This window comes from Vigna umbellata, chromosome 3 (assembly GCF_029865625.1).
Source record: "Vigna umbellata cultivar VRB3 chromosome 3, Vumbellata_1.0, whole genome shotgun sequence".
In the NCBI taxonomy this organism is placed as follows: domain Eukaryota; kingdom Viridiplantae; phylum Streptophyta; class Magnoliopsida; order Fabales; family Fabaceae; genus Vigna; species Vigna umbellata.
The window spans coordinates 23,506,981-23,579,069 of record NC_142167.1 but is presented as its reverse complement, the minus strand read 5'-3'; the positions used below and the strand labels follow the sequence as shown (position 1 = coordinate 23,579,069).

The following is a 72,089-nucleotide window of genomic DNA, read 5'->3' as shown; positions in this document are numbered from 1 at the left end:
TAATTAGAGTTCAAATAAGTGTATTTTGATGACTTAAAACTGTTAAAATGATTACCAAAGTGTCAGAATGGCTTAGGCACAAAATCACTTCCAAAACCACCAATTTTGAGTCAATTTTGGAAAGTAGAAAGGTGATTTTGAGTAGCAGTTTGGTTTTGAGTTAAATTTGAGTTTTAACAAGTTTCAATTCACCAAAAAAAGTTGTTGAAGTGGTGAAAAGCAAAGAATAACCTAAAACTCAAAGTTTGAGTATTTAGATTATAAAAAGTGTACTTATAAGGTGAGAAATTGTCGATTCACCTAATATAGACTCATTTTAAGTAATGTCAACATCCTAACAAGTCTAAAGTAGTGAAATGAACCTAGGAAACTAGTCAAAAGCAAAGAATTAGGTAAAACTCAAAGTTTGAGTTGTTAGAATCAAAAAAAGTGGTTCCAAGTTGGTGAAATGCTGCTGAAAATCAAGCCAAATTGCTACTTTTAGAGATACTTCTTTGTCCAATTCAGCAACCCTTCCATTACCTAGTATGCTACCCCCTTGAAGCAAGAATTATGGACCTTGGAAGCCTCACCAAAACATCACAACACCCTACCACACACTAAACCAGTCACAGCAAAAATCTGCACTGCACCAGATTTTAATTTCAGGTAACAGACTTTGTAGCACAATTTAGAGGCCAAACAAGTGGATTTCAATTCATTTTAAGCCTTGAATCAATAGAGGGACACAAAAGGAACCTAGGAGAGGCACTATATCAGATTAAGCACGCAAGAAAAATAAAAAACGAAGAGCCAAAAGTAGTGCAGTAAGGTGTTTGATAAAAATCCAACTGTTTGATGAAAGTCTCCAAAGAAGTGCAGATTTTGTGATTTTCGGTTTTTGGGGTTCAAAACTAGATTGCTTGGTTTTCAAATGATTTTTATGATTGGATTATACTTTTTTGATCATATAATTCCATTTTCAAACATGTAACCAGCTCTTGCCAACCCAGAATTGAAATTTAAAGAATGTACAAAATCAAACAACACTAAAAATGAAAACTGCACCAGAAAAATGGCTTTAAAAGTATGCTTTCAAACCCAAAAATGAGTGGCAGTGTTTCTTAAGCTCAAGTGGTGATTCAAGCAACTTTATATTATCAATTTAAAGGTGTTTAAACACTAAAACAACAAGGAATCACACTACACTAAAAAATCACTAATTCACTTCCAAATTTAAGCAAAATTGATGGTTTAGGAAGTGATTTTGCATGTAGGCTCAAATTTGACGAAATGAACAGTGCACACAGGTTTGAAATGGTAAAATAAACTTGTTCAAACATTCACAATGGACAAAAACCACCAGATGCTTCAAATCACACCTGCTATAGCCAATTATGCAGCATTTTTAAACCAAAATTAGCACTAGAATTGAAAACACACATTGGAATCAAACTGTACAGCATAAACAAAGCTAAAGGAAGTCCTAATTCACCAGATCTAGGTACAAAATCTTAGCTAGGAGATGTTAAATGGCCTAAGACACAACAAAATTTTGATGCAGTTTTAGCGACATTTTCATGCATATTTGGCTATAGTAAGTATGATTTGTTGTCTTGCTGTGTTTGTGCATATACAACCTTTGAGCAAGTTTATTTTGCCATTTTAAAGTTGTGTGCACTGTTGAAATGATCATTTTTATGCCTATATGTAGAATCATGTCTTAAACCATCAAAATTGGCTTTAAAATGGAAGTGAACTAGTGAATTCACATTGCAATCTGTTTTCAAACTCTTTCAGTGTTTAAATATCTTTAAAATTATGATAAAAATTTGTTTGATGCTCCAATTTTCGATTCTAGGTTGGCATGTGCAGGTTTATGTTTCCAAATGCAAAGTCCAGTGGTGCATGACAGGACAAGGTTCAGAACGCCCTTCGGTAATTACCAAAGGCTTTTGGCCCTCGGTAATTACCGAAGGCTTCTGGCCCTCGGTAATTACCGAAGGGCAGAAGCCCTTGGTAAATGTTAGCGACAAGGGATTTACCGAGAGCTCTTTGGTCGTCGATAAGCCGTCTGTAATTACCTTTTACCGACGGTTTTGGGTTGTTTCCGAGGGCTCCTGGCCTTCGGTAATGCCTTTCTTTTTTGTAGTGTCGGTAGGTTGTCGGTAAGTGGTCATTACCGACGACTTCTGAATGTTACCGAAGGATTATAGCCGTCGATAATGCTCTTATTTTAAAATTCTTTTTTTTTATTTTTTTAAAGAAAAATCATTTCTGCTGGATTTTTCTAGCTTTTAACATTTATAAATTCAATTTTTTTTATAGAGATATCAAAGCTTAATAATTTACCAGGTTTCAACGTAATAAATTATTACAACAGAGTTAACTGAACTGAATAACTTGGTAGGTGTGCAATCAGAAAAACAACTTAATATCTTAACACAACACACAGGAAAAATGTGAAAAAAAAAATACTTAAAGCTTAAAATGAAATGTTGTTCTGAAGTCATAAAACTGTAAAACTAGAAGTATGTTTCATTCTCTTTTGTTTTTTGTTAGCAGCAAAAACGTAAAGAGAAACAAAAATAATATATATATATATATAATATTGTATAAATAAAAATATTATTTTTAATTATGATATATTTGATTCCTTTATATTTGTACGTACTTATGAATAAAACTTTAATACTTCTATTGGAGATTTTCCACTAAATCCAACAATAATTCCCTTGCAAAAAACAACCACTATATCGAAATAATAAATGCAATGAATTCAACACATAATTATCCTAATTATCGTTGTGGTATTGGACACCACTATAGAAGCTAATACCTCAGAAATATTATATGATATTATAGTAGTTATATGTAAGACTCATTCTATTTAGTAAAAATCTTTAATAATATCTATCTCAATTAGTTTTACTTATTTATAACAATATCAGTCCTATATTATTTATTGCATGTTATTTGTATAGTTTATACTAACCAAACCAATACGAAATGAACTTAATAAACTATAAATTTTTATCATTTTTAAAACATGTTTACCTTTACATATCATATCAAAATAATTTATAATCTTCTTGTTTCTTTTATTCATAACATTAATTAATCTTAATATGTATATTCGTATTCTTTAAAACTACAAGAATGAATTGAAATATTTAATTGTTTTATTTTTTTCATTATATTACAGTATACTTATTTTTATATTTTATTGATTTCTTTTCATGCATTCAATTTTTTTTTTAATTAAATTTATTATTCAAAATTTCTACATATAAATGTTTTATCATCAAATAGTATTTCATAGTTTAAAATTATTTTCACTTAATATTATCACTTCAACAGATTAAAAATGTAATTTTATTATTTAAATAATTCATTATTCATACACATTAAAAAATTTAAACTATTTTTTTATTTCACAAAAAAATTACTTTATTAATTACCAATGTAACAATGTAACAAATTCTAATTAACAATGTAACATAATAATTTTTCTTCTTTTTGCCTAATTTATTAAAATTTTATAGCATTTCTGAATAAATATTCATTAGTATTTTATTACATAAAACCAAACGAAAGTAAAAATTTCTTTATTTAAAAAGTTTTATTCTATTATTTATATAAATAAAAGTTTTATTCTATTATTTATATTTGTTTAATTACGTACATTAGAAACTCAAAAGTAAAATCACATTACACATTTTTTTATTTAATTTAATTTTGATTCTTTATTTCTTCAAAGAATGAACCGGGAACAATGAACCCAAAGGTTAAAATAGTGCCTTCGTCTAAATGGGGTTGAAATTTGTACTCGGAAGCCGATAGAGAAAGAATTGGGATTTTGGACAAAGGACAAAAAACAACGGACAAACCCCGTTTCCAGTTATTAAATCGACGCTTGAAAATAAAGTCTGCACCTCCTTTATCTTTAATAATTTTGTACGGTGATAATTCTCCCAAAGTTGAATCACGTGAACGAGCCAAACTTGTTGATAAACAATTTATAAGCAGAAGAAAATAGTTTCAAAAGAACAAGATTTTTATAAAATATATTTTAATTATTTAAATAATTTATTATAGCAATTTTTAATTTTATTTTAAATTTATTTCACCAATATTATAAATAACAAAAGGATAACTGTGAAATTTATTTGATAGAACAACTCTTGGTATTTAATTGAAGGCCATCTATTCATAGACTACAAGATGACAAATGTGAGGTTCATTATTTCATCCTTACCCTTATCTTTAAAGTGAAAACTCGTTTTCATTTTTATCTATATGTTTAACATACAGGCAATTTTGAACATATCTCATCTCTGTTAATGAGTATACACGTATTCATCTTTTAATATTTCAAATATTAATTACATTATTAAAAAAAATTAAAGATTGATTATTTACCATGAGGGGAGCAATATCTCCATACAGGCAATATTCTGAAATTCATCTTACAAGTTGAATTCAAGGGAAAATTTGTGCCCTTCACCTCCACGAATCCAATAAAAAAAAATCTCCTTCAAAGGTCCAGAAGCATCAGTCGACGATTTGGCAAATCTTGAAGAAATGACTAACTATATAAGTGCTAAAAAAAATTCAAAGGAACAGATATAGACAAGAGAGCCAAGGTTCAAGAACATAAAAAACAAAAAGATTAGAAGACAAATGAGTAAAACAATAAATTGGACTTATATTATACGAGGTAAAAAATGAAGGGAGAAAATAAAATGAAAGGTATATATCTATTTTAAAGTAATTAATAATTTGGGTTAAAACAGAAGAATATATAATAAATTTTGCTTTTATTGTATTTTCTGGTTTTATACATGTTAAATGAGTGAAGGAATCTAAGTGGTAAAAGTTGTACTGAATATAATGCCTATAAATCTAATATGATTTTATAGTTAAGATATAAATTGGCCACTATTAGTGTTAAAATATGGCTGAAATGAAAAAGGACACTAATATAGTCAAATAACCACAACTAAAAAATTATGCTTGTTAATTGAAACATTGTGGTAATTTTAAAATAAAAGCCAACTTTTCTACAGCAGTTCCCTCTCAACTGTAGCTAAAAGCTCTAAGTTAAAGAAACAACAATAATAGTTTCAGACTTAAATAGTCCTGCAAAATGTTTGAGTTGACAAACAACAACGGTCCCTATGTAACTTAGAGTTAAAGCTCTAAGTTAAAGAAACAACAATAGTTTCAGACTTAAATAGTCGTGCAAAATGTTTGAGTTGACAAACAACAACGGTTCCTATGTAACCATCATCAAATCTCAATACACTCATTCTTATTATCTTTTTCGCTTTTACGCTACATGCATTCTTCACTCTCGCCTTTTCTTTTCTTTTGTCATTGTGGTTCAGTCATAGCATTGCCTTCTTCTGTCATTTGTAAAATTCAAGAAAAAGAAAAATCTAGAAGGGTGGCATGAGCATGTACAATATTAATTAAAATAATAAAATATAAGTTATATAAAAGTAAAGTGTAATATAGTTTGTCAAAGCTTGGTAGCATTTAAAAGTAAGGAAAACTAGTGTTTATGCTTAAATTTTGAATTTCAAGTATGATTAATTATTGCTATGATGATATGATGATTTAATTGTAATTCATTTGACTTTTTGGTAATAATGGTGTTTTGATGAGTATAATTAGTTGTGTTTCTTGATTCTTGTATGATTTTGTGTTGGATTAGTACTTTTGTGAATGCTACTATTATGAAGTTGGTGGTTTTATTTTTGGTTGAAATATTGAGGAGAAATGGATTAGTAGAGTTATAGGTCATTTTTTTTTATATAAAAGGGAGGTTTGATAGGTGAATTTTAGAAATAATGGTCTAAGGGAGAAATGGTAAATTATGACATGTTGTATGGTCCTTTAAAACTTGATTGGGTTGTGAGTTAGTAGATATGTGATCTAAAATAGGGTGGTAGCCAAGTAGTTGTGTCTTAAAATGGTTTTAAATGAATTTTTGAGGTTTTGAGCAGTGAGTTTTTAAAGTAGATGGTTTGAAATAAAGTGGAATGTTTAGGATCTGCTTGGATCATTTTTTACTTGCTCAGACCTTTATATTGCTAAATTATGTGTTAAAATTGGTAGAACTAATTTATGGTCTATATGGTGATGTTTTAGTTTATTTAAGTTGGAATTTTATTATAAAATGAGTTTAAACTTCGTTTGAGTTGGATCATATATACTTAGATAGGTCAATTGTAGTTTAGAATACCACATGGAAGTGGTAGAAGTTGGTAGAAGTGTATAAGATAGGACATGTAAGGTTGAAAGGATGCAAATTCTACAGAATTGGTGTTTTATAGAATTATGTAGAGTGGCTGGGTGAGTAATTAACTCAATGATCTAGGTTTTAGAGTGTTTTAGTAGTGTTGTTCCACTAGTGCAATAAAGGGATTTGTTATTTTCGGTTATAGACATCGGTTCCGTAACCGAGGCATATGCAGACGAGGTAAAAAATCTATCTCTTTTTGCCTCGGTTGTGAACCGAGTCGAAAAACGATCAGATTTTGTCTCGGTTTCTACTGAACCGAGTCAATATCTTGGATTCTACTGTCCCGCTTGGACCTGAACCGAGGCGTATAGTGGTTTTCGATTTTTCCAAAAAATGTTCCAGGAAGTTGCAGAAAGCACTAAAGCAGAAAGCACAGAAAATGTTCACGGTCTACTGCCATCCAAAATTGCAGACCCAACTAAGCTCAATATGTCCCCAATCCAAGAGTCTACTGCCATCCAGTGCCCTCAATCTACCTCACGGTCAAACCCAACACAGATGCAACGAGCTCTAAGCTCTCAAAGAAACCCATACGCAGCGAACAGACCCAAATCTCACCTTCTCAGACTAACACATTCTCCGCCACAGAGACACTAGCGACCACCGAACAGAGCCCCTTCTCCTCCTCCGCCGCTTCTCCTCCTCCGCCGTCATTAAACCCTAATTTGCACCACCACCATCAACATCAAACCCCAATCGCACTCACCTTTTTCACCAAAAAACTCCATTGACACACCAGCACAGAAAACACTCCGTTCATCACCACCTAGCACCGTCGCCACCATTGACGCACCACCACCGGTTGCTCTTCCGTCTAGAGGTGACGCACTCGCAGGAGATTTTGGAGGCGAGAGCGAGAGCGAGGGGAGGGAGGTGAGAGCGAGGGACGGGAGGCGAGAGCGAGAGCGAGGGGAGGGAGGCGAGAGCAAGGGGCGGGAGGCGAGAGCGAGAGCGAGGGGAGGGAGGCGAGAGCGAGGGGCGAGAGGCGAGAGCGAGGGGCGGGAGGCGAGAGCGAGAGCGAGGGGCGGGAGGCGAGAGCGAGGGGCGGGAGGCGAGAGCGAGGGGAGGGAGGCGAGAGCGAGGGGAGGGGAGGCGAGAGCCAGGGAAGGGGAGGCGAGAGCCAGGGGAGGGGAGGCGAGAGCCAGGGGAGGGAGAACGGGGAGGCGAGAGCGAGGAGGGAGCTAGGTTTTTCTTCAACTTGGGGAAAATTTTGGGGAATAAGAGAGGCTTGTGCTTGAGTCAGTAGAGGCTTATGCCTCGGTCCTTCCTACCAACCGATGCCATATAACTCTTTCACCTCGGGTTTCTTTTAACCGCGTCAGAAACTGCGTCAGACACGTTTAATTAGGCACCGGTTTCCTTCACAACTGAAGTGATAGCTCTTTTTGGCACCGGTCTAGTATGAACCGAGGCCTATAAGATGTCGTTAATTACGAAACTGTCACCGTGTCTGAATAGACAGTGGTTTGGTGTAAAGAGAGGTCTATTGTGCGAGTTTAAAAGCATATTTTGTACTAGTGTTCGTATAAATGTAGGAAAATGTAATTTTATTTTTTGAATATTACATTATATATTCATCTGCAATTAAAAAGGTAAACATTTTTTTTATTTCACAAAAAATTACTTTTGTAATTACCAATGTAAAAATGTAATTACAATTAACAATGTAACATAATTCTTTTTCTTCTTTTTTTTCCTACTTTATTAAACTTTTATAGCATTTCTGAATAAATATTGATTAGTATTGTATTACATAAAACAAAACGAAAGTTAATACTTCTTTATTTTAAAAGTTTTATGCTATTATTTATATTTTTAATTACATATATTAAAAACTCAAAAATAAAATCATTTTAGTCATTTCTATTATTTATTTTAGTTTTCATTCTTTATTCCTTCAAACTTCCCATTTTATTGTTTAAAAAAGAAACTGAGACAGAAACAACAGGCAACAACAGTAATGTAGATCCAGTTTTGGCCGTAATAATTAAATACGTATTGGTATATAATGTTAAGATGTTTATGTATTTAATTTATTTGAAAATAAGTTAATTAAGAAAAAAACATTCGAAAAAAGTGATGATCTAAATAAAGAGAAAGCAGTATAGATAAGATATAAACTTTAATTACTATTATTATTATTCATGATGGTTTAAAAAAAAAAGCATTCAATTGATTTAAAATATTAAAATTTTGTTTATATTTATCTGATTTGGTTACTTAATTAATATAGTCACGTAGACTTCAAAACTGTTAAGAGTAATTTTATCTTATTTAGTTAATTAATAATAATATATATATATATATATATATATATATATATATATATATATATATATATATATATATATATATTTAGGAAAATGTTATTTGGACAACGAAATTTTGACACCGATTTCATAACGCCACGTGTCGGCTTTGCATTGGCTAAATAATTTGAAAATAAAACAGAGAAAGGGTTATGGGGCGAGGGGTATTTTGGGATTTTCAGACTAAAATTTTAAGTTTTGGGTTTGGCGGTTTAGGGTGGGAAAGACGTGCGTTCAACCCTTCCATCTCGTGTCTCGCTCTCTCGCTCTGTCGTCCATCTTCGAAGCTTCCATCTTCGTTGTCGTTCTCTCCTCCGTCTTCAATACGTGCGTTCAACTGTTCGATATTCTCTGTGGCTGTATGGTCCATCTTTACCCTAATACGGGCGTTGAACCCTTCCATCTTTTGTGTGGGTCTGTCGTCCACAGGGAAACCCTTCCATCTTGTGTGTCGCTCTGTCCTCCATCTTGCCCTTGAAACAAGATTTGGAAACATGGACATGGTCATCACTACAAGGTTTGATGCGTTGCAATCGCGCGTTGGGAACATTGAACAACAACTACAACACTTCCAAAGTACTTCTGAAAACAATCCTCAGACTTAGAATTGGTTGTTTAGGCTTTATTTTCTGCATTATAAAGAACTATGTACCACAGTTCCTACTTTGATAATTTCAAGTCTTTAATTTAATGAAGTTGTTTACTTTAAAACTGGTTCCTCAATTCTCGACATTTATTATGTAATGTTCAATTTATGATACACTTAATACCATTGCAGTTGTGAGTAAAACACCAATACCACTAACCAATACCACTTAATGACATTGCAGTTGTCTGTAAAACTAAAACATTGTTGTAATCGTTTACAGTGGCCTGGTAAACGATTACACGAGAGAAATCACTGTTTTGTACAGAAAGTTGAACTGAAGTAGTCAGTTGTGGTGTCATGGGTGATCATTGGCAAAAATTGTTACTTTCAGGCACAAGTCCACTTGTATTTACTTGGTGTTGGTGTTTCAGTGGTGGTAGAGAGTGGAAAATGATGGGAGGTGACCCCAAGAAGTGGAGAAGAAGCCATTCTTACTTAGGGGACCAAGTTGGACAAGTGTAGAGCTAATCTGCAGAAAAAAACACTATGGTAATCATTTACAGTGTCCTTGTAATCGATTACAGTGTCAAAAAAGGTGTAAACTTGATTTACAAGGCATAATTTGAAAGGTCTTTGAGTCTAGATTCCAACAAAACAAGAATCAACTCATTTGGAGTTCGGTGGAGAAAGATATGAGCAAAAGCACAAGCATAGGTAAGAGTTGGCAAAAATATATGAAACGCTAACTTGAAAGAATAAACTGTAACAACTCAGATGTCCAAAAATTACAAATTAGTAGTCATTGGAAAGATTTTTGAGTCTAGTTTTTAATAAAAAAAGAATCACATCATTTGGAGGTCGGTGGGAAAAGTTATCAGTAAAATAGCCAGCAAAGGTCAAAGTTGGCAGTATGTTATCTCACCCAAGTTGCTCATCTCATAAACATTGTTTCTTTCCTCCATCACGGGGTGCCAAAACATCACTTCTCACCCTATACTCACACTTAAACAACAAAATCAAGTGAAAACCATGGGATTTATGCCAATCATACTGGTTTTCACAATGGTCGCCCACGTTAATCTGACTGACTACCTCTGTTAGACTTTCTGTACAAAACCTTATTTTCTCTCGGGTAATCGTTTACGAGGGAGTTGTAAACGATTACCACAGCCTTTCTTCAGCACTCTCAGTCATCCCTTGCACAAGTTGCTCCCCCCACTCATGAGGGGTCACTCCACACCCCTTGGGACATAATCACATCACCAACCACCCTCTCCCACCACTAAAACACCAGGACCAGCCTAAGACAAGTGCAAAAGTGCCTAAAAGTCACTTTTTTTGACAATGGTCACCCCTGTGAATCTGACTGACTACCTGTGTTGGACTTTCTGTACAAAACCTGATTTTCTCTCGGGTAATCGTTTACCAGGCACTTGTAAACGATTACCACATCCTTTTTTCAGCACTCTCAGTCATCCCTTGCACAAGTTGCTCCCCCCACTGATGAGGGGTCACTCCACATTCCTTGGGACATAATCACATCACCAACCACCCTCTCCCACCACTGAAACACCATGAACAGCCTAAGACAAGTGCAAAAGTGCCTAAAAGTCACTTCTTTTGACAATGGTCACCCCTGGCACCCTGACTGACTACCTGTGTTGGACTTTCTGTACAAAACCTGATTTTCTCTCGGGTAATCGTTTACCAGGAGTGTGTAAACGATTACCACAACCTTTCTTCAGCACTCTCAGTCATCCCTTGCACAAGTTTCTCCCCCCACTCATGAGGGGTCACTTCACACTCATTGGGACATAATCACATCACCAACCACCCTCTCCCACCACTGAAACACCAGGACCAGCCTAAGACAAGTGCAAAAGTGCCCAAAAGTCACTTTTTTTTACAATGGTCACCCCTGTGAATCTGACTGACTACCTGTGTTGGATTTTCTGTACAAAACCTTATTTTCTCTCGGGTAATCGTTTACGAGGGAGTTGTAAACGATTACCACAGCCTTTTTTCAGCACTCTCAGTCATCCCTTGCACAAGTTGCTCCCCCCACTCATGAGGGGTCACTCAACACTCCTTGGCCTCACAGGACATCACCCCCCACTCAAATTATGATTCAAATGAACTGGTTTTCACATAAGTCACCCATGTTACCCATAATGACCACTCAAACACCAACATCTTACAAACAAGCCTGCAACTTAGCAAACACAAAACTTTACCACATTCTGAAATTCACAAACCCACAACTCATAATAACAATGGTATTCAAAAAATAAAATATGAGACCAACTCAAACAAAAACTCAAATTTTATATCATTCAAATAAATCTGATACATTACACTTTGTTTTCTTAATCTATTTACAATGATTACAATGATCATTTACTTTCCATTAATCAACTAAATACACATATCACTCATTTTTTATTCTAAGCACTACGGTTCCGGTGTATGGAGTCCTAAGTGCTCTTCCCTTGTAACGCATTCGGGATCCAACCCTAACATACGTCTTTAAAGGTTGTTCATTTCCGTCGTCGGACAATGGTCACTGGACCTTGCCATTCAGCATGATAACTTGTACGAAAAACACCACCTTTACGAAAATGGAGGGAGACAACACCATGCACACAGAACAATCACATACAAAGCTAAGTCAAGAGGCACGAAACACGACCTTCAAGAGACGGGACCTTCACGAGACGGGAACTTCGTTTCCAATGAAACAGAAAAAGGAGTATTTTCGGATTTTCATTTAAAAGAAGGGTTACGGACTTCCATTTCGAAGGTTTTTATAAAATATTTTTTTAAAACCAAACCAATGAAAATAGGACACGTGGCGTTGTAAAAAAAGTGTTAAGAAATGGTTATTGGAATATCGCGATCCATATATATATTATTAAAATGAAGAAGCTATTTTTTTCAAGGGTGTCGAATCTTATTAAGTTCAGTCATGCGAAGATTTATTACAACGACAGCGAAATAAACATTTATTTAGCGCCTAGATTATGTTTGTGACTAAGTTGGAGAAGCTAGTTATGACTTTTTAGGAGCAGTGATGGTTCATGCAGAGAAATTGCAGATGATGCGGGCGAAAGTCTCTGAAACCGAACCCATAAGGCTGCGTCCGCTTTCTGGGTGATCACCAAATGCCTGTTTCTAGCAGCATCAAACTGAATCCCAAGATAGTCACATGAACTACTATCGAGAGGACAGAACAAGATGTTGTAGCCCCCAATGTCAACAGGAACACTCTGAATCTTAAACCAACCGCCTACTGTGTTGTCGTATCCAGTAAGTTTAACAGAGAGTTCCTCTTCCTCACCCTTCACAGGAGTCCACACAGACGGGGTGGGAGCACACGGAGGCACAAAAGTGAACCCCAAGGTCAAAATAGTGCTTTCACGTATAAAAAGGATTCTTAATGGGGATGAAATGTGTACAGGGAAGCCGTTAGAGAAAGGATTGGGATTTTGGACAACCGACAAAGGACAAGTTTCGTTTCCGGTTGCTGCAAATTCTAACCCACCCCCGTTGCCAGTTACTATAACTGGCGTTATAAAATATACGCCACCATTTTGAATAGGATTACCGTCAGTGTCCACCAAATCAGCACTGGCTGAAGGAAGGTTAGAGGTGAAGGCACAAAGTAGAAAGAGAGAGAGGAAGGTCGTAAACTTCATTTTTTGGGAGGCTCTACAAGGCTTATCTTCTGTTTGTGTGGACGAATCATATAGGAAACATGTATTTATAGACGCGCGAGTACAGAGGCAGAGACCCTAAAGATATTTCATAGTTTGAGTGAACAATTTTTTTTATCTATTTTATGTGGTTCAACGTTTTTCAGTATAGAGATCATGAGCAAAATAAGTTAAACGTGGTTTGTAAGGAGTTTAAGGAGACTGCTAGAGTTTCAGAAGCTTTCTCTTAAATCGACATTTGAAAATAAAGTCTGCATCTCCTTTATCTCTATTAATTTTCTAAGGTGATAAGCTTCTCCCAAAATTGAATCACGTGAATGAGCCAAACTTGTTGATAAACAATTTATAAGCAGAAGAAATAGTTTCAAACGAAGAAGATTTTTATAAATAAATTTTAACTATTTAAATAATTTATTATACCAATTTTTTAATTATATTTTAATTGTCCTTTAAATTTAATTCACCAATATTAGAAATAACAAGCTGTGAAATTTATTTGATCGAACAACTCTTGCTATTTAATTAAAGGCATGTATTCATAGACTACAAGATGACAGCGACGCAGGTTAAATGTCAGGTTCATTACTTCATCCTTACCCTTATCTTTAAATTGAAAACTCTTTTCATTTTTTTCTAAATGTTTAACATATGGCAAATTTGATCATATCCCATCTCTGTTAATTAGTATACACGTATTCATTTTTTAATATTTCAAATACTAATTAAATTATTTTAAGAAATAAAAATTCAAATAAAAGATTGATTATTTACCATAGGAGCAATACCTCCATACAGGGGATATTCTGAAATTCATCTTTCAAGTTGAATTCAAGGGAAAATTTGTGCCCTTCACCTCGACGAATCCAATAAAAAAATATCCTTCAAAGGACAAGATGCAGCAGTCGAGAACATAAAAAACAAAAATATTAGAACAGAAGAAGACAAATATGAGTAAAACAATAAATTGGACTTATTATATGATATTATATGTGGTGAAAAAACGAAGGGAGAAAATAAAACGAAAGGTATCTATTTTAAAGTAATTAATAATGTGGGCGAAAACAGAAGAATGTATAATAAATTCTGTTTTTATTTTATTGTTCTTTTTTATTTTCTATTTTTATACATGTTAAAAGAGTGAAGGAACTAAGTGGTAAAAGTTGTATTAAATATAATGTCTATAAATATAATATGATTTGGTAGTTATGATATAAATTGACAACTAGTGATAGAACATATCTGAAATAAAAAAAATGTAAAAAATATTTTCATGACGTAAAATAATGATAATTAAAATATTATTTTTATCAATTGACACGTTGTGATAATTTTGAAATAAAAGTCAACTTTTTTTATAACGATTCCCTCTCAACGGTTGTTAAAAGTGTCAATTAAAAAAAATAACAACAATTTCAATGAATCGTTATAAGAAATACTCGAATTGAGAAACAACGATGGTTTTAGTGTTGAATCGCTTTTAAATCTCTTATGCATCCATTCTTTTCTTTTTTTTTGCTTTCGTGCATTACACGCGTTCTTTACTCTCGCCTTCTCTTCCTTTTACTTATCGTGGTTATGTCACTGTAATGCCTTCTTCTGTTGTTCATTTACCGTTGTTCATCACTGGTGTCTTCAAACGTTTTTATTGTCAAGTCTTATACGTTCCCCTCTTCACGAGGGTGTTCTTCACACTTCTCATCATTTTTATTGTAGTAGTCATTGCTCTTCTCTTGGGTGGTTCTCTCTTTGTCGTCGTTAATTTCATTTAGGGTGTTTTTCATTGTTTTATGCAGTTGTTATTGTGATGGATGGTGGATTGTGTTCTTGGTATTGGTAGGGTCGCATTCTTTGTCGATCTTGTCATCATTATTCTCCTTCGTTATTTATTGATGGGGCTATTCTTCCCTTGTTTCTTCTTTATGTGTTTGCATTGTGGTCGGTATCCATCTCCTTTATTGCCATATATTTTTCTAAATTTAAATTTTTGTATATTTATTTAAAATTAAGTTTAATTTTCAGTTTTATTTTATTTTGTGGATATATATTATGTTGTGAAAATTTTGCTTAGTTCAAATGTGTTGATATTGAGTTTGGGATGTCCGAACCCCGACGAATATTATTTTGGGCTTCTACACTAATTTGTATTTATTATATTAATTCACAAATTTTGCTACAGTACTCCATCGAGCAATCTTACTTTCTTGTTTAAGATTTAATACATTTATCTGCCTTGTATTTCTCGAATTTTAAACTTTATATATAAAAACTAATGTAAGTTGTAATTGTATTAAATTTTGACTTATTCGATTAGAAATTTAGGAAAAATAATCATGTTTTATTAATTGAATAATACATAAATTATAATTTACATTTCATATATTTTACTTAATTTTTTTTATTGTATTTTTTAGTGATCTTTGGATGCATATTTGAATGTGAAGATTTTGTGTCACCACTTTTCTTTCGTGTTACTTAAAGATTAACATGAAATATTGTCAAAATTTTGTAAAATATAAGAAGTGATGATTATAATATATGTAATTATAATAAACGTGAATATTCTTGAATATGATGAGATTATACCTTTCACAAACAAAGTTAGTTTTGTATTTGATAGATAAATAATTTCTATCACGTGTCTACAGAACATAAATATAAATTAGAATTAGATTAATTTACCACTTACCACGTATAAGTGTTGATTACGAAAGAGAGGCTCTTGAAAGCCTTTTTTAGTCACAATTTTGATCAATAAAAAATCCAATTGTTCATGTTAAGTGTAGTTTGTATAATTTATCTTTGCCAAAATGAGAATGCAAATGTAGTTGGGGAATTTAAAAAAAAAACTTAGAATGAATGAATTGCCTAAATGAACCTAAATGTATCCAATGATTTTTATTTTCAGAATTTATGCATATAAACCAAATTCGATGAAGTTAACGTAAGATTTAATGAAGATGAATTATGCGTGCTAGGTATAGAAGATGGCCTAATATAAAAAAATTTGGTTCAACTGTAATGCAGATGCAATATAGATTAGTGCTGAATCTATCTAATTGATGCAAGAGCTAAAAACTCCTAATTAGGTGCTATCACTATAATGCAAGTAGGCACAAGAACATGTATGGAATGTTGAGAACAATCAAGTATACCTTCAAGCTATGCCAATTGGGTTCAAATTGCATAAATAAACCATGACTCATTGCTATTACCCATAACATAAATTTAGCAATTTTCCCACACGTGTTAAAGGATGTATCACTACAAAAATATGTAATTTTACCGGGGTTTTTTTTCAATATTACCGGCGGTTTTAACCCCCGCAAATCACATTTCCCGCGGTTGGACCAACCGTTGGGAACACGGCCGTCGCCAAGTAAGTACCGGCGGTTCTGGAAAAAACCGCCGGTACTAGCGGGGGTTTCCGGAAACCGCCGGAATTACCAGAGGTTTTGTCGAAACCGCCGGAATTAGCGGGGGTTCTGTGAAAACCGCCGGGAATTACGGGGTTACTCAAAAACCGCCGGAACTAACTAGGGTTATCTCAAAACCGTCCCTATTTTGCATGTGTAGTTTACTGGGGTTAAAACCGCCGGGAATTTATACAGTTCATTCTTTTTTTATTGTGATAAAATTAGATTATGATAAAAATGATTTTATTGACAAAACAAACAATAAATTAATATGAACTAAAATTGAATAATATTGTATAAAATAAACTATATTGTTCAACCTAATATCATTCATTAAACTAATTGTTCATGCATAAAAATTAAAAATAAAGATGTTCATTACATATGTTCAATATAGATGTTCAATACAAATGTTCAATACTAAAAGTATGACTCATAAAAATATTCAATAACAATATCTAATTTTCTTCTTCATTACATCTATTGTTTGGCCCACTCCCTTGATCAGATACCTACAATATAACATAATAGTTAGTCGATAATATATTTAATTAAAAAAATCATACAAATAAATTTAATAATTATTACCGATGATCGTTGAAATACTACAAACTGTGAAGGCAATGAACCTTGATGATTTTGCAACAAAAGTGTCATCATTGCCTTCATTTCATTGACTTGTGATGTCAATGAAGATACCTATAACAGAAATATTTATTTAAAAAGTGAGAAATATGATACCTAACATGTTAATCTTAAAAGGAATAAACCAAGTAAATATTCATTAACCTGAGATTCTAATTTAACATTAGAAGAAGTCAATGAAGATACCTATAACAAAAAAATTTATTTAAAAAGTGAGAAATATGATACCTAACATGTTAATCTTAAAGGGAACAAACCAAATAAATATTTAAATATTCATTAACCTGAGCTTGTAATTCAACATTAGAAGGAGTAGATGAAGATGATCCAAAATGAGAACGAGCATGGACTCCAAAGACTTTAGATGGGCAAGGACCCAAACCTAGACCGCGAACACGACCACAATGCTCTTGGCTTCCTAAAACATGAGCTAATGAATCTAAACTTGATATTTCTTTTGATTGAGACGATGTTGTAGATTCATATGTTTGAATTTTTTCCTACATACAACATAATCAATGATGCCAACATTAAAAACATTGCATTTGTATAAAGAGACAAACTATTGAGTTGGCAGTAGTATACTTATATTTAAACTTAAGATGTGTGCAAAAACAGTAGCAAATAAGTCCTACTCTAATAGAATGATAGAAGTTTCTTTCACCTTAAACTTACTCTAATAGACTAACTCTTTTATACATTTCCTACTTCTACTTATAGAAACCTAACCATTTAACAGATTTACTAGCAAGATTTGCTTTCAACTAGCAAGGCCCACCTAATGATATTTGACTGGATAGACTTCCAGGTGTAAAGACTCTTTTCAAGTCAATAGAAGAAATAAGTGTAGAAAAAAAATAAGTGAACATATGAAAGTATAATAATTATGAGATCATCTAATAACATGTATTTATATATTTTATAGGTTTATGATTAACATGTTAATGAATTCTGTTACTATTAACTGATTATGTTTATATCATAAATAATATCATTTTTATAAATAATACATTTTCCTGATTCATATAAATTTCATACTTAAATTTTATGTTCATTGGACTATTTTAAGTCTATTAATTATAATAATATAAATTTCGATAAGTACAATTTCCTATTGTAAACTAAATCAAACGTTTTCGCTTTTGAGGTTAATTTTTTATGCAGTTTTATTTAAACTAGGTATCGATTCTGCCTTTTATTATTAGTTTTTTTTTTCTTTTTCCATAAAAGCTTCTTGTTTAATGGCAGATAGTGAGCTCCCTAAAGCAATTATGGTATTTGAGAAATAAAAAACCTTTTGAGTAGTTCCTAATTGTCCTTTTTTTATATGTAGATGATTTGCTAAAGCTGCTAATAAAAATATTTGGCTTCAAGGACTGTTACATATACTGCAATATAGAAATTTTTTTACAATGATACGTGAGTTTAAATTTTATTTGCGAGTCTATTGTTTCATTGAATTGTAAAACCAGTCTTTCAATCTTTTAGCATTATTTCTGTACTGCTCAACCTTATAATTATGCTAAATATCCGCTGGTCATGTTTGTCAAACAGAGATTTGATAACCATATAGATAAGTTCCAACAAAAGTATTATCGTAAATGTAATACACTATTATAAACTATAAAAAGAATTATCGTAAATGTTACAATATATGACTTACGCTAAACACTATAATAAACATTTAACATTTTAAATGTAATGTATACTTTCACTATCTTCAAAATCTGATCTTTGGGTTATTATATTTTCCAGGGTCAAAAGTGCAAAGTCTATACTTGGGTTATGAGATTTCATCCCGCCTAACCCAAAACCAACAATAGTCCATACATCATTATTCAGGACCAAATCTATCCCTCTCACTCTGATACAATAATTCCATCTTCTAATCTAGCATTCGCATATAAACCTTTAACTAAGTCAGGATACAAGGTACTAGTCATTTGAAGAAAGTTGTATAACCAGTAAAAGGTCAATAGATCTCAGAAAAGAAATCCATCATTTCAATAAAACTGGAAATCCATATAAGATTGATTGAAAGAAGGGTATCCACGTGACATCATGGATGGGACCAATTAATACTCATTCTTCAAATTGAAGTCTGTAATGACAATCATATTAAGGAACTTAAATCTTAATACCAATAGCAATCATGTGTAAGTGTCAATTTCTACTAGAATCAATGCTTTTAACCATCAATAATTCAGAAAACACAAAACACATGAACAACCAACTACTTATAGTAAAAAGGTTCTTTTTTCCTATAATATATCTATTACATGACATCTATAGACATGTATATAGTACACATGACATTGAGTTCTTCATTTAAGTAATATCATTTGAACGAGACTATAAAGAGATATATAACTAAACCAATCACAAAAAAAAGATTGGAACTTACACCAATTTCCCTTGCCTCATCATTGATAAAAGCTCCATTGGTCTTCTTATGAGTAGCTATCCAAACTTCTCCTCTGCTAACTTTGTGCCCACACTCGTTTTCCTATAAAGAGATATATAACTAAACCAATTGTATTTCTCTTTTTTGGCTTCCATCTTGATGTCTTACATTTCTTACAAGAATCTTTATCTTTGTCTTCTCCAACATACAACATACAATCATTCGGGCAAGCATCAATTTTGGTGTAATGAAGACCAAGCTTGCTAATCACTTTTTTGGCTTCATAGAATGAATTTGGAATTTTAGCATGTTCAAATGCATCTGCTAGCAATTCCAGTATCATGGACATAGCTTTGTCACTTATTCTGCATAGACATTTGATGTGATACAACTTCACCAAGAAAGAAAGTTTTGAATATTTATCACATCCTTCATATAAGCTCTGTTGTCCATCTTGCATTAATTCAAAAAAATTTGTCCCATCATGACTTCTAGTATGGCTTGACTCTGCACCCATATCGTCATCATCCACCATGTCGTTGGTTGAGCAATGATGTGCAAATACATCATTAATCATTTCACACATATTATCATTAATTTCAACTCTTCCACCATCTTCTTCGACCATTACTTGAGGAGCTTCGTCATTTACTCTTCTCTCCCCGTGTAGAAGCCACATTGTATAACCTTTTGGAAAAGGTTTAATAATTAAGTGCTCATATACTTCTTCACGACTTTGCCATTTCTTAAAATTGCATTTCTGACATGGACATACTATCTTTCCCCTAACACCACTATTAGTGAATGCGAAGTCCAAGAAAGTATTCAATCCTCTCATATATTGATTTGTATTTCGAGGCATGTCTATCCATGATCTATCCATTACAACGACCTCTGTTCATGCCAAGAGGATTGGAAGGTTAGAATAAGGACGATATTCAACGAAATACACTACATGAGATGAATTTACTAAACTGTGAGAACTAATCCAAGGAAAATCATTTACAATCGACTTTCCTTTTATGGGGAAAGTCAACTCACAATCCCTTAGATCAAGGGATTTATTTCAGGAGCTAATTTCACAATTAACTACTTTATTAGGATTGATTTTGTTTCACTTTTTATCTACATAAATCATATTATAAATCATATTATAAATCACAATTTTGGTCATTATTTTATTTTAAATTTTAGTGCTTAATTTTTAATTATTAGTCTCTGGATTTCTTTCTACACAATTTTTATTCCTTAAGTTTTGGTTATCTTAACTTTATTTAACTTTCAATTTTAAAAATACATTGAATCAGAATGAGTTACATTGGTTCAAGTCTTTAGTATCAGTCGTGTTCTCCAATCTCACAGTATCATGTTAAAAGTAATAAAAAGATTATAGGCAGTTAACTATAAGTAAAGTAAGTTATGATAATAAAAAAGAAATGCTTTTAAAGAAATTCAAGAACCAACATTATAAATAAAGTAAAAACTTAGAAACTAATATAATTTGTAAAATATAAGAACCGAAATTACTATTAAACTTAAAATAAAGTAGTTTTTTACATATTAAACTAGCCTATAAATTTAAAAAATACATTGAATCAGAATGAGTTACATTGAATCAGAGACTTTCATATTTGAATATTTCAATATATTGTTCTTAGGTCTTAAAATTTGAATTGTTTAAAACAAACCAAGGATCAAATCACATTGAAAATATATATAAAAGAGAAAACATTTATTCACGCAAAACCACCACAGAGCAGACCAAGCTACTCTGCCAAACTTCTTCAACTGGTTCCTATCTTCCAAAACCACATACTAGCTTTTCGCTAACCTACAAATCCATTCTGTTCTACTACTTTTTCTTTTTCAACCACCTTCTTCAACACAATCTCCCTTCTAAATTCTCCCTCTACTTTTCCCACCTACTCTCCAAAACGTTTCTACCATCCATGTCTCTTCCACTTTGCTTATCCACTCGCCTTAATCTTTCGTTTCCTACCTTTTTCTGCACCTACCCTATTCACTCCATCTTAAATAAATCTGTAATATATGGATATTAATATTTTTAATATTGTTTACATTATTATTTTTATCATCAATGTTTTTTTAATATTGTTATATTTAAGCTTTGTTTTACCAGTAACCCATTACTGCTTTCTGTCATTTCATTTTATTGCTCAACATCTAATACTTATGCTTTGGTGACAATACAACAATTTTATCACTAACAGACACTGAGTATAAAAGAGACCATGTTCCCTACCGGTCTCTATTTTCTGAAAGTATAATCATCTATTAAAATGACAAACAGATCTCTCTCTCAACCTCTGTTATTTATAGATGATATCCACTACATTATATTCTCTTGTTGCCCTTTTACACTCAACATTTAGTATCATTACAACATTGTCGATCTTAAATCTCTGCAGTACAAGTTTCCCTTAATAAAAAAAGTCAGCATCCTCTAAATGAATAGTCCCCATAAACAGCACTTTGAATCTAAAAACTAAGTTCTCAACAAGCAAAAAGAATATACAGTTTTTGGTTATATATTGCATTTATGAACTTAGCCATTAAAATTAGAAAAGAACCTTCTTAGTTATCTTGTCCACTTCATCAATGTAAACAATCCCTTGTTGAGCTGCTTGAACATTGAACTCTGCTGCCTATATGGGAAAAACCAAACTCACAAATAAGAAATGGCAAGTAGAACTAGAAACAACACAAGATATCTTCTGAAAATGCTTAAATTATAAGTAAGTTTAATAACAAAAGTATTCCTCAACAAAGTGGTTTGGGTAGGGCATATGATGTGCAGGGACATAAATATCATCAAAGAATCCAAGACTTACTGCCAGCCACAGATTCATAATTATTAAGCAGGACTATCTTGAATAAATCAATATTTGACAATCAATTAACATTTCAGATAAAGCAGATAGTGGATGGTGTTGTTTCATGATGAAAAAAATAGGTTGTTTTCAGTGTCACATTACAGATACAGAAATACAAAAACTAGCTCTGGTAACAACTCCATAGAAAGTCACATTATTCTTTTAGAACACACTTTTAGCGTCAATTAAATTCATAGTTATCGATCCTAATAGAATAGCATGATGACTGATTGTTAGGTTCCTAGATAGAGGAAACCAGGAAAAACCCACTGCATAAAATAATTAAGCAAACAGGTTGGTTTTCTCCCAAGAAGAGAAGAACTCAACAAGGATGAACAAGATATGCTATCGCGTCAAAACACCCAGAATTCTAACAAGATCCAATGCATTAGTGCTAGAATAATGAACAAACACACCTAACCAAGAGTGATACTACCTTGCCTCATCTAAATTGTTAAAGAACAACTTTGAACATCAATATGTAGGCCTTTATAAAGATTGCATTACAACAACTACAATGCCAGGATCTTATAATAAACTCTCATGAAGTCTTATTTTACTTTCAATGGGTATCATCATGCCACATCACTTAAACAAATGGGATAATTTAGTCCCATTTGTTGTTCTAAATCATCTGTTGTTCTAAATCATCATGCCACATCAATAAGAAAAACATCTGTTGTTCTAAATCATCTTTATCAGAAGAGTCAACCCAATCTCCATTCATTTGCATGTTATGTGAACAAGAGAAAGTAAGAAAAGGAAAGGAAGATAATTGTGCTTTTGCAAAATGTCCGTAGTAATCTACTCCATTTCCGAAAGGATTTTACAGAGTTGTTCGTTGTCACTTTGTCTACCTAGCAATTTCTCATTGTATGTTAGAATTTTTTTTCTCCTTGCATTGCAGTCATCCTTCGTGGATCTTACTTAATTGTCTCTGGCTGGGATGAAAGTTCAATTGCTATGACTAATCATTTCTATATCTTCAATCTTTCTCAACTATGCTGATAACCTTGATACAACTTAAGCCTTAGAGATGTTCATTGTTTTTCTGATAAACTTGAAACTGTTGTCTATGTGTTATTGGTTTGCACTTCAGAATTTGAGTGCCAGTGTTTGAGAACAAAACTACTTCTCTACGGACAAACGAAAATTTTTATCTAGCCTTAACAGTACTGCAACAAGCACTCCAGATCACCGGACAGCCAAGATCGAACACAGTCTTACCTTGACGGTCAGTGCGGGAGCCCACCAGAGCACCTCGAACTCGCTCAACCCACAAATGCCTCGACGCCTCCAATGCCTCAACCTCGACGCTCCACCTCGCAGAAGAAGACGAACACGAAGCCAAGCAAGAAGAGAAGACGAACACGAAGCCAAGCCAAAGAAGAAGCCAAGTAGGAGAAGATTGTGGTACGGGGTAGGGTTTGGGGGAAATTTTGATGAACACGAGGAGAAGCTTTTAGGGTTCAAAAGTATCTAAAACTAGAACAGATGTTACTAAAACAAATTACCAAAGGCGCGATATGGGTGTGTAAGTATTATAAAATTAAAAAAAAAAAAATTTAGGGGCGGTTTTCTATAAACCGCCGGGAATTATTCGGGGTTTCTAGAACCGCCGGAAAATAACCCCTCCTAAAATTAATTATTTTTGTAGTGTATTGAACGAAAATGTATAACCTAAAAGCTAAATTAGATGCACAATAAAAAGAAATATGCATTTGAAATAGCTAGTCTACATTGAACAAAAGCTAGAAATTGAATCTAAACTTTTTTTTTACAGAGAAATTGAATTACAACTTGCAAAAGAATGATATGACTCAATTAACAAAATAACAATAATGCAATGCAATGTATAATATCTAGACTAAATTGAAATGTAGAATCATCATCTGAAACAACCAAAGAATGAATCTATTAAGAAAAATATTTCCTAAAATTACCTACTAACTATGAAAATGAAAATGAAGAATAGACCTATAATATAGAATTCAAAATGGAGAATTTAAATTATTTTTTGTTGAGCATAAAACCTAAGGTACTTTATTCCTCGTGGTTGAGGAGATATTCTTTTTGTTGCTATTAAATGACTTGAGCACCCTAGATGTCTTTGTACTAAGGGATGCAACGTGGGGATTCCACCATTCTTTGGAGCCTTATCACAATGTGAATCTCCTTCTTGTGTTACATAATCAAGAGTCTCTACAACAGCTAAGACAATAAATAGTCACTTGAGAGCTTACACAAAGATTAATGCGAGAGTTTGACAAGCAGTTAGACACCTTAGAAATCTCACAACAACCACTTGTACATCAAGTAAGTAACTAACAATTCTAAAACAGATAAAGAATTCAAAATTGCAATATCAAAAGGTACTATCTCCAATAGGTATGGAATATAAAAAAGATTCATTCATACCCTAATGATTGTAATTTATACAGAAAAGAGTTTGCAGAGTTAAGAAGTTGTCCCAAGTATGGTTTGTCACATTATAAGATCAAAGATGGTGATTAGGAGAATATTAATGAGGTAATAAAGCATAGCCCTTCTTCGAAGGTAGTTAGGTATCTAACTATAATTATAAGGTTTAATTGTATCTTTGTGAATTCCAACTGATGTTATAAACCTTAGATGGCAAGTTGATGAGTAGAAATCGACTACTTCGTCATCCTATATATTATGTGCAATGAAAGAACATTGATAACTAATTTCCTACATTTTAAAATGAATTAAGGAATATGAGGGTTGCATTAGCTTTAATTGGAATGCAAATTTATGAAAATTTAAGTACCAATCATAGTTCATAGCTTGTTTTGTTAGTGATTTATAACTTGACTTTAGGTTTCTGTATGAAGACAAAGTACATAATGTTATCTATGATTATTTCTAATTCACGACAACCAGGAGATGACACAGATGTTTATCTTAGTCCATTGATTGATGATTTGAATTTGTTATGAGATGATGAGGTTGAAGTCTTTGATGGGTTTACCAATGAATCCATATACATGAATGTTATTTTTTACTATAAATAACTTTTCTGCATATGGAAACTTGTTAGGTTGTAATGTGAAAATTCACAAAGCATGTTCGATTTGTGAAAAAAACACATTATGTGAGTAGTTAAAACATGAGAGGAAAATTGTCTATCTCCGACATCATTGATTTCTAAATCAATTTCACCTATATTGTAGATTGAAAAAGGTCTTTAATGGACATCAAGAACATGACATATCTTCAATTTTATTCATTAGTATTCACGAATCACATTGGCTACTTTCTTGTAAATTTTTCAAATGCTTAACAAATTTTCTTCTAATTTTTTACACATAAAGAGTATCACGAATCACATACTTGCTTTGTTATTCCTTGCTTTGAAATCTCCAAATTAATTTGTAAGAGAACAATCACTACAGTAAAAACTAGAGGTGCCATTTGAGCCCCTGGCCCATGGGTTGACCCTAACCCCTTCTAAAATCAAGCCCCAATTTTCTAGCCCCCTTAATAGGGGGCTTTTTAAAAGCCCCAACCCCTAAAGCCCCACATAAAGTGGGTTGGGGTAGGGTTAGGATGGGGCTAGCCCCCAAACTAAATTAATTCACTTTTAATGTTTTTTCAGTTATTTCTTTTATTTACTTTACAAGTTCAATAATTTTCAAAATTTACATGATATTTAATATCTTTTTAATTAAATATAAATGTATAAATATTGATTTTATAAAAACTTATTTAAAATAATTTTTTAATTATAAGTATATTTTAAATATATAATTTTATTATTTTGGAAAGTTAAAAAAGAAAATTTTTATTATTATTTTTATTTAAAAGAAAATGAAAAAAATTTCAAAAAAGAAATTATAAAAGTAACACAGTTGAAAATTTGATTTTTCAATAATCGAATTCTGATATCTATATAAATATTTGAAATATTAATTATGAATAGATTTTAAATTCAAATCTACTGATTGGATGAATTTTTAATATTGGTGTAAAATTTTTATTTTTTATAGTTTGTCATATAAAATTCTTTTGTTGAATGTTTTGTATAGATATATATACATTAAAAAATTAAACCACAAACTTTGTAAAGTTTAAAATTAATTTCACGTAATAAAATAACTAACTTTTTAGTGAAAATCCTTGTTAGGCAAAATTCTTATAAATATCATATATGTTAGTATACAAGATCTAGATGTAATCCTAGTGGTTATAAAATCATATTTTTTTTTAATCTTTTAGATTAAATTAATATTTTAAAATCATACTTATCTTTATCCAACAAAGATCGTTTTTATTGAATTATTTATCATAATTGAGCCGATTTAATAAAAAATAATTAAATAATAGATTCAATATTTTAACATAAATATAATATTATAATTTATAATACTAAAATTAAAATTATTATTGTATTTAATTATTAACATATAAAATAAATAATAAATTACATCAATGTCTCTTAATAAGAAACTAATAAACAAAACAAATGAATATAATATAAAATATATGAAAAAGACATAAAAATATATAAATTGATGTAAATGACTAAATTATACGTTTCATAAATTTTTTTTAAAAGAATTATATAACTTTGTAAATAATAAATATTAATTTTATTAAATTTGGAAAATTAAAAAAGTTAAAAAGTTATTAAGTCAAAATTTTAACATGTTCACACCAATTAAAAATAATGTAATTTTGATCACAAATCTTAATCGAATGATATTGATTTAAACTAGTGACAAAATAGATTACCATCTATAAATAAATTCGTTAGTCCATCAAAATTTTACAAATTAAATTAAATTTTTTAACTTTTAAATCTATTTTATGTAGATATCTCTAAACCGTCAAATTTACAAACAAAAATTAAGAAACCAAAATTAAGATGAAAAAATTATCAAAACAAAATTTGGAAATTAAGGAATAATTGTATAAAAGCATTATTATTAAACTAATTAATATAGAAACAATTATGAAGTAGAAAATTAATTTTATTGGTAAAAAAATATAATTATGCATGAATCAATTATGGTTATAAGTTATTACTAACAAAGACAAAATGAAAGCTAGATAAAAAATACACATGATTTGTGATTACTTGTATGATGATATTATGTTTCTGGACGTTAAATTTTGTAAAAGGGAAAGCCCATGGGCTGGCCCTGGCCTATAGGGCTTTAGGGGTTTTTAGCCCTGTGGGCTTTTTTAATAAAGAGTTATTTTGGCCCTGTAGACTTTTTTGGCCCCAACCCACATGGGCTAGGGCCAAATCTTATTAAAGGGGCTCATTTGACAGCTCTAGTAAAAACTCATATGATCGGTGGATATTTATCAATGACCTTCGATTCGTCGATAAATATAAATTATTGACGGACTCTATGATTGCATTTATCGATAAATATTTTCGTTGGTAATATGTTAGTGAATTTCATTATCGGCATATTTGAGGTCGTCGGTGAGTTGTTTGATGGAATAGGCTAAAAAATTGGGATTTGTCTCCCCTAAATTCAATTCTTCGAAGCAGAACCTTATTTCCTCCTTCTTCATTCCAAAAAGCTCTACAAGTGGTCTCTGCATTCTTCTCAAGCAAAGCTTTGGACTCATTGTTCTTCCCAGGCAACATCCATTTCGTTCTTTTGTTGGTGGTCCGAGGTGAGGCTGCGTGGTACGTTGACGCTGTGAGGAGGATGTTGATGTCATCCCGAGAGGCTAGGTGATGTGTTGAGGGATCTTCCTTAAGGGTTCATGCTGTGATTGAGGGGTTTTCGTTGAAGGCTCTTGGTGGATGGTCATTATTGAATTTATTAGCACTACCGTGGAGTAAGGAGGTTGTCGTTGATGGAGGGTGTCAAGAATCCCTACTATGGAGGTTAGTTTTATGTTGGTTTGAATAGGTTCACAAAATTGTGCCTTTGTTGTTCGTAATTGTTGTTTTAATTGTGTGCAATGATACATTGGTAATTAGCCCTAACTTGATACTTGTTCTACTACAATATTTGATCCCATTGTTGTCGTGCTAGTGTCTAATTCTGCTATTGAAGTTATTGTCTAGAATACATACTTGTGGGTTAGCTAGGGAGATTTTTATTATTACTTCCCTTTTGTTTACTTATTTTACTTTATAGAGACAATTTCCTGACACATTCTGACTATATTCTCTATAACCATGATTTAGGAACATTTTCCAATGAAGATCGTGGATATAGGATTTGTAAGATAGTGTTAATGTCTGTTTTTTTTGTATTCTTAGTATATTAAAATCATGAATTTTTCTTAGGTATCAATTTGTATCTACTAGTTCTGGAAGTGTAGATTAAGGCTCATATAGATTGCTACAAGTTATTAAATTGAGAGCATAGACAGAACAATGTGGGTGGGGTAAAAAAACTTTACCCAGTTATGGTAAGTAATCTAATAAGGTAAAGCTATTCAATAACAGTATGGTAAGCAAGCCCAGGTTCAATATAACTAGGATATGGCCTTTTCTATCTCTGTCCTAGTTTAGAACCCTATAACTAACTAGGATTGTGTAAAAACCTTTATAAGCTTACCTTGTACCCTTGTTGCAGTAGTTTTTTCAGTAGGATTTACTACAAAAATCTGGAATCTTTTTTGCATTCCGACAGTTTTAACTTGATAAATACCTTTTTCGAGATTGGAAAAACTATTAGGAAAAACTCCGTCGTTAAATAATTTCTAACGGTTTTGTATATAATCATCACTGTTTACCAAGGATTTTGCAATTACTGCCAATAATTACCGAGAGTTTCCAAATCCGCCGGTAACTGGCTTTCCAAAACAGCCGTAACTACTAGTTTTATAAATATGAAATTGTTTAAAAAGTTTTATAAATATCAAATTTTTCTTATATGAAACTTATTTAGAAATTATGAGTCTATGGTCTCGTGTTATTATTGTTAATGTAGTTTGAATTTAAAAACCATGATGCGTAATTGATTGCAACTCACCCAGCTAAAAAAACATCATAAATAACATAGTAAACTTTGAGACATTAATCATACAACCACAGGATGTTTCACTGCAATTCATTTTTAACAGTAATATTACAAAATTATTCATTTTTAACAGTAATATTACAAAATTAACATTCAACGAATGAGATTCTGTATATTTGAAAGTAAACACCAAAGCCATTTTCAGCTTTGGTAAATCTCTATCATACAACATTATAATCTTCTTGTAACAAAGATTCAACTATCATATGTTCTTTAATTTCATATGCTTTATTTGAATACCTTTAAAACAAAAATGAAAATGTAGTGCTACTGGAAAATTGATTCATCTGGGTCCTGAGAGCTCCATGGCTTGGACTAACAACAAAGAGTCATTAGTGAGATCATAGTACCTATGTGATGAAGATGACTCTTGGGGTTTGAACTTGGTTGTGTCAACTCTTTGTGAAGCTTTCTATCTTTCTGCTAGTCCATCACCTTCGAGCATGTGAACCACTTCAGACATTTTAGGCCTATGCCTTGGAAGATACTGAGTACATAAGAGGGCCACTTGAACCATTTCCTGAAGTTCAATTCTGTCATAGTTGTTCTTCAGATCCTAGGACTTAGACTTACCATTTGGTTTGAGATAAAGGAAAGAGTTCTGATGAATAAAGGGAAACAAACTCACCCATTGCTACTATTATCATAATTAAAAGTTTAATTTTAGACAAGAACTGTAAATTGAATTGGGATAGCATAGTTTTGGTATAATATTGAAATCAATTCTTCTCAGTTATCAGTATCACATATATTGTATCTAAGGATTATCTATCTCTTTATGAGCATAGTCAATTTGTTATAGTTCAATTGATTTCCTACAAGTATGTAAGCTACATGTAATCACACCCTATCTTTTCAGTATATATTTTATTTTTCCGCTCAGACTCTTGCACATCTTCTCTCAAATTATCTTAGTTCCTGCCATGAAGCAGAAAATGAGGTGTAGTGAGCTGCAATATGAACAACAGTCGAAAAAATTAAAATTTGAAATAGTATGTGTGCAAATATCATTTAACATAGTTGCAAAAAATGTTATAGATATCATCATTGTTCTTCCTAAGATTTCTTCGAGCGATATAAAAGCTTTGTATTCCCTCTTTTATAGCCTTTCTCAAATTAAAATTTCATTACCTTAAATTACAACAACCAATATCCAAAAAAAGAGTAATAATGATAAGATGAAGAAAAAGTTTAGACAAAACAAAAGTTAATGCAAACGTTAACTATAAGCTTTGGAACAAAAAAGAATTGCAATCTACATGGATGCACAACTTGTTTCAATATTATAGCACAACCAAACCATATTATTGCCAAGGAGACAATGCTTGATATCAGAAACAATAAATAATGAGGATACAACATTTAAGAATGCAATACCATACATTAACCATAGGCTAGTACAACCAAAGGATAAAACTAATATCTGAAAAGGACATTAATGAGTTAAACTAATGAATAAATTTAAATTTTCAATTAATGGTCCCAGCTAGTCAATGTCATATCAGGGTGGGGTCTACAAAATTTCAATAAACCAAGCATGCAATAAGATATGGGTGTCAAAATTGAAAGTATACATAAACTTATGCATGCTCCATAAACTCCTTTGAGTATACTTAATAAAAGCATATTAAAATATTAATAAATAATATAATATTTAAAAATTTTAATTTCAATAAAGAAAACCAGTAAACTATAATATCCCGACACAACAAATACATTACATTAAAAAATTGAAGGAACAAAACTAGTGTATTATCTAGTTTATTAAAAACAAAATTATTAGTAGTTACTATATTATATGTTATTCTTCAATTTTGTTATACATTTAACACTTGCACTTGCACCTTTTATTGTTGCAGGAGGACTACCAATTTATAATATCACTATTAGGAATAGGATTCTTCACCTGAATATACCATCCATGACCAAGGGATGCACCACATAGAATCTTTGTAGCTGTTGGCCTTTCCACATCTGATCCATTTAATGCAATATAGTATAACTTCTCTATCTCTACTAGGCTCGGACAAAATAAGATTATGAAGGTCAATCGTTAGCAGTTAAGATAACACCAAAATTAGATCAAATTTGACACAAGAAATAAACCTTGAGGCAGGGGTCATCGTTAGAGAACAAAGTATTGTTTAATGGTGTTCCTTCCATAAACATTGACCATGGAGATTTTTCTAGAGGTGATGAATCTGACAAAGACAAAACAGATATAGAGACATAACCAGGACAGAAGTATACTGACGTATCCATTAAATTCCTAGTTATGCAAGCCTCCACTATGAGATGTCTCAAGTTCCCACCTAAAAGATAATTCACAAGTATCATAGATATCAACAGAAAAATACACATGAAGAATGTTGAATACATATATTGCAAGATGGAATCAAGGAAATAAAAGATCTAGTTCCAAAAAGTTAACCTGCTTTTGTATTGGCATTACCACGAATTCCAGTGCTAGATTCACCCTTTCCATTCATAGAATAAATTATGAAAGTAAATTATGAAAATAATTGATGAAATGGAAAAAAATCAAACATGTGATGAATCTCTTCTTAAAAGAAAAGGTGCATTAAGAAGATATATTCGTTTTTTTTATCATTTTTAAATGAAGCTTGTAGCTTTTCTAGTTGCCTGATTGGCTACATCAATAACTAATGTAGGAGGGCATAGGAGGCCAGAAAAGTTGCCAAGGACCTGAACAGATCACTCAATTTCTCACTAAACGTCACTTGAAATCCCCAATCAAACAGCATACAATCGAGTAGCGAAATCACAATCACGTAAAAGTATAGCACGAACACCTGCGCTATCTCCAAATCGCGCACCTTATAGGTTTCTGAAATCTGAAGCTTGGAGTCGACAAAACTCACAACCCTGCAAAACAGAAACGCGATTAAGCAATTAAGTGAAACCAATAGATTGAGTAAAGATAGCGAGAGTGAAATTAGGGTTTATTACTTGATGTTGCAGGAGAGAGATGGTGTAGGGTGAAAGGAGAACGCGTATTGCGATAGGAGAGGAAGAAAGAGAGCGAAAGAGTGAGGGTGAGAGTGGCGGTGAGGTATGGCGTTGGAAGCGAGAAGAGAGCTTGGTGCGTGAACTTCCACATCAAGGGTGGTTGTTGTCGAAGCATATCTGTGAGACTAATAGTTCCCCTAGCTCGGGACTAGGAAGCGCAATGTCCAGAGTGTTCAAGTGTTCCACCAGCTCTGTTACGAATGTTGCTGCGGGTTTCTTGCTGCATTGCTTCCAAAGCTTTAGCCTCTTCAAATTTTAGGGTTTTCGAAAGAGAACAAGGGCATGAAAAAAAATTTTCATACGAGAGGGAAAACCTTTAGGGATTGCAAAGGAAGAGAGCTTACTAATGAAGGGCCAACGACGACATAAGGAGTGAAGAAGAAAATCATGAATGGTGAACACGAAGTGGAGAGCAAGATAACAACTGGGCAACTGGTGTACAAGGAGATAATTAATTGTAAAGACAAAGTGAAGAGGGAAATGGGAAATGAGGAAGAAGAAACAGAGGGAAGTTCAGAGATTGTAAGAAAAATAAAACGTTTACTACGTTTTATTATAAAACTGCCAAAAATATATGCGGTTTTGAAAAAAATCGCCAAAATTACCTGAGGTTATTAAAATCGTCTGAAATAAACCTCTGTTATAATTAATTATTTTTGTAGTGATTATGGCCAAAAGAAATATATTCACGCATCTCAGTTGCTGTTTTGGTTTCCCTGTTGTTGGTATTGTGAGTGCAAATGTTTATTTGTAATTCTCCTGGTTCAATTTTTTGAAAATTAAGCTAGAGAAATGACTAAATTGTGAATCCTACTGGTCCAGCCATTTGTCACGCTGTTGTAGAATTTTTCCTAGTGTTGGTATAATGTATGGGTGCCTAAGACCTGTTTTATGTGTTCAGGTGGTTAAAGTAAGTTATTGGTATAGTAATAAGCCTCCAAACCTTACGGTTTTTGTCAAGCTGCACGAAGTTAGTATGGGATAGGGAGTTTACGTGACCTTAATGGTAGAAAATCCTTATCGTCAAAATTTGTAGATACAGTTCTTGAAGTAAGAGTTCCCTAGATTAAGTGTTTGTAGGTGTTGTTCTTTTTGCATATTGAAAGAATTATATGGTTCACATGAAGATACAAATTTGTGGCACATCATGCATAGGGCACCATTCAACCTTAGAACCAAAAGTAGCTTGCTCATAAAGACTAGTGGTAGTTATTATGAGTTCTTCACCATGAAAAATTATAGTCTTTGTTCATTCATTAGTACAAAAATGATTTTTTATACCTATTAAAAAAGGCTTTTTATACCTATTTTTGGGTAGGTATAGAAGCAAGGGGTATAGAAAGTTTAGGATCTTTTATACCTATTCTTGAATCGGTGTAGAATGTTTTACTTTCCATACCTGTGTTATTCATAATAGGTATAAAAGTTTTATATTTACACCGAGAAAAAAAATTTCTTTTTATACCTACTAGTGCTATAATAGGTGTAAAACAACAAGACTTTTTATACTTGATGTGGCTTTGACTGGTGTAAAAAGTGACGTTTTTTTTTTAAATATTTTATTTGTATGAACTACTATCCATATTCAGACTTGCATAAGATTCAATCCCATAATACAGTTTAAATAATCAATAACAAGTAAAATAATCAATATTGTTTTCATTAACACATCAAAATGTAATATTTACCTAACAAAGTTCCTAGCTATATTTACCTAACATAGTTACTTAACATATTACACATATAATAGTTCCTAAACTCAAAATGTAATATTGAAGCATCCAATCATTTACAAATGGTTAAAAGAAATGCAGCCCATTGCTCCCGAACATCCTTTATGACATGTTGTTCCATTCGAGACGTGTCATCAAATATCTACACAATGAATAGTTTGAGTAAAGTTATAATATTAATCGCCGAATAGGTGGTTGGGTTTTTCTTGCAAAGAAAAATGGTTGTTGGTTGTTGGCTTAACGAAATTTGATGTGTATTGAGTATCATTTGGCTATTGGCTCTATTTGACGTAGGTGAAGAAGGAGCAGAGCACATTTCTGGATATGGCTTTTTTTTTATTTTTGGTGTTCTGGCATGTTTTGTTAAGAGGAATTGAAGGAGAAAGTTTTCCTCTCTGTAGTGTAGGTTCCGTGTAATGTAGGTTGAAGGGATGAACTTGCTTGGAGGAAAAACTGTGTTTTTTTTTTCTTTTTATGTTATATGATTATGATATGTTATGAAAGGAACGAATATGATTCTAGCTTGGTGTGACCTTTATTATTTCTATGATATTTTCCCTCTTTTGCTGGTTGTGGGATTGAAGATTGAGTTCAGATTTCCTCTCTTTAAAGTTTATTACAATAAGCAGATGTTGAACACCTTCATGGAAGGTGATCTATGTTCATGGAAGGTGATGTGTTCATGACCTTAAAAATGTATATTATCGATTCTAGCATAAAGATTGAGAAAAAAAAGGAACCTTTCTACTGCTTCGGTTCACCAGAACCCGAGACCAAAAGTCTGGCAAAAAAAAAATAATACGTTATACCGCCTCGGTTTCATTTTAACCAAAACAAAAGCATATATCTTTATACCTCGGTTCAGAACCGAGACCACAAATGGTAGGCTTTTTACTTCACCTTTATATACCTCGGTTGTAAAATCGGTACGAATAAGCCAAAACAACCGCTGCAATATCTTCTTAGTGCACTAGTGTTTATCATCACATCATAATAACGAACAGGTAATCTAATAAAATAGTAAAATTTCATTAGAAATTTATGAAAAAAAAAAATCAACTACATCTAAAAGGAGAGTCACATTTGTGACAATCTGTCTTAATCCTTTGTAAAACAAAGTACATTTGTGACAATCTGTCTTAAATTAAGATAACCAATTGATGGGAATGTTTAACTATTGATTTAGGTTTTTATTTGCAATTGACAAATTGAGATTTTAATTTATTATCAAGATATTTTTAATCTTCTAACGTATGACTATTCTTTTATATCAGTTTTAATTTTCTCTTTTTGTGATATCATGTTATCCATAACATCTGTCATTTCTCTCTCTAGTTGCAGAATTTTGAATGTACACAAAACATTTCCCCATCACTGTTTTTCTAGCTCTCATTATTGGCTAATGTGTAACTCGAGTCCTTTTTGCAAGTAAAATAAACCATTGTAAGAGTTTGTATAAACATGACCAAACACTATTCATTCTAGTCAATTTACTTAATATATATGCGTAAATCTTCCCTAATATATATGTTTTGGTATGATATTTTAGTGTATCCAAATTGGATGATTTTATAAAATTGGGTTAGATTTAAAAATAATTTTAAGAGTTTTATTTAATTTTATTATTAAAATTTGTTAATTTTAATGTAAATATTTTAAAAAAATTATTAAAATGGTAAATAAAGAAGAAAAAGTTAATATTTCATAGATATTAAAAAATGCCTAATAAAAAAACCATCAATTTCTTCATAAATATAAGTTATATTAAGGACTAGAGAGTGTAATATTTATGTATGTAATATAGTTAAATACATTAAGTTTAAGTTATACAGTTTAGACCGATTAAATTGAAATAGTCTCTGGGATAATTTATATCTTTTGTATTTCTTATTCTTGACCCTTTAGTAATGCTTAAAGTTAATAATAGAAAGTTTTTTTTACTCAGACTCACAGCACTTCACACTTTGACACGTCATAAGTTAGTTTAATGATTAGTTATCATTACTGTAATCTCCCAAAATTATCTTTATTTCACTAGTTCTCATTTCTAGTATACAGTTACATAATTTAGTATGCTGTAATTTTTTTAAATTTTAATTGAAATCTTCTTAGTGTGGTATTATTTTATGATATAAACTAGAGTCGTACTAGTTTAATAATGCATTATAATTTTTTAAAATTTAAATTTAAATTATACAGTTTAAGACCCCTTTTTTGAATGAACTCAAATCAAGTTGTTACAATTTTTTTATGTTTAAAATTGTATCATTGGATAATTTTTAAAACAAAATTTCACTATTTTGTACCTTTGTCTTGTGACTACAGTTCCAAAGGCTAACTAATGTTTTTCTGTCTTGTGTGCTTCTTTTTTTTTTTTCACAAAAGTTATTTCTCTTTCATTTGTTGGGCTTTAAAAGATCTATTTTTGTTTTCTAGTTAGTGAATTAATCTTGAATTTATCTTCTTCATCCTCTGAAATGGTCTTGTGAACCATTCGTAGTGGGTTAGAATTTTTCTTTTCAGCAACTATATTATTTGAACTACTACATTTTCATCTCTTAATTTTATTTTTTTCCATCTCAACCTAAGAGCATATGTCCTAATAATACACTTTGACAGAATGATGCTTAGGAACATCCTGCTAGATATCGAACCACTGTTGCTATGTGAACACCTCTGCTATTTCCCTATTCACACTACATATTGTTGAGGTTTTTCCTTTCCCATCCGTGATAATTTCCTTCACTTGATAGAGATTTCAGATTCTCCTTATTGCAGTGTACCTATCTGGTGTTGATGATCTCTTTAGAGGCCTACTTGCAGGTATCACTCTTAGCCTTTTAGCGTAGTGGATTTACTCATGTTTGTTGTTGACACAATTGTTTTCAATACAGAAAATGGTTTCTACAAGAATGAAAGTAATTCATTCTCCTTGTGTTTTACATCAATTAAGAATGAAATAAATGAAAGTAATCTTTTAACCTCAGAATTCTTTTAAAGCTAAATTTCTAAGCTGTGTTTTACACCAGTTGAGTAACCAATTCCTTATTCTAAAGCTTTACCTAAGGTTATGCATTAACACAATGAAGGACAACATTGAAAACAAAACTAGGACTATATATTTTATTGAAGAGTATGACATGACATCAAGGTAAAAAGTGTCCATGATTGTATCGCAATCCAAAGCCACGACATGACTGTCCTATCACACTCATTCACAATTTCAAGGAACAATTCATGCAAAGCAATCAATACGGCTATGCCTGAATTTAAAATGTTATGATAGGAAAACACAACAAAAAAAGTTCAACCTGTTTTTCACCAATGGCAATGAGCTCTTATACTAAAGCAAAACTTCAAGTACCTGCTCTTCTCAATAACTCTGTAAAATCCATGAATAAATAAGGTGCAATAAATTAACATGTCTAAATAATTTGTTCACTTTGTAAAATTTCTCACCATACTAATGTTTATAAACAAACATTTATATTGCATTGAAGCTTCAATTACTAAAAACACGTGAGCATGCACTCATGGTCATAATTTTAAAGCTTACTCGGAGAAATTCTTCCATAAACATCTCCAAGAAAAGAAAATTGAAAAAGAAATCCTATAATCTAAAATTAACTTATCCAGGAATTAAAAGCTAGACTTCAAAAAGGCTAACATAGGACCATTTTTTTTTGCAAATTAGTTAATGTATAAACTAATTTTATCTTATTAAGAAGTTATTTTATTTTCCCTTATTATTTTCTTATCCGGTAAGTGTTCTAACAAACCCTTAATGTAAATGATCATTAACATTACAGTGTTCATACCTTCAATCCACAAGCAAAGACATCAACTCCACAACCTACCAGATAATGCTAATTCTTACCATTATCTAAGCATCATTTTAGTAGCAAAATCAACTCTTCTTTAGCTTATTACTTGCGTAAATCCTCTCTTTTATTTAGTTTTAGTATTTATCTATATTTTGAGCTACATTACGTAAATAATACTCTAATCCCTTATTTTTTTATCTATTTTGATGTTAGGAAGATCCTCCATTACATTGAAGAGCCTCGGTGATCCAAGAAGTCATTGATTTAAAAGTCATTTTCGCTTAAGCGAGAATAATTTAGCTTAAGTGAGAATGACTATCTTCTTCAAGAAGTTTATTTTCGCTTAAGCGAGAATAATTTAGCTTAAGCGAGAATTCGGGCAGTATATATACTCACGAGGCAGAAAGAAAAAAGGGTCTTTGGTTCTTTGGAGGCGCGATTTCACGTCTGGAGCTCATGGAGGGCGCGAGGAGCTTGTGGGAACATCTCCTCCTCTTTCTTTGGGTCTCCTTCTTCTTCCATCTTCCATGTTTGTAAGCTTTAGGGTTCTCCATGGAAATGGAGAACCAGATTCATCTTGTTAGGGTTAGATGTAGCCTATGAACTCTTGTGTAATGAATGATTGTTTCGTATTTATAAATGCCTTTTCTATCTATTACTAGTATTCTTGTTTTCGATCTTAAAGCTTGCATGTAATGGGGATGTTCATGACTTGATTTTGGGGTTTCATTGAGCCAGGGATGGGATATGAAATCTTGAACTGAAACAAGAGTCCTTGTGGGTCATTGAGCCAGAGATGGGATATGATTCACATGTTGTCTTAGATCCTAGTTCTTAATGCGGGTTTGCTTGTTAGATTGTCCAAGGGATTGGAGTTTGATAAGGAAAACCTAGGCTCTTTCACCTAAGGGATTAGGGCTAGAGTGTTTTAGTGGATTGACTTTAGTAAATTGATAGAGAGGAGATGAAATTGGTTATACACAAGAGTGCATTGGTGAAAACTAACCTTAACAATGTCATTTCATACCATTTAAGGTATTTTCCATTTCCAAGTGCCTTCAATACCAAAGTCCAACCTTGTAATTACTTGTGAATTTATCTTTTTGCACATATTCTTAAATGATGAGTTGTTCTTGAGTCTAGATGAGTTGTTAATCGCACAATTTTCTAGTATTACGAGTCTCTTGGGAAAACGATACCTGGTCTTACCACGGTTTATTACTTGAACGATTTGGTGCACTTGCCAAAGAGATTAACACTTTCCTCTACACCAAAACCTTTAAAAAGGAAGGGGAAAAATTATTACAGAAAAGGAAATTTCAAAAGGATAAGATTATGGTTCAAAGCAGAGAAACAAAAAGTAAGCAGTTAGCTCAAGAAGCTCAAACTTGAAAAAATGCAAGCTTTGCAACCTCTATATCAGAAGAAACTCAGCCCAACAATTATAGGCCAATAACAAAACCCTCTCTCATCCATTAGTAAAGGGAGAGATCGGTCATCATCACTGATTGTAGTTGCCTAACAAAAAATAGTAATTCGAAAACTGTTTCCAAACTAGTCTTATACAACACATAATGGGAAATATCTGTTGATTCAGAATATTTAGCAATAATATTATTTATTGTTTCCCAATATAGGCATCGTGGGCAATATTTTGAATCAAATATTGAATATCATTTAAGTTTAGATGTGAATTGGTCCTCTAAGATGGCAATTGCAGGGAGCACAACAGGAGAAAAAGGTAGTATGCATGAATGAATATGAATTGACTCAATTTTTAAATGGAGCAAATATTCAGCAATAATATTTCAGTAAAACAAAGTAATAACACCTGTCATCAGGTAGTGCACTTTTTCTTTTCAATCGATTAAAAGATTGGTATCATTGGAATGGTTCATAACTCAAATCAGAATAAGAAGCTATCAAAACATTTTAGAAGTTCAGAAGTGACAACCATAGTAACAACCACAGTGGCAGGCTTAAATCTACTCGAGAGGCAATTCTAATTTTAGCCTCTGGATTGTCCAACTCTTCAACAAGTGTCGCAATGATCTTGGCAACCTCAACGGAGCAGGAGGTAGGAGTACTTAATACAACTTCCAACCTTCTTAAACCACAACACAATGCCTTAATCGAACTTTGGAAAGAATGAAACACAGCTTGCCGAACCACAAATGTCCCAATTAAAACCAAAACGTAGATTAGGGTTCCTGTGGTTTACGATTTTAGGGATTACTAAGGAATGAAGGAAGAGAAGGATTACTTACCAAATGAAGGGACTGTTGAACGCGTCACCTTAACCAACCACAACAACGAACTTCGTGACCTCAATGCACTGAACCACACCAACGAGAAGGCTGAACGAGAAGGCAGAACGAGAAAACCGAAAGAGAAGGCCGAACACAAACACTTCGTCAACAAACACCAATGCTTCGTCAACAAATTATGAGAAGCCAAAAGAGAAGAAGGTTCTTCGTTGAGGTAGAAGAAGAAAACGAAGTGAGTAGAATGGGGGACGATCAAACCGTACTTTTCCAGAAGCCGGAGCCCTAGAAATCATAACATTGAGCGCTTCATTGGTGACTTGGTGACTATCAGAGAATGAGAATGGGAATTGGTGGCGGTTGGAGCGGAAGGAATGAGATTCACGGCGGAGGAGGCAGAGTAGGAAGAGAAAGAATTTGGTTTTTTGTCTAATCGTCGAACCGTAATTTTTTTTCCAAACTTCTATACCGATTTTATCATTTATCAGGTATAGAATTTTTTTTTAAAGTTATTCCTGTACCGGTTTTAGCTTTTATTAGGTATAGAAATTTTTTTTAAATTATTTTCGTACCGGTTATAAGTTGAAGCGGTTTCAAAACATTTGTTTTGCTTTTTTATACCTAATATAAGTACAACCCGTGTAAAAGAACTTACCTTATTTACAATAATGCCATCGTATCATTTTTTATAGCTGGTGAATTTAAGCAAGTAAAAAAAATAGCTATAAAAAGTATATTTTGCACTAGTGATTACAAAAAAAAATCATAATTACATACAGCCAAAATCTATATATAACCTCCAAAATTCATATATAATATATTACATACAGATTATATACGAATAAAAATCTGTATGTAATATTGTCATAGGTAATGTTACATATAAATTTATTTGTATGTAATTACATACAAAAAAATCTGTATGTAATTATATACGAAAAAATCGATATGTAATTACATACAAAAAAATTTATATGTAATTTTCATATGTAATTACATACGGTCCGTATGTAATTTTTGTATGTAATGTTATTGACAATTTAATGAAAGATTGAGCACCTCTATATATATATACATTTCCATATATGTAATATACATACACGACCAACAATCACAATAACTTCTATTGAGCATCATGCAAGCATTTGGCTTTTAAAATAGATATTACATAAACATCATTGTTCAATTAATTTATCAAATGTATAATATTCATAAATAACTTGTATGATTCCTACTATGTCAAACACTATAAATTGTACAATTCATCATATGTCAAACAACATAATAGTAAAGTATGCAGTTTCCTAATAATTTCTATAAGTAATAAATAAACAGGTACAGAAGGAATACAAACCTGCACGGATATGGGAAGACAAAGTCAATCATTTTGTTCATAAGGCCAACTCGAGAGCAATGTCTGCCCGGATCAAATCATAGCAAACAAATAGACACGAGGCAAAGCATTCTTTCTTTCCCTGCATAAGCATGTAGAGAAAAATGTTACACTATATTGACCTCACTCACAATAAAACTCTCCAGAAAGTGAGCGTTGACAACAAAACTCCTCAGCAAGTTCACGCTCGCCAGATTATGAACAAAATAACAAAACAAGTTAATGAATAAGAAAATCAAGAAACACATCTCATAGAAAAAAGAAAAAAAGACACAATATATAATTAATGATTTGTTAGGTATTTTATTCTGTTGCCTCGGAGATAAGATCAGATCCCATTAATTAATTGTTCTTATACCATGCTTGGCCTTTCTCGATAGGTGTTAATAAAGGAACATGTGATCTAATAATTATTCATATAAAACACACAATTGTACTTGTGTTACGAATCTTTAAGATGTAGTAAAAAAGACTTTTCAATTCAAGATAATATTAATAATATAATTCTTAGCTTCTTATAATCACTAACTAGATTACTACTACAGTTATCGGTCATGGGTTGAGATTTATAGGTTAATTTAACACATGAATTCAACTAACATAATATTACTTATAATTCAAAAAAGAAAAAAAAACTTATTAGATAATATATTTATACATTTTTTTTATAAGTATTCGAACCACTTCTTGTCAGTATATATCCGTAGAAGGATGTGCAACAATGGATAATTCTTTACAAGACTATATTTTTAATTACAATATAATATGTAAATCTTGAAATTTTTTCACTCTATTTTCACTTGTAAGCTTTAGATGATTTATGAATTATAAGCACATAGATTAGAGAAAAAAATGTATTCACTTCGTTATCCTTGTCTTCTCTTCATACGTTTGGCTATTTATAACTTTGTTAAGATTTTGCTCGTTAAGTATTGAGTTGACTCTTGGTAGACTAGGTTAGTACCCCTTTTTATCATAGATGTTCATTTATGCATATCTTGTACAACTTGTTAGAGCCGAAGTCTTCAACAGACACATTCATAGCATGTTTTGTAATTTTCTCAAGGTTTTTATCAAACGTGTGCTTTGGTTCTAATTGAGTTCTTCTTCCATGGCTTCTACCCATGAGTCCTTTTCCAGAGCTTTATCTATAATGGAAGGTTCCACTTGAGAGATAAGAGTAGTTTGGCTTATGTTTGTGAAAGGGTCTTAACATTTTCTTTAATGTCAATTGTTGCAGTATGGAGAAACGACTTTTGGATTGGCTTTAGGCGCTTCTGAGTATGAATCTTTTGAGCTCCTCTTTTTTCATTTGGTTAGATGTTTTAGGAAACATTATGGTTATTTCTTAGATGATAGATCTTTTGTCACCTAGCGTTCCGACTTTTGTTTTCCATAGGGTTTCTTAGTGATCTTTGTCTAGTCTTATTGAAGAGACATGTCTTTGTTCACCTTTTGGGTTTAGCTTAGACCCTCTTCTTTCTAAGATGATATTTCGTTTTCTCATGTTTGTTAAACTTCAAAACCTAAAGATGTTAGTGTCAAAGCGGTGCAGCGGAATCATTAGTATGTTAAACAAACCAAGAAGGGGGTGAAGTGGTTTCTTATCGCAAATCATTCTTTTAATAATTTTCTCGCAATTATATAAACTCCTTAAAACAATTTAAGTAAATTAAAGAGTAAGGAAGAGAGAAAATTCACAGGTAATTTTTATACTAGTTTGGATCACACAGATCCTACATTCAGTTGTTAACCTATATCGAGAATTAGCGTTCCACTAGCACAAACCAACTAACTATTACAATTACAAAGAAGATAAACAAGTTGAAGGTTAGAACACCTCTCTTGTTACCTCAAGAGATGAAACTCACTTCCCTTGCAACCCACAAGGGATGAACACCTTCTTTGAGTGCTTCGTGAAGGATGACCACCTCCTATGAATCTTCACAAAGGACGAAAACCTTATTTGAATCTTCACAAAGGATGACAAACTTTCAAATCAACAACAACAACACTCAATCCCACTCCTAGTGAAAGTTCACGCTTTATGCCAACACCCCAAGTTCTGAAAGCCACAACACAAGGGTTACACAAACCCTAGATAAGAATTTTGAAATACACTTATTTCATATATTGTATGTTAGAATAAGAGTCCCAATCAAATTTATAGAGATCTCACTCAAGGATACCTCCAAAAATTCGTTATCAGTTGTTTAACGTGCAATAATAAATTATCCGGATATGGTAATCGATTATGCATCAATAAATGCTCAACGTTCAAAAACTTGGTTGAAGTAAATCTCATAATTGCCTGTGATAATCGATTATGGCAAGTCATAATCAATTATTGCTAATCGATTATCATAAGTGGTAATTGATTATCTTGAGTATAAAATTTGGTTTTCTGATCTAAAACAATTTTTAACACAACATAAGGCAAACAGTACATAGAATCAAATATAAACCACATTATATACATTAATATACTAAATTACAAAAGCTTTAATATAAAAATAAGTCTTCATGAAGATCATCTTGCAATAAGAGCACTTGAGACTTGACTTTGAGACATCATTAAAATTTCAGCTCTTCAGCTTTATGCTAACAATCTTCCCCTTTTTTTATTATGACAAAAAATTCTTTGATTTAAAGCTTTTTGTAACCTATACTGATTTGTAACTCATACATAACTTAAAGACAAGAGATAAATATAATTAAGCCTTTAAACATATTTCTTCCCTTTTTTTATCATTACTAAAAAAACGTGATCTATAAAAAAAATCTCCCCGTACATTAGAGAACTCCCCCTTAATATAACCCATAAATAAAATAGCAAAAAATAAGCAATAAGGGAATTTTATTTCATTAGATAAAATAAAACATAACATAACATAAGAGAGATACAAAATTCAAATGAAATGCATGAGGGGTGACTACTACTCATCACTATCATCAGCATCTAGAGGTTGGACTAACCCCTCTAGAGTATGGACCCTATCATCTAATCCCCTAAGAAGAGAGCAAACTTCCTCATGCCTAGAGGCTTGAAGAAGATACATATTAGATAACTGCCTAGGCTGACTCTCTAGGAATAAGACTGATTAGGTGATGCTGGTGCAAATGATCCCGCTTCATCTTGAACATCAACCATCTCCTTGTCATCATCTTTATCATTTGGGTTCCCCACATCATCATGATGGACATAGGTATTTCCTTGCAAGACTAATCCCATTTGAAGGTGGGTAGAACTGTCAATCTTGTTGTTGGGATGAGTGCTCTGGAATGCCTCAGTTAAGACATCTACTCCCTTATACTCAAATCCTGGAAACCAACAAGGCATAGGGTAGAGGATAATGTGTATACCTCTTAGCCTTCATCATGGTGTCGTAGATGAGGCCTAGCCAATGAATCTTAATTTCATTAACTATGATCATCAGGTCGGCTTCTGAGCACTAAGACACAACAATCACACAATCACGTAATGGATAAGCCTTTCATTACTCTTAAGGCCACCTACCAACAACTGCTTCCTATTCACTTGCACCTCAGGGTTCTTCAGGAATGAACGAAAGACGAAGATCTTGTTGAAGTCTTTGAGCCCCTACGTTAGCATCATCGCATCTTCATCAAGTTGAAGTTGAGCCACGATGGTGCAAATATCATCATCTAAAATAATATCTACTCCTTTGACTCTATTAGAGTAGACCCCATCTTTGGCTTTCAAATTGAAGTAAAAGACTCGAACCAAATTTGGATAATATTTACTTCCATTTATTGTACAGATTGAATACCGTGATGAAATAAAAGAGGTGGGAACTAGAATCCATAAACATGAAATTGATAACGGTTAAAAATATCGTTATCTGTGATTCAATTTTGATATTAAATCAACCCTTTTTGACTTAGAAGCTTGCTTGAACTCATTTTTTAAGTTTAGTTTTATGAATAAGTGAGTAAAGGGTATACTTAAAGATTTTATCACCAAATTTCCTTGATTTTGTAGGTTATTGGAATGGTTTAAAAGAAGAGCAAAAGTATCAAGAAGTTGGAATTCAAGAGGGACAGTTAAAACATCAAAAAAGGATCACAGGAGGTCACGTAGGGCGCCTGAGCGCCAGTTTGTGTAGTGCAGGGCGCCTAAGCGCTAGCTTTTTATCCAAGGCGTGTGAGCGCCAATTTGACCCGTCCAATGCATGGGCGCCCCACTTAGGGCGCTGAGCACCAACGAAGTGGGCTTGGACCCGTTTTCTGTTATTTTTATGTTTTATTTAAGGACTTGGACGTCCTAAGGATTCTATCTTTTGATGGCTTGAGCACAAAAACAAACTTTTTACCCCTTTGGGGGGGTAGATTTCGGGATGTGACAGCTCTACTCTTCTCTTTTTGAGGGGCATATTTGGGGATGTGACAACTCTCCTTTTCTCTTTCTAGGGTTTTTCTATCTCTTTCATTCTTTGATTCCATGGTTCATCTAGTTTCTCCATGATATTGGAGAACTAAACCTTATTTGTTGTTGGGAAAGATGTAACCTATAAACTCTCATGTATTTGAATTTGTTCTGAATTATTATATGCTTCTTTCATTAATTGTTAGGGATTTTCTCCTTTGCTAAATTATTATATTTTATGATTTGTCTAAGTATCGGGAGATATCTTACGAATCACGATCATGGATGGGGGTATGAGTTTTGGTCGTCTTAAGCTCCTAATCGTAATGCATAATTAATTATTAGGGATGCAAGGGATTGTGGTCTACTAATTAGGGATAGGTTTTCTTCGCCGAGAGATCGTGTTTTAAGTAATTTAGAGAGTGACGTTAACAATTTAATGAAGAAGAAGAATTCATATATGCATGAGAGTGAGTAGGTGAAATCTAAACCCCAACAACATTATCATCTCATATTATCAACTTCATCCATTCATTCTAGTGTTTAGCCTCAATTAATCAAATTGCATTCATATTTACTTTCTTGTTTTGTATTCAAAACCTAAAAATTGTTCTTAAGTCTTCATTAGTTGAGTAATCACATAACTATTTAGTGTCATGAGTCCTTTGGGAAATAATACTTGGTCTTACCATTTTATTATTACTTGATACAATTCGGTATACTTGCCAAAATTTTAACAAGTTTTTTGCACCGTTGTCGAGGACTCGTGGTTTAAACTATACTTTTGTGTGATTCTTAACCGATTAGGCTTTATCTTTTATTTTTATCTTTTTATCTTTTTATCTTTTTATCTTTTTATCTTTTTATCTTTTTATCTTTTTATCTTTTTATCTTTTTATCTTTTTATCTTTTTATCCTTTTATCTTTTTATCTTTTTATCTTTTTATCCTTTTATCTTTTTATCCTTTTATTTTTTTATCTTTTTATCTTTTTATCTTTTTATCTTTTTTATCTTTTAGTGCTAATTGGGTGCTCTAGTGCAGTGTTCTTTAATGTCTGCAGGATAAAATCATAAAATCTATACTAGGAGCACAAGATCATCAAGAGAAGAAGGTTGAAGAAGGTCACAGGGCGCCTGACTGCCCCTTTAAGGGCCCTCAGCGCAGGATGTCACACATCATTGCTTGGGCGCCCCATTGAGGGCGTTGAGCGCCAGCCTTCAAGTGTCATCAGAATCTTTGTTTTTAGGTATGAAAGTAGAGAAAACTGCCAATTGTAGATGAAGAAGGCAGATAACGAAGAGAAACTAGTTCACCAAGACTTTGTGCATGAAGTGGTTAAAGATATTAAAGAGAATGAAGTTATTGAGATTGAGGCTCCTTATTCAAGGAGGGTAAAGATGGTGAACAGGAAGATGTTGCAGATAAGTTGGTGTGATGAAAGCAAAAGGAACACCAACATCATAGATGCGGATTGTGCTTAATGGTGTCAGGCTCGTGACGTTAAATAAGCACTTATTGGGAGGCAACCCAGTTTTTTATTTTTTCTTTTTAATTGATTATTTGTGTAGTTTGGATTTGATTTTGTTATGCAGTAATGACAGCATCTACTGATGGATGCTGAACAACATCTACTGAGGGATGCTAGGAGGACTCAGATGACAACATCTACTAATGGATGCTGCTATGATGAGGGTGATGAATGATAGCGTCTATTGATGGAGGCTATGTGATTAAGCATCTACTGATGGTTGTTATATGATTAAGTGTCTACTGATGGATGCTACTGACAACATCTACTGATGGATGCCGATGAAGATGAGAAAGATCAACATTTGCTGATGGATGTTGATTAGAAAGATTAGACATCTACTGAGGGATGTTACTGAGATCATCTACTGATGGATGCTATGCTACTAGACATCTACTAATTGATGTTACTGAGAGCATCTACTGATGGATGTTGTTGGATTAGGATTTTTATGTTTTTGTTTTATGTTTATTTGAATTTTGTTTTTTTTGTTTTTATGTTAGCTTTTTGGTTATGTACTTGGTTTAATGAATTGTGTTGCAATGGTTTGGTATGATGTTATAAACTGTTGTTGTGATGAGTAATATTCTTGTGTTTGCTCTATTGTTCTATGATGCATGTTGAGTTAATGATTGGTGAAGATTTTAAGCATAAATGGTGGTTGCTCATAATTGTAAAAAACATATGCATGGTTTCAATTGTGATTAATATTATAGGCAGGATGTTTATCAAATTGTGGAACTTGATTTAACCTATGAGAGGTTGTAATCCAGAGTCTTTGATTGATTAAATGCTATTGCTTTGGAAGCATGATTGCTTTTGGCTAATTTTCTATGATTGAACCACTTGCTTGCTTGTTACATATGATCAAGGCCATGTCTTCTTCTCCCTTAGAGCCAATGCCAATAGGTGAACCCAACAAAGAACAATGTTTCTCTTTACCCTTTGAACCTTCAGCTTAAAGTTGAATGGGAAAAACCCTTTTTGAAATCCTTACCTTGAGTTAGGTAGAGTATGTTTTTGTGGTAATGGAGAATGGTCCAAGTTTGGGGTGGTGAGAAACCGAAAAGAACTTTGTGAAATTCATTAAAGAGCATTGGGCAAAAGAAAGAGCAAAAGAAAAAGAAAAGAGAAGAAAAGAAAGAAAAGAAAGGTTAAGCTCAATGAAAGGAAAGTTGGGAATAAGTTGAAGATTTGGTTTCTCACATAAAAGAAGAAAGAGAGTTGATTGTTAATGTGAATAAATGAATTATGCACTCTCTTGACTCAAGGATTTTGTTGTCTAGAAAAACCAATTTTCTTCTTAGCCAGGCCATGTTACAAGCCTTGAAAAGTCCTTGTAATGATAACTTGCTTGTGAGTGTGTTTAATATGTGGTTAAATGAAAGACAAAGTTGATTCATGTGACATTGTGATGGTAGAGAGCAAGAGTGGCACCTCACTATACACCTTTGAGTTTGAGTGAAACACTTTTGAGTGCTTGAATGAAACACTGTCTTTGGTGAGGAATTGTTCCATGATTGTATGATAATATTCTTGCTTGGTTGTTGATTAATCATGAGGTTTGCATTCATTGTGTATGTCTTGATTATGTGAGCACCATACTTGAAGCTTGATTGGCTAAAGCATCATTATATCTTGATTAATCTTTCTATGATGAGCATTCATGAGTGATTTACTTATCTAAAAAGAAAATGCTTTTTGATATGCTTGACCATTATAGTATGATTATTTTTTTTAAGCCAAGTTACATTTTGCTTGAGGACAAGCAAAGTTTCAAGTTTGGGGTTGTGATAACGGTTAAAAATACCATTATCTGTGATTCAATTTTGATATTAAATCAACCCTTTTTGACTTAGAAGCTTGCTTGAACTCATGTTTTTAGTTTAGTTTTGTGAATAAGTGAGTAGAGGGTATACTTAATGATTTTATCACTAAATTCCCTTGATTTTGTAGGTTATTGGAATGGTTTAAAAGAAGAGCAAAAGTATCAAGAAGTTGGAATTCAAGAGGGACAGTTAAAACATCAAAAAAGGAGCACAGGAGGACACATAGTGCGCCTGGGCGCCCCATTCAGGGTGCCTGAGGGCCAACTTTGTATCCAGGGTGCCTGAGCACCCTAGTTAGGGCGCTTCAGTGCCCCACTTAGGGCGTTAAGGGCCAGCGAAGTGGGCTTGGACCCGTTTTATATTATTTTTATGTTCTATTTAAGGACTTGGACGTCCTAGGGATTGTATCTTTTGATGACTTGAGCACAGAAACACACTTTTTACCCCTTTGGGGGAAGATTTAGGGATGTGACAGTTCTCCTCTTCTCTTTCTTGGGGACATATTTGGGGATGTGACAACTCTTATTTTCTCTTTCTAGGATTTTTCTATCTCTTTCATTCTTTCATTTCATGGTTCATCTAGTTTCTCCATGATACTGGAGAACTAAACCTTATTTGTGGTTGAGAAAGATGTAACCTCTAAACTCTCATGTATTTAAATTTGTTCTAAATTATTATATGCTTCTTTCATAATTGTTAGGGATTTTTTCCTTTGTTAAATTGTTATATTTTATGATTTGTCTGAGTATGGGGAGATATCTTACGAATCACGATCTGGATAATTTCTCCCAAAAGCAATATTGCTCAGGATGAAGATATGAGTTTTGGTTGTCTTAAACTCCTAATCGTAATGCATAATTAATTATTAGGAATGGAAGGAATTTTAGATGGTTTGAAAGTAAAATCAACTTAGCAGAATTAATCATTAACACACAACTTTATAATCGGTTAAGACACTGTTAAACCAGTTCAATTAAATTTTCGAACGTTTCCCACGTTTTGTTCTTTTTGCAACCAACATCTTGCATTATTGTACGTGACAGCTGTTCTATAGGCTTTTACTCCTTTTATATTTTTAATCATAATCGTTATTTATTAATTTTATTTGCTAAAAATAACATTAAAAAGTTATTTATATTTAGGTTATATTTATGAAGATAAAGAAAATAATATCTAGATATCTATTTCAGGCTTCTTATCTTTTTATCTTTTACATTATTATTATCATAGTATTTATCGCATTGTCATTATTTTCTGTTTCTTCCAAATTATCTGTTTTATTGAACATCAAACCGTGACAGGGTTTGTAATTATGATTTAAATAATTAAAGAAATTTAAAAAAAAAGGTACGCCCATCACATTTATCCAACAATTATAAAAACTTTACTTTCATTAACAAAAGGGTAATGATACTTGAACAACCATTTTTGACAACATTTAGACACGCGCACACGTGTCAAAATCTGAGTGGTCCATTTTCATTTAATTTTTCCAACTAGACCACTCAGATTTTGACACGTGTGCGCGTGTCTAAATGTTGTCAAAAATGGTTGTTCAAGAAACATTTTCCTTAACCAAAAATACATGTGTAACCACAGTAGCATGCGATTAATGGATGAGATAACAAATGATTATAACACTACAAAAATAATTAATTTTAAGAGGGATTATTTACCGGCGGTTTCAGAAACCCCGAATAATTCCTGCGATTTATGTCTAAAACCGCATGTATTTCTGGCGGTTATAAAAAACCGCCCCTAAAATATAATTTTTTAATTTTTAGAATACTTACAACCTATATCCCCTCCCTCGCCTTCAGTCACTAATTTCAGGAATATTCCATCTAATCTAATTCTCTGAAACTATCTCTAAACCCTAACCTTCTTCCCCGCCTTCATCAAATTTTCCCCCAAGCCTTTCACCGCACCACAATCTTCTCCTGCTTGGCTTCATGTTCGTCTTCTCCTGCTCTCCATCGTGTTCGTCTTCTCCTGCTTGGTTGAGCGTGGAGTTGGAGGCGTCGAGCCATCTGTGGGTTGAGCGAGTTCGAAGTGTTCTGGCGCGCTCCCGCACTGACCGTCAAGGTAAGACTGTGTTCGATCTTGGCTCTCTTGTTCTTTGTTCAATCTACTGATGTTCGATCTTTGTATTGTAACTCAAAACATTTCATCTTTGGAGAAGTTGTCTCTTTTGGAGTGGTTTGCAAATGAATATAAACGGTTTGGTTGCACTCTTGAGTTTGTCACCGATAAATGTCAAGAAGGTTCACAGTTTTGTAGAGGTTTTGGTGGGATAGGTGGAATCTCGCGTTACCAGCTTGATATGCGAACATTTGATGATTTCTCTCATGATGGAGGCGTCTATGACTCTGAATAGCAATCAATGAAATACTTCCTACTGCTGGTGTAGGAAAGGGGAGCCAAAATACCTGTACCAGTGTTGGAGCTGGTTGCACTTGCTGCTCCTCCTCCTCCATATCTGTCCATGGTGTTGCTTGGAATGTTTGATTGTGAATCAAGCACTAGTACAGTAAAATGATACGGCTTCGGTTGTTTTTGCTTATAGATAGCGGCTCTGAACTGAAGCATATACGAGCGAGGTAAAAAGTCTGCTTCTTTTGCCTCGGTTACAGACCGAAACCGAAAATAATAGGATTTTGACTCGGTTCTCTTTTGAACCGAGGTAATATACTGGAAAATTCAATAAAAAAAAATGTTACTGTGAGTCCTTCTTTCAGTGCTTTACTGTAATCTAAAATTTGGCAGTTTCCACTGAGTAGTACAATAATCATCAATATCAAATGTTACCAACATCTTCAACCACAAGAAACAAGGGATAATCTTTTCACAAATTAACAAGATGCAAAAGATGTCCTCCTAGACTATCACGACTCATGACGAAGTGGCATTGCCCTATTTCTGTGAAGTAAAAAATGGCAAGAACAATGTCACAAAGATGTCCATCAGCTTCCTTACCCACAAGCTTCATCTCCAAAGCTTCATCTCCAAAGCTTCATCTCCCTCAACTGTTTCTCTGCCTCAATTCCATGACCAGTACAAATGTACATACCAAGGAGTCTTCAATGAATCACTCCATATAGTGATGGGCTGCCATCCTGTATTAGCCAATTGGACAACCGCACTCCATGGACCAGTAGCAAAACTCTGAAAAAAAAATTGAACAATATTTTCAATGGTGTTGGTGATGCCTACAACCACAAAACGACAACTATCAAACCCAAAACAATTGATAAAGAAAGAACCCGACCCAGGTGGGTCTCCTCCTGGGGCACGAGCCCAGGCCAGAGGTGCGGCGGAACAAACTTGTCGAGCTTGGGGGGCGGAGACGAGAGCAAGGAAGCGGCGCTAGTTCGACGAGGAGAGAGACCGCGTCCGTGGCGGAGCCAGATCGTTTTCGGTGGAGGAGAGAGATCGCGTTCGTGGAGGAGCCAGATCGCGTCCAGATCGCGTTCGGTGGAGGAGAGAGATCGCATCCGTGGCGGAGCCAGATCGCGTCTGGTGGCGGAGCCAGATCGTGTCCAGATTGCGTCCAGTGGCGTTGCGAGATCGCGTCCAGATCTCGTCCGGTGGCGGAGCAAGATCGCGACCGATGGCGGAGAAAGATCGCGTCCAGATCGCTTCCCGTGGCGGAGCGAGATGGCGTCCAATGGCGGTTCTGATTGGTGGTGGGGTTAGGGTTGCGGGGGTGGGAGGCATGACAGGTTTGGGGGTGGGACAACGACGATGCGGCCATGGGCTTTGGGAGCAGAGACGGACTGCAGGGGAGAACTGCGGGGGAGAAGAGGAAGAAGAACTGTGCGCGGAGAAGAGGAAGTGGCCTTTGGGAGCAGAGACGGACTGCGGGGGAGAAGAGGAAGAAGAACTGTGCACGGAGAAGAGGAAGAGGAACTGGAGATTAGGGTTCTGCACTTTTGAAGATAAAAAGTAATATTGACTCGGTTATTTACCAAACCCGATGTCTATACTGAGTTTACTGTCTCGGTCCAATTCAACCGATGTCGTAGGTCAATTTGAAAAAGAATTACACCTCGTTTTAACCATTAACCGAGGTAATTTGACATTTATGCCTCGGTTTAAAGAGAACCGAGACCTATAAATTCACTTAAATTGCAAAAATGCCACCGCCTTTATATATACCTCGGTTCTCTAAAAACCGCGGCCTACCGTATTTTGTACTAGTGAAGGTTTAATTTCTGTTTCATGTTGCTTTCACTAGCATCTTGTACACCTTATGTTTTTTTATTTTTAGCTTTGGCAATAATCATTTGTGGCTTCTTATGAAGGGAAACTAAGCTAGTACATATTTCTTTTCCCAGTGACATGCAACATTATTTTTGCATGACACTTTTTGCTTTGTTTCTAGCTTGTACTATTTTCTGTAATGGAAGCTTAACCTCTTTTTTTCCTTGTTATGTTCAGGTTGCAATTGAAGTGTCATCGTTCTCAAAATTTGTTGGCTTTACAGGTGTCCCCCGCCTTGGTTAGACATGTAGTTATTTACTTGTAGGGATATAGATTAATCATCTTATTTGCAATATACAGACAAAAAAAAGACACAGATAAGAAAAGATTAAGCCAAATTAGTCCACAGCATCGTGTAGAAACTATAAATAATATAAAAGAAATAAATTAGAGCATCCTACAGTATTTGGCCCTTGGCTTCCTTAGAAGCTGAAACGTAGCAAAGATGCTCCAATATTATCCCTTAATACCAAATAAATTGACATCTATGGTATTCCATTAAAATATCAATAATAAAAAAAGAAAAAAGATATTGTACCACATATTTTTTATAATATTTTTACACAGGATACATGTTATTTCTTTATTAATTCACTTGCCACTTTATATACGTATTCTAAATCTAATGAAATATATATATATATATATATATATATATATATATATATATATATATATATATATATATATATATATATATATATATATATATACAAAAATAATATATTTTAGAAGCGGTTAGTTTCCGGCGGTTTTGAAAACCCCGAATAAGTTTCGGCGGTTTTGAGTAAAACCGCAGTTACCTCCCTTTTTTTAATTTTCTTCAATTTTTTAATTTCCTTCAATTTTAATGAAGGTGCCTTTCAATTTTTCAATTTGGGGACTGATTATAATACCCTAAATAATACCCGCGCCTTTCATTTCTTCTACCTTTCTCTGATTCTCTAGTTTCTCCCAATCCCTAATTCTTCTACCTTCACTCATTTCTTCTACCTTCCCCGTGCCTTCTCTGCACCATCTTCGTGTTGGTCTCCCCTTGTTAGGACTGAGCAAAGTGTCGAGGTGTGGAGGCATTTGTGGGTTGAGCGAGGCTTCGAGGCAGCGTGGAGGCGCCTTATTGTTCGTCGAGGTGCTCTCAGAACTGAACCGTAGATTTGCTCTCGGAATTTCTTGCATCTATGGTTCACGCGGCTTAGAAAGCGGCAAGGTTACTTCATTTTCACTTCGTTCATTTTCACTCTACATGTTTGTCTTACCTTAGTCTATTGAACGCGTTCATTGATTCGATTGTGTCTAACTCTTGTATTTTGCTGCTGTTGTTAACTCTTGTATTTGATTATGCCAACTACTGTTCCGACTGCCCCACATCCACCAGCAGTGTGACCTAGAGTTCGCGCTAGAAGAGGACAGACCACTGATCCACACAGTATAGCTGAAAGAATCAGTGTGGAGCTAAAGTTGTAGTAGCCCTTGCCGAGAAAAGAAAAAATTGTGAAAGGTGAGCTTATACTTCCATGAGATTTGTTGGCCAATTCATGTATATATGCCTGGAACTGTTAATAATCTGTCAATGCAAATTTTACTCAATGTAATCGTCAAAAATTTCTTCCATGTCAAATGTTAGCTTCTTTGTCTTCTTCATGCTATTAGATTTTCTTTAAGTAGAAAATATTATATTGAAGAAATTTATTAAATTACATTCCACTTAAGATATGTAGTCATGAGATATGAAGCGCACACACACTTTGCGGAACTGCCTTTACTGCTTGTTAGAAGCAGATCAGATGGGAGTGGAGTGGACATGTTGATGATGCTGCGTCCAACAGGCCCAACAAGTTGAACACGACTCGCCATCTGAGAACAACTTAACATGCGTGGTCCACTCTCTAGACACGCGGAAACACACAACCCATCTCGTCTGCTCTTTCATGAGCTGATGTTCTATTTTCCTTCTTTATGAGTGTTCGTCTATCAACACATTGGAAGTAGCCATTGTCAGCCTTTGAACCACCAGACCATCATAGTTGGTACACACTACATTCTAACTTAGAGCAAAGGTAGTTAGGATACTGAGTGGTTAGTTAGGTGGTGTTGGTATGAACAACCATTCAAGAGTTTATTACTATTTGGATTATAATTAAAGAGGCACTCAACCTTCTAACAGAATTAAAAAAGTCTAAGTGTGAGCAACAAAATAAAACTCTGGGAATTTATGAGAAAGCGGAGAGTAATATCTGAGAATATCTAATGAAGCTTTTCACTTTCTTATCTGGTGAAATAAGCGACGAGACATTATATCTAGTGTTTGTTGTACAGTAGGTGAAAACTGTTACCACAGCTAACTAACTCCAGGAAAGCTATTCCAACTAACAACCTTGAACAACAACTAAGGCTTTCAGAAATAACTCACTTCTGTAATAGAATGTTATGGCCCAAGCTACTAACCCTTTAAGCCCAATTGAGCTGACAGACCAACTGGAAGCAGCAGGGCCAACACGACAAACTGCATGCAAACGTAATAGTGTTAAGCAACAGGGACAATTTTAGTTTTGTAGAGAGTAATAAGAACAAAACTACCTGCAAGCGTGAGAAGGATTTCATTGCAATTTTGTTTTGCTTAGTCGTGAAATTTGTCACACATGGTTGTGCTATATGTAATAGTAGGATTAGGATAGAATGAAAAATGCAGAAATAGAATGTTCAGTTTGTTTCAATTTTGTTGCAAGGAGGCGGCTCCCCTCTAAAGAAGCAGTTTTTCTCTTCTGTTATTACTCTTTTGCTTGCAGTACCTTATACGTGTCTTAGTGTGAACATGGATGATTTTAGATTGAATTGACAAAATAAGACTCTAAAAAATTGATGCAGTTTTGTTTCTTTTGTGGAATCACATTTTTAGGTAGTAAGTTGCGACTATACATATGCATGTGCTTTATAATATAATTTGAGAAAAGTGAGAAAAAAAATTAAACCAGCTCTGGAACAAATGAATCATCTATAAATGATATTATACCCCATTACCAATCTAGAAGTAAGAGAATGTACCCTGTAAGAGTAGTAATAGAATAAACTCAAAAATTTTTGTTTTCTTAGCACATCCAATTCACTGTAGAGATAGACTAGGATGCATAAGTAGGGGTTTCACAGCTTGGTTGATTATATATAATTCAATTTCACCATAACTTTTAATACACACTTACATCATCATTAATCAATTATATTAACCTATTTTCTTTTTTCTATTTTTGAATTAATTTACTCTATGAATTATTGTTTTGAAATTTTTTTATTTTTTATCTTAAAAGTATATCATCTTCTTGTTGGTTGAAGCAGAGGTTAATTTCTAAAAGATTTAGATATGTTAGAATTTGAAAGATAGAGATTCCTAGTTTCCGTACTTTTAAATTAAAAGATTGGTATATTAGGAAAATAGACATCTAAACGGCCTACTCTATTTGTTCAAATGTTTAGATTTTTAAAATTAGAAAGGAGTTGAATTGCATTTAAAGTTGTATATATAGTAATGAAGTTAAATAATTGCATACTTTTTTATTTCTATTTTATTACATTCATCATTACAATATGTGCAGTTAAGCTACACAGAAGTGATTGACAAGTGTTTTTGGTTAGTTGAAAATTGTAATTGCAACATACTTTAATGCTTCATTTTTCACGTTATATTGTCTTTTTTTATTTAGTGTATAATCTTTTGGGTGGTTACTTTAGGTTAGATTGGATAATAATTTTTATACTTAAATATATTTTAAGTTTATGCATTTACTTGAATATTATATTTTAGTTCCTTGTAAAAAGTGTTTTTTTTTTATTAATAAAAATGTATGTTTTAGAATATGATCATACATCATGGCCAATTTTTAGGACCTGTGACTTGACTTGGGAGGACGATGGTTCCTACCAACACAGTCTGGTGAATTAATAATAAATCACTTTCTTTTTTATAATATGATTTATGTAGATAAAAAGTGAAACAAAATCAATCCTAGTAAAGTAGCTAATTGTGAAATTAGCTCCTGAAATAAATCCCTTTATCTAAGGGATTGTGAGTTGACTTTCCCCATAAAAGGAAAGTCGATTGTAAATGATTTTCCTTGGATTAATTCTCAAAGTTTAGTAAATTCATCTCATGTAGTGTATTTCGTTGAATATCGTCACTTATTCTAACCTTCCAATCCTCTTGGCATGAACAGAGGTCGTTGTAATGGATAGATCATGGATAGACATGCCTCGAAATACAAATCAATATATGAGAGGATTGAATACCTTCTTGGACTTTGCATTCACTAATAGTGGTGTTAGGGGAAAGATAGTATGTCCATGTCAGAAATGCAATTTTAAGAAATGGCAAAGTCGTGAAGAAGTATACGAGCACTTAATTATTAAACCTTTTCCAAAAGGTTATACAGTGTGGCATCTACACGGGGAGAGAAGAGTAAATGTCGAAGCTCCTCAAGTAATGGGCGAAGCTCCTCAAGTAATGGTCGAAGAAGATGGTGGAAGAGTTGAAATTAATGATAATATGTGTGAAATGATTAATGATAATATGGGTGCAGAGTCAAGCCATACTAGAAGTCATGATGGGACAAATTTTTTTGAATTAATGCAAGATGGACAACAAAGCTTATATGAAGGATGTGATAAATATTCAAAACTTTCTTTCTTGGTGAAGTTGTATCACATCAAATGTCTATGCAGAATAAGTGACAAAGCTATGTCCATGATACTGGAATTGCTAGCAGATGCATTTGAACATGCTAAAATTCCAAATTCATTCTATGAAGCCAAAAAAGTGATTAGCAAGCTTGGTCTTCATTACACCAAAATTGATGCTTGCCCGAATGATTGTATGTTATATGTTGGAGAAGACAAAGATAAAGATTCTTGTAAGAAATGCAAGACATCAAGATGGAAGCCAAAAAAGAGAAATACAATTGGTGACGATGTTGTTGTTAATAAGCGAAAGAAGATTCCTGCAAAGGTGTTAAGGTATTTTCCTTTGAAGCCTCGATTACAAAGGATGTTTTTGTCATCTAAAATAGCTGAGCATATGAGATGGCATGCATCAGAAAGTACGGATGAAGGCATGTTAAGACATCCAAGAGATTCTGAAGCATGGAAGAAATTTGACTTGATGCACCCTCAATTTGCCTTAGACCCTCGAAACGTGAGACATCACTCTCCTATATTGTAAAATCAAAGCCATTCATTGTAAGAAACCATTATAGTTTAGACAGTTAAGCATTAGATGTGATCTTTCTTTAGTGATATAATTATTGATTGATAATTATTGATTGATAATTCTTGCTACTGTTTTTGCAGACATCTTAAGTTTAAATATAAGTATATTGTTGCCAACTCAATAGTTTGTCTCTTTATACAAATGCAATGTTTATAATGTTGGCATCATTGATTACGTTGTATGTAGGAAAAAATTCAAACATATGAATCTACAACATCGTCTCAATCAAAAGAAATATCAAGTTTAGATTCATTGGCTCATGTTTTAGGAAGCCAAGAGCATTATGGACGTGTTCGCGGTCTAGGTTTGGGTCCTTGCCCATCTAAAGTCTTTGGAGTCCATGCTCGTTCTCATATTGGATCATCTTCATCTACTCCTTCTAATGTTGAATTACAATCCCAGGTTAATGAATATTTAAATATTTATTTGGTTTGTTCCTTTTAAAATTAACATGTTAGGTATCATATTTCTCACTTTTTAAATAAATTTTTCTGTTATAGGTATCTTCATTGACTTCTTCTAATGTTAAATTGGAATCTCAGGTTAATGAATATTTACTTGGTTTGTTTCTTTTAAGATTAACATGTTAGGTATCATATTTCTAACTTTTTAAATAAATTTTTTTGTTATAGGTATCTTCATTGACATCACAAGTCAATGAAATGAAGGCAATCATGACACTTTTGTTGCAAAATCATCAAGGTCCATTGCCTTCACAATTTGCAGTATTTCAAAGATCATCGGTAATAATTGTTAAATTTATTTGTACGATTTTTTATTAAATATATTATCGACTAACTATTATGTTATATTATAGGTATCTGATCAAGGGAGTGGACCAAACAATGGATGTAATGAAGAAAAAATTAGATAGTTATTGAATACTTTTATGAGTCATACTTTTAGTATTGAACATCTATATTGAACATATGTAATGAACATCTTTCTTTTTAATTTTTATGTATGAACAATTAGTTGTATGAATGCTATTAGGTTGAACAATTAGTTGTATGAATGTTATTAGGTTGAACAATTAGTTGTATGAATGCTATTAGGTTGAATAATGTAGTTTATTTTATACAATATTATTAAATTTTAGTTCATATTAATTTATTGTTTGTTTTGTCAATAAAACCATTTCTATTATAATCTAATTTTATTACATTAAAAAAAAATGAACTATACAAATTCCCGGCGGTTTTAACCCCGGTAAACTAAACCATCAAAAGTAGGGGCGGTTTTGAGATAACCCCAGCTTGTTCCGGCGGTTTTTGAGTAGCCACGCTATTCCCGGTGGTTTCTAAAAAACCCCCGGAAATTCCGGCGGTTTTTACAAAACCCCTGGAAATTCCGGCGGTTTCTACAAAACCCCTGGAAATTCCGACGGTTCCTGGGAACCCCCGTTAATACTGGCGGTTTTTTCAGAACCGCCGGTGCTTGCTTGCCGATGGACGTTTTCCCACCGGTTTTTCCAACCGCGGGAAATATGATTTGCGGGGGTTAAAACTGCCGGTAACATTTAAAATAGCCGCCGGTAAAAATACAGATTTTTGTAGTGATATATATATATATATATATATATATATATATATATATATATATATATATATATATGTTATGTTAAAATGTTGTAAAAAAAAATCTTATAAGGATTCTTGAAAGTTATTCAATCTTATATCGAGTCTTATGATTGTTTCTTACATATTAACTATAATGCATCTTGGACTTGGAAGATATGTTAAAATAAGAAGTACTACAATAATGTTCCTAAATTTTTATTTGTAACTTTTTTTTATAGTTTTTCCTTAAAGTGCTTATGGAAAAATTCGTCTGGACCTTTGGTCACTCTGTTTTTGGAGGATGGAGATGGAGGTCCTTTGATTTGTGTTATCAATGATGCTGATTTAATGCATTGCAGAGGTTGATGGGAAGCAAGCTTATGCAATTCACTTGGAACCACCCCCTGAGCAAGCATAAAAGTGGCAAAATAGAAGTCCAAAAGTACCAAAATCCCTGCGAATATACGATGCTCATGTTGAAATTAGTGGTTCTGAACCCAAAATATCCTCATTCAATGATTTCACAGACAAGGTTTCCCCCATTTCTTTTGGTTGGAATTTATAATTATTCCATTATACATATCTTCCATGTCTATATTTGTAATTGGTTCTGTTGATTTTTTATTGTTGCAAAATATTCTCAATAAACAATGCAAGTTCTTCCTTACATTAAGGAAGCTGGATACAATGTCATCCAACTGATTGTAATTGTTGAACATAAGGATTATTTTACTGTTGGTTACAGAGTAAGTTAATGTTGTAATTCTTATTTTTCTCATGGTAATTACACAGTGATTAAGATTCTTTATTTTAAGTTATGTGTATGAATTGTACAAAAGGCATACATGTTTTTTTTAAGTCTTGACACTGACACAAACTATGTGCACACCTTGTACATGCTGGCATGCTGCTTATAATTGTTTATAAGTTTTGCTAGAATTTTATTACCACTATGACCTTTAGTGACATGCTCAAACATTGATTCAATGGTGCAGGTTACAAATTATTTTGCTATTAGTAGCAGATATGTTACTCTTGAGGATTTGAAGCGATTAGTTGATGAGGTCCATGGTAAGCATTTTTATGTAGTACTGATTTTATTTTTATTGCTTGAAATAACCATGTTCATAGTTACAGTTCTTAAGGTATTGGATTAGTTGGGTTGCCCATATGGTCAAATTTTGCTAAGTTTTACTGATTGAGATTTATTTGTGCTTTAATTTACCATATACTATCTGATACATACTCTCTCTTTTAATTTGACAACTCTAGAATTGTACAATTCAACTGAAAAAATAAGAAAAATTGTTACCCCTCAGTTTTAAAGTTTTCACGAATTTTATTTTTAATTTTGTGATTTCATTTTTATGTTGTAGGTATCTGATCAAGGGAGTGTGTCAAACAATGGATGTAATGAAAAAGAAGAAAATTAGATATTGTTATTGAATATCTTTATGATTCATATTTTTAGTATTGAACATTTGTATTGAATATATGTATTGAATATCTATATAGAACATATGTAATGAATATCTTTCTTTTTAATTTTTATGTATGAACAATTAGTTGTATGAATGATATTTTAGCTTGAACAATGTTGTTTATTTTATACAATATTATTCAATTTTAGTTATTAATTTATTGTTTGTTTTCTCAATAAAACCATTTTTATTATAATCCAATTTTATTACTATAAAAAAATAAAAATTAACTGGATACGTTTCTGGCAGTTTTAAAACCTGGTTAACTAAACCATGCAAATTAGGGGCGGTTTTCAGTAACCCCCGCTAATACCGGCGGTTTTCACAAAACCCCTGGTAATTCCGACGGTTTTTGAAAACCCTCGCTATTTCCGGCGGTTTTTGAAAACCCTCGCTATTTCCGGCGGTTTTACAAAAAATCGTCGGTAATTATTTAGTGACGCAGGTTTTCCCAACAGTTTTCCTAACCGCGGGTAACAGATTTTTCGGGGGTTAAAACCGCCGGAAACGAAAAAAATAACCCCCGGTAAAAATCTAATTTTTTGTAGTGTAAAGTCAAATCCACAATAACTAAAATAGAAAAAACAATTGCTTCTTCCTAATCGAATTAATTATCTTGTAGCTATTTATTTAATAGTATTTCCCATTTTCCCAACAAAAAGAATTGCACTTTAGCAAAATTTCTAAAAGAATTAATAGTAAGAAGAATATCTTTTTATTACCTTGAGCAACTTAAAATTATTTAAATATATAAACTTTTAGGTCTCACACAGTGGTGAGCCTCTGGCTCCCCTCTAATATTGGATATCAGTAATTAAAACTTACGGAAAATCTTCATATTTATATTTAATTTGAAAGTAATTTTATTTGATTGTTATTTTTAAATGTATAATAAATCGGTCAAAATGATAAGCCAAATGATAAATTTTAATATTAAGTTAAAAGTGAATTCTTCCATCGATGATTTCTAATAAATTTCAATTAATAAAATTCTCTATAAATTAAAATTAAATTATGTATATGTTAATTCTCACATTAAAGTCTCAAAAAATTAATTTTTATTCAATATATAATCTGATTTTATATTACAAAAAAATCCTTACAAGAACATTTGTCCAAACACAGATCTTTATAATATAAATTTACTAAATGGTAATAATAATAACAGTAAAATTATAATTAAGTTATCTTACAAAGTATCTTCGTCCTAGTATACTATGATTATTATATCCAGTTTAAATTCTTTTAATTAATTTCGCCTATGCATAAATGGAAAGATGCAACTAATCATGGCTTAAGCTTTGATTATTTTATTGATACCTGCAATAATAACGTTTACAAGTTAAAAACCAAAGCATATTCATTTAGTCATAAGCACGTGACTTTTCAGGGGCTTCTTCCAATTTCTTAAATTTAACGACCAAGCGATTCTCGTAACTCTCAGTCACCACCAAACGCCTGTTTTCTCCATCATCGACTTCAACCGCAAGGTAGGTACATTTACGAGGACGAGGGCCCGAGGGACAGAACAAGAGGTTGTAGCCCAAAGAAAGAGCGCGCCGAATTTGAAATGAACCCGATACAGTGTTGTCGTACCCTTTAATTTTAACATAGAGTTTCTCTTTCTCATCATCCCACAAGGCAGTCCAGTCAGAAGGAGCGGCGCCACTACACTTAAGATCAGAAGAAAGCTGAATATTTACATAGTTGAATACTCCGGGAGCAGGAAAATCTGACGGATCTACTCTAAATTTTATCGGTGTACCATAATCAGAAGAATTTGTATTTTGAATAACAGATAAAGGACAGGTTTCGTTTCCTGTACGGGTAATGTCTAGACCACCCCCGCCGTTTATACTTAGCTCGTGTGCAATAAGAAAGTAATCGTCAGAAAAATAGGGAACAGAGTCACCGTTAATGTCTAGTACATCGAAAGCGGTGCTTGAAGGAAGGTACGAGGTGAAGGCAGAAAGTAGAAAGAGAACGAAGAAGGTGGTAGTACGCATCTCCATTTCTTATGAGAGGCTTGTTGTGAATAAGCAACCTAGCAAGAATCATCTATTTATGGACTTGACTGTAGTAAAGTGAGTCGTAGATTAATATGGAAATGGTGAATAGTATTTTATGACTTTAATATATTTTTACTTTGATACTAAATTAGAATTTTCTTTAGGAGTTTTTTTTATATATTTTAGTCTTCAAATTTTATATAAATACGTAGATTTAGTCTTTTTAAGTTTATTTTCAAAAAGTTAAAAGATTAAATTACATTAAAATTTTAAAAATAGATTAATTTTAATTTTTAGTGAGAGTTAAAAAACTAAAAATAAAATAAAAAGAATATATACGGATAAATTTTATGGGTTGTGAAACGAAAATGTGTAAAGAAATATCTATACACTAGTGCAGTAAGGGGAAATGATATCGGTTAATTTTGCTTATAGACATCGGTTCTGCAACCGAGACATATACAAATGAGGTAAAAAGAGGTGGCTTTATGCCTCGGTTCTAAACCGGGTTAAAACAAGATAGGATTATGCCTCGACTATTAGATAATCGAGGTAATAACGTGTTTTTTTTTTATTTTTTCAGTATGCATTTGGATTATCTCCTTGTTTCACCCTAAGAAGGATTTTTGACTGAGTTAGACAAACATTGTAGTCCTTGAAATAATCTTATGTATTTTCTCCTTCTTCGTTGCATTGAAGAGAAGGAATACTTCTTGGATTTGCCAAGAGTCTTCTTACCACCACTTCTCCCTCTTCGTTACACAGTCCAAGCAAAAGGGTTATTGAATTTTCCTTCCCTTTCACAGAACCAAATCTCAGAAGATCAATAAGAAGTGGCACCAGTGCTCTACTATTTCTTATCTCTTCCAATCCCTCAAAGCAACCAAGGAGTGAAGCAAGCACTGCAACAACAACTACACCAACCTTAACAAAATCGCTCCCAAAATAACACAGAAAAAAAGTACCTTTTTAGCTTTTGTAAGAATCAAAGGCTTTTGGGTTTTGATGCAATGAGCATTGCGGAGGTTGTAATCACCAACTCTACGAACAATTTGGGGAAGAAGGGAGTCTCCTACAAGGTCAAACGAGAACAGAGAGAAGAAAAGATGAAGGTTGATGCCTCCCCTTCTCGTAAAAATGCCACCGCTGCAAGACGTCTTCGCCGCGACTTCGCCACGACCTCGCCGCAAGCTCTTCGTGCCTCGCCAACGCCATCGCTGCAGGACGCCCTCGCCGCGACCTCGCCGCCACCTTGCCGCCACCTCGCCGCGGCCTCACTACGGTCTCGCTACGGCCTCGCCGCCACATCGTCGTCGTTGCCAAGGAACTCCGTTCAACTCTTAGATCGGCGAACCTCCCATCATCTCCAAGGCACCATCTTCTCTGCTCGCCAAACGCCTTAGATCGGCGAGCCTCCCATCATCACCGCCGCGGTACTCGTCTCCACCATCGTGCCTCCCCTCCGCTTTCGACGCCGGCCACCATCGTCATCCTCGCCGGAGCGCAAGCTGTTGCAATGGAGGAAAGAACCTCCTCATGTCGTGGCTGTCAAGTGGGAGAAGGGAGATTGCTCTCTTTGTTTATGCCAGAGGAAAGAAAACCGCATAAAAGCTTCACGTAAAATGAACAGTAAGGTAGTAGGTCAGGTGCGAGTGAAAAAGGGGAGATTTGACCGAGGTAATAGGCCTCGATTCCACCTTTAACCGAGTTAATAGGCCAAAACACAATTTTGCAGAACCGTAGGTGACCTTTTGGCAGAGTATTAGGCATTGGTTGTATTTTGAACCGAGGTAATATGCGCTATATGCTTCGGTTCTCACTGAACCAAGGCATATAAGTTCATCAAAACTACAAAATTGCCACCGTTTTCTGATGGCTTCGATTTTCTTAGATCGAAATCTATTGGGCGAGTTAAAAAACATATTTTTTGCTAGTGATACGATCAAGTATGACATTCAATATAATTTATTCTATTATATATATGGATTATTTTAAAATTATTATTTTATTATTTATATTTAAGTGTAAAAATGTCATAATAATGATATTATTAATATATTATATTTGAAAGAGTTAGATTGTTAGTATAAAAACATAATATAATATTTATCTTTAATAAAATTATGCAAATAAAAAATAAAATATTAATTATTTTGAATTCCGGTATTTTATAAAATAACTTTAATATACTGTTATTTTAAATCATTTTATTTATTTATTTTAATTTAATAACATTTTTTAGTTTTAATTTAAACTTTATTTTACCTCTAATTTATATTTTAAAAATATTTTTCTTTTATCAAGTTATATTTAAGAAAATTATTTATTGATCAACTACTATTCAAAATTATTTTACAAACTATTTTAAGTTCATTGAGTTTGAAGAATTATAATAGTTTTATTCGCTAAAAACAGCTTTTAATAGTATATTAACATTAAATGATAAGAACAATTATAGATTGTAGTTGAGTGATTTTCTTTAGCAACTTGATGTGTTTATAAAATCTACGTTATATGACCATAGTTACTCTTTAATTAAGATATGATTTGTGATTATATTAGTGGAAAACTAGTATAATATGACTACTGACGGGTGAAAATCTTCCATCATAATAGGTTGATTGTTAACATTTTCATAATAAAAAAGGAATTTGTTATGACGGAATTATGGACATAAGTCATAATATTGAACGCAGTGGCAAACTAGTCAATAAATGTAAAACGTATTATGACTTATCTCTAAAGACCTATCATAATAACCAATTTTTATGATTGTTGGCTAAATACTTGTCATAATACATGATACTGGATGAAAACCAATCATAATATCTCTCTGAATCTAATTTTTTAATCTTCCTCTCCAATTTTAGTCGCAATATTTGACTTCACATTCCTCTAATTTCTCTATCCATTTGTTCTCGTTCACGATTGTTCTTCACTTTCTAAATTATAGTCATTTATAATTATATTTATGTAATGCTTTAGTGTAAAATCCTATAATATCTTTAATTGAGATAGGGTTTTTATATGACATTTCGTGTGGTGATGAATGCTGTCAAACATTAATGTTTTGCTGTTTCTAAAAAAAAATAGAGTGGCTATGGCGTTTGAGGTTTGGACATCTAAACTTTAGATATTTATCTCAACTAAGTCAATAAGAGATGGTTAAAGGCTTGGCTATGGTTGAAATTCCTGAAGCAATGTGTAAAGAATGTGTTCAATGCAAGCAGACCAGGGGAAATTTTCAAAAATTCTTGCCTCAATGGACAACAGACGTGGTCCTTTTCAAACTGAAACACTTGGAGCAAACATGTATTTCTTGCTGTTTATTAATGATTTAACCAGGAATTGTTGGACATACTTGTTATCCAAGAAAAGTTAGGTACTATAAGTTCTCATAAAATTCAAGAATTTGGTGGAAAGGTAGAGTGAGAAAAAGATTAAAACCTTGAGATGGAGGAGGAGAGTATACCTCCATGGAGTTCAAGAAGTTTTGTGAAGAAGAGGGTATAGAACATGAGATTACCCCTCCTTATACCCCACAACATAATGGTACTGTAGATGGGAAGAACATAACCATTTTAAATATGATCGGATGTAAGCTGAAAACTAAGGGTCTCCCAAATTTTCTGTGGGGAGAGACTGTGTTGACAACCACTTATATCCTAAATAGATCTCCAACTAAAAGCTGAAAGGTATTACACCAGAGGAAGCATGGTCTAAGGTAAAACCAATTAGTGTTACCAATTTGAAAGTGATGGCAACTCCTTCAAGGACTTCCCATCCAAAGAAGTATCAACTTAGACTAAGACTAAGAAAGGGGAAGTGAATAAAGACATTTAACAAAAAGCTCTTTCCTTATCTAAGTCTTAGATGGATTGACTTTGCTAAATACATTTGCATTGTTTTGTAGGTCATAGATAAAGGTGGGAGACCATGACTAATCACCCTAGGAGGCTTAACAAGTTAAACGAAGCAAAGGAATCCAAAAATGGAGAGGAAAGCATCACTTATGGATTGGAAAACCAAAGCCAAAGTGCCTTCCGAATTCGCCAGCGCTCAGCCGAATTCACCCTTGCCGCCCAATGGTTGTGGACCAACTTCCTTCTTCAAGCACATTTTTAACGTTTTTAATATGGCTAGAGAAAACCTTGTGCTCCAAGCTTGAGAAGCGTCTCTAATACACTTCGTTTGTAGTTTGTAGAAGCTCTAAAAGATAGAAATAAAGACCTCTCTTCATCTACAAAAGAGAGGCTCTTCTCCATGTAAAATCCAACTTTGAAGAGATAATGAAATGCTTTTGATTTTACTGTAGGCTTATCCTTAGAGTTCAAACCTTCTTATGCTTATTTTGCACTCTTTCCTCTAGCTTCCTTTCCTCTTGGAAGGCCTTGTAAGTTTGAGAAACCTTACAAAGTCGCCAAACCTTCACTGAACCATTTCACAAACAATTGGTGTGCACCTGCGTCTTCCTTCATCAATTCATTCCGCTGCATCCATTCTGAATCGTGAAGAGCTCTAGCTTGAAGAGTAGAGCTACTTCCATCAGAAAGTTATTGGTTTTGTGTGTTATAAGCATTTTTCAAATCAGTTAAGAAAGAATTTAGATGATAAAGGGGTGCCTCTAATTTTGGTTGGATATCATTCTACTAGGGGGTATAAATTGTATGATTTTGAGTCTGGACAGGTTGCAATTAGTAGAGATGTTGTGGTAGATGAAGTTGAATCTTAGTGTTGGGACTTAATTTAGCATACAACAACTATTGTCCTTGATAATGAGTCTGGTGCAGTGCAGCCAGATACATGGAATCAAGAAACTAATGTGAGAAGATCATCCAGAACAACCCAGCTAGCACCTCATTTGAGGGATTATGAGTTGTTCTATAATGCTACTGTTACTATAGAAGGGAATTTTATACATTAAGCTCTAATAGTAGAAGCTGAACCCATTGAGTTTGAACAATCCATTATAGATAAGATATGGCAGAAGGCAATGTAGGAGGAAATTGAGTTTATTGAAAAAAATCAGACATGGGAATTGACTGATTTACCTTCAAATAAGAAGCCAATAATATTAAAGTGGATCTACAAGTCAAAAATAAATTCAGAGGGTGTTGTTGTAAGATACAAGGCCAGGTTGGTTGCTAAAGGATTTCTATAAAAGGCTGGAGTGGATTGTGGGGAAATTTTTGCTCTTGTAGAAGGGGTTGAGACAATCAGGTTAGTAGTGTCATTAGAAACTAAATTTCACTAGTCTTTGCATCAACTGGATGTGAAATCTGCTTTATTTGAAATGGCACAAACACAAGGTGTATAGGATGAGAAAGGCTCTTTATGGGCTTAAACAAGCCCCATGGTATGTGTATTGTGGTATGTGTTGTATGTGTTAATGCTTATTGTGAAATATTCACATACTGTGTTTGTCATATTTGTTGACATATTGTGTTGATTGTTGCATACTATTGTGTTTGTTAAATGATCTTATCTGTGTATGCACAATATATGTTTTAGTGATATAAAAACACATGCACAAAAGCATATCTGAATGACTAAATCGATTACAGTGGTGTGATAATCAATTAGGGTCATCAGACAACTTGAGTTTTAAACACGGCAAAAGAACAAGTTTTGAATCGATTACATTAGTTGGTGAAATGATTAAAACTCGTGTGTTTGCACATAGCTTTTTCAAATGTGATGTGATGTGTTTTGAGAAAGAAAATTTTTCAAAAACCTTCTAAGTGTTAAAGCTTAATCAATTACATGGTTTATGTATTCAATTAAGTTCGTTATGATTTGAAAACTTACTTATGGTTGTCATAAATGCTATAACGGTCATATTTTTAAATGTGTTTGACCAAACATTTAATGAGAATCGATTACATTAATTGTATATTCAATTAGGAGCTGAATTGGTTGTAATTTTGTTACATGTGTTTAATGTAACCGATTACATTAATATGTAAATCGATTTAATTTGCATCAGAACTGATATAAACTATATATTGATGCATTGTTTGATTTTCTATAGAACAATTGAGAATTACACTTTCATATCTGATTGATTTTCATTTGAGAAGTTTTACAGATTGATCAAGGCTCCAAGAATCAAGAATGAGAAGTGGTTTACAGATCTGGAAGAATTCTTGAGAAGTAAAACGTGACTAGACTAAAGAGGCTGATCATTTTTGCACAACTAGAGGTGCATTCTATCTGATCAAGAGAAGAAGACTTGCAATCTTTGATTTTTTGTTCCCTGTACATGTGGCGTCAGGAAGAAGAGTGGTGTACTCTTGACTTTGAGAGGGGATATCTCAAAAGGGTTGCTGCAACAAGAACGGGGTAGTTTTGTGTTGGCAAGTTTTGTTGTTCTATATTTGATTGAAAGTTTGTGAGGTGTTTACATTTGAGTTTTGCTCTGTAAAGCCTTGGCTGTAATACTCTGATCAGTATAGTGAATTACTCTCCGATCTAAAGTTGATTGGGAGGGTTACTAGATGTAGACATTGAGACCGAACCAGTATAAAAACTGAGTTTGGTTTTCTTCTCCCTATCTCTTTACATTTGTGCATACATTCTGTAATTGTTTTACACACATACTATTTTCATAGCACACCATTGCTTATGACACAAGAAAGGTTTAAAGAAACATACCATTTGCGAAAAAGATTTGAAAAGTGCTATTTTTTATAAAACACCAATTCACCCCCTTCTTGGTGTTGAGAAACAAAGCTCATCAATTCTAACAACAATGTTGTCAACATAATGGCAAACCAAAAAAATTGACAGTTTGCCTTTATGTTGATGGTCTTCTAATTACTAGAACTAGGGAAGAGTTAATCCCTAATTTCAAAGTCCAAATGCTAAAGGAGTTTGAGATGATTGATTTAGGAAAGCTAAGCTACTTTCTTGGGATTGAATTCACTAAGACTGAGTGTGGAGTTTTATGCATTAGTCAAGGTATGTTTTAGACATGTTAAAAGGGTTTGACATGCTAAATTGCAATGCTGCCAAAACCGCAACAGAAGTGGGATTAAGGTTGGAAAAGGAGCCAAAAGAAGAAGTTGTAGATCCTACAACTTACAAGAAAATTGTTGGAAGCCTGAGATATCTCTATAAAACTAGACCAGATTTGAGTTATAGTGTTGGAGTGATAAGTAGGTATATGCAATGCCTAAGGATATAACACTTAAATGCAGCTAAAGAATTCTTAGGTATCTACAGAGAACACACTCCTATGGGATACTTTTACCAAGAGGAAAAACTGGAAAAAAGAAGTACAAATCACTTCTTATTCAGATGCAGATTGGTGTGGAGATAAATAGGATAAAAGAAGCACAATTATGTATATCTTCTTCATTGAAGGGTCTCCTATCTTTTGGAGCTCAACAAAAGAGTCTGTGGTTGCTCTATCTTCGTGTGAGGCAGAGTATATAGCTGCCTGTGAAGCTACGTGTCAGGCAGTTTGGCTGGTTTCATTGATGGAAGGGTCAAAGGTTGAGTTAACTGGAAACGTGAGACTGCTTGTAGACAACAAGTCAACCATTGATCTAGCAAAGCATCCTACATCTCATGGGAGAAGTAAGCATATTGAAACTAGATTCCACTACATGAGAGAAAAAGTAAGTAGTGGAAAGCTAGAGGTGGTACATTGCAGATCCGAAGACCAACTCGTAGATATACTCACCAAAGTACTGAAAGGAGAGCGCTTTCTAACCCTAAGAAAGCTAATCGGTGTCATGAAAGTTGACACCTTTGAAGATCGTGCGAAAGGGTGATTGAAACCCTAGATACTAGATAATAGGGTTTAATCAGTGAAAGGGGTTTGTTTCATCGGAGAAGAAGGGTTTTTCCGATTTCAACCGGTGAAAGGGGTTTGTTTCATCAGAGAAGAAGGGTTTTACCTTAGCAAGTTAACTTGGGTGTGTTTTGCAAACCTCTATAGTTAGAGTTGTCACAATCGATTTGTGAAGGTTTTTTATGACCTAAACAACTCAACCAATTTAACACACAGGCTAATGTTGATGACCTAAACAAAGTCACTAGAAAACTAGAGGTTTAGGTCGTGGCAAACTTTTACACTTTGCAAAAGTGTTACAGAGGGGTTTATAAGGAAAATGTTAGAATTGATGAGCTTTGTTTCTTAACACCAAGCGTGGGGTGAATTGGTGTTTTATAAAAATGTGCACTTTTGAAATCTTTTTCGCAAATGATATTGTTCTTGAAAACTTTCTTGTGTCATAAGCAATGTGCGTGAA

At 33.2% G+C, this 72,089-nt stretch overlaps 3 protein-coding genes and 1 long non-coding RNA gene across 4 annotated transcripts; 1 reads left to right on the top strand and 3 right to left on the bottom strand.

Annotated features, from left to right (window-relative positions):
- Positions 1 to 12,066: 12,066 nt before the first annotated feature.
- On the bottom strand, positions 12,067 to 12,933 carry LOC148202001 (kunitz-type trypsin inhibitor KTI1-like). Its single transcript, XM_088108653.1, has one exon. The coding sequence runs from the start codon at positions 12,880 to 12,882 to the stop codon at positions 12,232 to 12,234; it is 651 nt and encodes a 216-aa protein (XP_087964779.1). The 5' UTR covers positions 12,883 to 12,933; the 3' UTR covers positions 12,067 to 12,231.
- A 3,689-nt stretch (positions 12,934 to 16,622) lies between these two features.
- Positions 16,623 to 25,691, bottom strand: LOC148202000 (uncharacterized). The gene is made up of 7 exons (XM_088109503.1): positions 25,611 to 25,691; positions 23,484 to 23,735; positions 21,954 to 22,028; positions 17,243 to 17,458; positions 17,103 to 17,144; positions 16,902 to 17,012; positions 16,623 to 16,825 (listed from the first exon to the last, which is right to left on the bottom strand). The coding sequence occupies exons 1-7, from the start codon at positions 25,689 to 25,691 to the stop codon at positions 16,772 to 16,774; spliced, it is 831 nt and encodes a 276-aa protein (XP_087965629.1). The 3' UTR covers positions 16,623 to 16,771.
- A 1,989-nt stretch (positions 25,692 to 27,680) lies between these two features.
- LOC148201999 (uncharacterized) lies at positions 27,681 to 34,621 on the top strand. The gene is made up of 2 exons (XR_015785274.1): positions 27,681 to 28,128; positions 34,333 to 34,621. It is a non-coding gene; the product is annotated as an uncharacterized LOC148201999 (long non-coding RNA).
- A 28,491-nt stretch (positions 34,622 to 63,112) lies between these two features.
- LOC124840686 (kunitz-type trypsin inhibitor KTI1-like) lies at positions 63,113 to 63,834 on the bottom strand. Its single transcript, XM_047316787.2, has one exon. The coding sequence runs from the start codon at positions 63,832 to 63,834 to the stop codon at positions 63,187 to 63,189; it is 648 nt and encodes a 215-aa protein (XP_047172743.2). The 3' UTR covers positions 63,113 to 63,186.
- Between the last annotated feature and the right edge of the window lie 8,255 nt (positions 63,835 to 72,089).

Excerpts from the sequence above, each read along its gene's own strand:
- LOC148202000 (XM_088109503.1), bottom strand. The coding sequence starts at position 25,691 with ATGGCACCTCTAGTTTTTACTGTAGTGATTGTTCTCTTACAAATTAAT. Across the intron at positions 17,459-21,953 it reads TGGACAAGATAACTAAGAAG|GAAAAAATTCAAACATATGA; the intron begins GTTCTTTTCTAA and ends TGTTGTATGTAG. Across the intron at positions 17,145-17,242 it reads ATGTTGAATTACAAGCTCAG|GTATCTTCATTGACTTCTTC; the intron begins GTTAATGAATAT and ends TTTTTGTTATAG.
- LOC148202001 (XM_088108653.1), bottom strand. The coding sequence starts at position 12,882 with ATGAAGTTTACGACCTTCCTCTCTCTCTTTCTACTTTGTGCCTTCACC.
- LOC124840686 (XM_047316787.2), bottom strand. The coding sequence starts at position 63,834 with ATGGAGATGCGTACTACCACCTTCTTCGTTCTCTTTCTACTTTCTGCC.